The sequence below is a fragment of the Xiphophorus couchianus genome, chromosome 10 (assembly GCF_001444195.1).
Source record: "Xiphophorus couchianus chromosome 10, X_couchianus-1.0, whole genome shotgun sequence".
Lineage (NCBI taxonomy): Eukaryota > Metazoa > Chordata > Actinopteri > Cyprinodontiformes > Poeciliidae > Xiphophorus > Xiphophorus couchianus.
In genome coordinates, this window is record NC_040237.1 from 7200960 (window position 1) to 7273048 (window position 72089).

Sequence of the window (72089 nt, forward strand, 5' to 3'; positions counted from 1 at the left end):
GTATGAACACCTGTTTTCTCGCAGTTTTCTAGTGAAGTAAAGAGAATAGTGAGGGGGTGGACTTGTGTGTGTGTGGTGTGTTTGTGTGTGTGTGGTGAAATATTGTTCATAGCTGCAAGGAAACATATAGAATTGGACATTTTTTAAATCATTTTTACCCTTCAACTTGACTGCTGGGTCAAATTGACCCGAACAGCATCTATGTAAAAGGTAGCCACAGAGGGTGTTGCAAATGTGTAAAATTAATACATTTTTAATTTATATTTAGAGTGTACCTATTAAGACAAATAGAAAAAGTTTCATCCAAAAAAAATACTTCCAACTTTAAAAAAAAAAAGAAATTTTAAACTTTAAAACGGGTCAATTTGACCCGCAACATAACAGGAGGGTTAAATAAAAGCAGAGTAGACGTGTCAGACCAGTGGTGTTGCCAGAGACAAAGGTATAAGCTAATGCTCTGGCCAACAGCTGCACAGCATAATGCTGCTACCACCAAGATTCACCGTAGGGCAAGTGCTTTAAGGATGATGGGAATTATTGTTTTTAAACTACAAAAGGTGATTTGTATTGACAACATACATGCTGTATTTAGCAGTATTTAGTTGCTGCTAATCAAACTGCATTTTAAAGTTTGTCAGATATTAGTAGATAAGTTCAGTGAAAATCTGTTTCAGTTAAAGCTAAGTGTTAAATTACTCAAAGAGGAGAGAGACTCCCTCTAACCTCGCAGCAACAGCTTCTTATTCATTTGTGACCAAATGAATACATTCGGGTTGAGAATGTCTTGTAAACACTGCTGTGTAGGCTCTGTTTTTAGGCTAACAAAAACATTTTCTATATTGTTTATGCGTATAAAGTAGCCTGCAGAGTGTATGTCCTAATCAATGTAGCAGAATCTGATATTTTACAAGGAGACAAAAGAGCTGGACTCCTTTGTCTCATCGTTTGGACAAATTCTAGCTTCTGCTTCAGTCATTATTCTCACTAGTGCTTTTTTGTTTTTCATCATTTTCTGTCCTTGAGTCTTATGTTTCCCAATATTAATCCTAAGCTCCATTTTTCCTCCAAGTGCAGTCCCAGATCTCTGCTTCTACGCTTCGTTGCACTGCTGCGTCTAAACCACTGAGGCGCAAACTCAGCTCTCATTTGTTCTGTCTGCTTTAAACGCACGTAAAAATGAATCTCTACAAATAACTCAGAAAAGCTTAAAAGACAACAAAACCCATTAGATCTATATCTGGTTTCATCTAGGTGAAAAAAGAAAACAAAGTTTGAAGAAAAAACTTGATGAGCTTTAGAAAGCCAGCAGAGCCGTTGAAAAAACACTTTAAAGGATCAGAAAGTCTGGCTCTTTAGAAGCAAAATAAAAGTAAATTATGGCGCTTTAAATGTAGCTTTTCCATATAATGCTTCTGTAATTACATTTTTTTAATTTGTCTGATTGATGGCTTCAACCATGATCCATGGAACACAGATGCTTTGATAAATCCTTAAATGTCAAACCATTTTCAGCAGAAGATCGGAGTCTAATTTATTTTAGATATTTAATCATCAGAAGGCTGTGTTCAAGGATGTAAGATTCGTAACGTCAGAATTACCTCCCTTTGTCTGTCGGCAGCTAATTTTATATCAAGCCTTTACCGGCATTAAGCTGTGAAAGAGATGCAGCTGTTAGAGGACTGAAAAAAACCCCCAGAAACCAGAGCTTAAAGAAGCAACTGAGTGAGATGAAGTGATGCTGGAGCCGAGCTCATCTCACAGGTCACCCTGAGTCTGGACGTCTGCCACAGCCTCATCTCTAAATTGTCCCTGTGTGCAGCCATCCTGCAACAAGACACTTGGTCTGTAACCTGAACAGCTTTACAGACAAACAAATTACCTCCAATCAGACACTCACTTTGACTGCTTGCTCTGTGTTTGGCAAACCAATTGCAGTGTAAATGTCTTGCATATATTTATGTTTTACTCCTGGTTTTTATTTATCTTCACAGTCCTGTAGAAAAACTGTGTGCAGCCTCAGGGATTTCTTTTCTTTTTGCTTCTCTGCTGACTTGTGTATACACCGAGAATAGTTTGAGTAATAGCTTTAAAACATTAGATTTTTTTGTTTGTTAGTTTTAGAATTTTAGCGCCTTATCGCCCATCAGAACCAGTTGATTGGTGCATCTATAATCTTATGCAATGCTTTAAAACCATGTTCCCACCCATTTAGATTTTAACAGTCTTTTAGCTTATCAAACAACTTACATCATCAAACAAAGACAACATGATTAAATAAAAAGTGTGGTTTTCAAATAATGATTTAATTTTCTAAGAGAAAGCAAGAAAAGGAAAGTAATTTTTCTCTAAAAATATTCATCCCAAAGAATTTTGGCCCATTCTTCTTTCTCCCTTTTAATTCAGCCCACTGGACTTTGACTAGGGCACTTCAAAATCCTGATTTTAGCTTTCTTTTAGACTTTCCAAATTCTCTAGTTAATCAGAGTCAATGAATGATGATGGGAAAAATACCTTGTCCATACAGGATCTGGTTTTCATCAATTGTTTCTCCTAATTTAGAAAGTCAGATACTTTTTGATGTTAAAACATCTAAGATGACAAAAATGCAAAAACAGAAGAAACCTGTAAGTACTGGAAAACTATTTGTATATAGTTTTTACACTAGATGTGATTTTCTAAAGAAAATATGAATGTAGTTTTCTAACTTCAATTTGTTAGATTTTTTTTTTTTAGAGGCACATTTCTGCATTTTTTTAGCAGTCATACCAGAGCAGTGACTCCATCAGACTTTCACATTATTTCTTTAATTTAAATATGCAATCAACTTTTTGCTGTAAAGCAAACAAGACCTCACTGTTAACATTGTGACTGCAGTCCATGTAATTACAGACAGATTTAAACAACAATGTGGATAAAACAATTAAGCTCAGGAACTCCATTAATAATGGCACATGACTGCAGTAATAGCAGACAGATTAATATGTACGTGGTAACAAATAGCCTCTTTGTTTACAATTTCTTACAGTTGTATAGTGTGTCTAGAACCACTGCTAGATGATATCACAAATGTAACGAATTTTGTAGTTTTTGAATCCAAAATGTATGCCACAGTCCAAAAAAAGTTAAACAGACTTTAACAAGATAATAATGATAGTGTAAGCAGGTCTGCAACAGCTGCAGCAGCAGTTTTCAGGTCAGACTTCGATGTGGTTTCCCTGGAGATCATCTACAAGACTAGGATCTTGAATCCTAAGACAAGGGTCCTTAAATTCTGGCCTTCTGTGCCAGTCTCCTGCAACTTTTAGGTAAGTTTCTGTATCGACACAGCTGAGATAAATGATGGAGTCATGAGCCCTTTGTTTGAGAATCTCTGGTGTAATTTATAGCAGAGGCACAGCAAAAGGTGCAGAACAAATCCAAAACCTGTGCACAAATAACAGTACAGGTACAGTTCAGAGCCAAAATCAGAGTGACTCACTTTGTGGACAAGGAACAGGCAATGGTCAGGAGTCCGAAAATAACAATTCAGGTATAGAATCAGGACGTTGCTCATTTGACAAGGATAACAACAGCCAAACTCACACAGAGTGAGCGCAGTTGGAGTTTACATAGACAGCAGGACAGGTGAGAACAATCAGCACCTAGCAGGAGCAGAGCCACAGGTGAGAGTAATGAGTTAATCAGCATGTAAGAATGGGGTAGAGAAGCATTATAAATCATGGCAGGAAATTGTGTCAAAAAGGCAAATGTTAATCACTGGCTTTAATCAGGTACACCCTTTTAAAAGCATAAAATACATAAAAAGAAGAGTTGCAACTTTATTTTTATCATGATTTTAAAGATCTACAAAACTTTTCACATAGCTTGTAAAGTTCATATGTTTTGGAATCTCCAAACTTCCATGTGCATATCCAGTTTGGATTTTCTGTTTATTTCATTAACCTGTTCATAAAACGTCTAGGTGACCTTGCAATTGGTGCTTTACAGCGGAAACTCAAAGTCTACACACTCTTTTGAAAATGCCAGACTTTTGAGAGAGGACCATGATAGTAATTTTAAAACTTTTTTCCACATTCATATTGAAATGTATCTTTTGTAATTCAACTAAAAATCTAATTTGTTCTTCACATTCTTTATAAAGTGCCTAGCTCTATTTTGTATACGTAATTTTCCTTTTTTCCTCTTGAGAAAATGGATAATTTAGCAACAACAAAAAGCAAATACTTCATAAACGTTCTAAGAAGTTGCTAAGACAGGCTGACTAAATCAATGGGGAACTGACCAAACCATGTGCACTGATAGAGGAATGTACTTCAAAACAGGAACTTCTGAAAGAGGAGAAAGAGTGCTGAGAGTAAAAAAAAAAATCAGAAAGCAGAAGCTGTTATGGAAACAATCATGACACTGTCCATTCTCTAAACTTTTATAATTTTGTGGTGATCTCATATTTTTTCCCTACATTTTTACTGATTCACTCCACAAAAAGACTGCATTCTGATTATCAGCTGACTTTTAAATGTAGCCTAATTGCCTATTAATAAGAATAAGACACTAAGCAATCGTTTGCATTGTTGTCCTTGTCCAGTCACAATCAGACTGCCCTCTACTGGAAGAAACATGTAAATGCAATTTGCAGAATGTCTGAAGGGGGATTGTTGGTGCACGCTGACTGTGACTGTTCTCTCATTAAATTACCAGACAACATAAAGAGACGTTTTTAATAATGATTAAACTTATTAGGAATTCACCACCTTGGGACCCCAGGACCGAAATGGGTCCTCATGGCAACTTTTGAGTTTTGTCTGTGTTAATGATAATGAAATGAGTTTACCTTAAGATGAATGGTTTGGATCAGTGTTGCGATCTTCTCCTATACCTTACATCTCATCACAGTTTAAATGTAGCACATGAACTGCACGCATTGGACACTAATATCAAATGTGTCTATTTAGCTGTTCAATTATTTAAGCAATTAGTGAACAGCTATATGAACTCAAACACACTTTACATCAATGTTAAAGGTTCAACGCTGACAAACATCAACAGAAATGAGTCATAGACTGCGTTTGTGGGCATAAACATCCTGTTGAAAAGAGTTGAGTTGAATGAAAATGACATTGAGACAATATTGATTGTATATCTCACTGCCCTTTCTAATGAAGCATTTTGTAGCCTGAAGCTGGGAATAAATTGCATTTGACAGAAGTGTCACGCTCATCGGTGGAACTGGGTGAACACACTGACTCAAATAACTGCATAAAGAACACACATCCAGCTGGGTGCTCTGTCCAGCCTCTGTTACTGTTTCTTGTTGAAATCAGGATATGGATAAGACTGATTTTCCCCAACTTTAACAAGAACAACACTGAAATATTGTCCATATTTAAAGGCACCAGCAGGAACTGCTGTATATACAGTTAGTCCCCTACAATATGGTGAGAAAATACGGAACACAAACTTGGGAAATTAGAGGAATCTTACCATAAAACCTGACAGTAAAGAACTAATCTCAGTGGTAAACCTGTATTTTTTCCAGTTGGTTTGTCAAAACAAATTAGACTATTCTGCCCAAAAACTGCCTGCAAGCTGTCATAGTTTATTTTATGGCCTTATCCCTCAATTTATATAATGCACTTTTAAGGAAAAAAAAAAGAATCAGGCTTTAGAAGCTCAAAGTCAAGTAGTGGAAAACACCCGTTGATGTTTAAACTCAAGTAAACCTGAGCACATTTGTCCAACCTTGAGTTTCCCCCACTGGCTTCCAGTATGGGAGCAAATTCTTTTATTTGTTTTTTTGAAGTCTCTTAATAATGTTGCTTCTTTTAATCTGTCTGAACTGCAGCACCCATATGTTATGTCTGGTTGACTCAGACCAGTAGACCAACTGCTTGTTGTGGTTTCAAAGACATTATGAAAACTGAATGAAGAAAGAGCTTTTTCTTTTGCAGCACCTAAACAATGGAAAACGTTTATTGTCATTTTATTGTCATTTTAAAATATCATTTTAAGAAACACTTGTGTTCCATGACCTTGAAGCAAATTTGAAATGTTTTTTTTTTTTCTTCTGACTTGTGTTTGCCTTTTATTTTGGGTTTCATTGTACGGTATATTGGTAAGCCTTGCTATTTTTCTTTAAGTTCTTAATCAAGCAAGTAGTAGGTTGCAATTGATGATTAAGGGCTGTTTTACAGCCACAGGAACAAAGTACCCTGCAGTCAGTCGTTCAACCGACCATAAACTCCTTACTATGTTAAAGCAATCTAGACTGAAATGTGAGGCAATCTGACAACTGATGTTTTGACCAAACTGGGTCATGAATGGGACAATGATTCCAAAACTAGCAGCAAATGTGCAACAAAATGGGTAAAAAACAAAAAAAAAATCAAGGTTTCAATGACCCAGTCGAAGTCCAGACCTTAACTTCGCTTTGCAGGATCTTACAAGAACAGAATGGAAACTATTGTCTGCAAATATCAATGAACTGAAGCAATGTTGAAGCAACAAGATTGGGCCAAAATCTTTGTCTAACGTCAGACAGAAACTGACTTCCTCAGAGTCATTGCTGTTAATGAGGATTTCTTCAAGCTCTTGAATTTTATTTAAAATTAGTTAAACTTTCCTGCTCTCCCTTTCATAGAATTAAATCTCCTTGGGAGCCATCAACCTCATCAGATCAAACGATCAATGTCATTCAACCAGTATTGATGAGGAGTATTGAAAAGTTAGTCATAGTGGTGATCATAGCATCATTTCTAGCATGTTTCCACCCACTAATCAATTATTGTAGCAATGTCGGTGCAGTTCTTCACACAGCCAGGCTCCAGGAATCAGAAGTCCAACAGCGGTGAGGACAGGCAAGACAGAAGATGGCTCAACGGGCTGATCTCATCCGTGCTGGGATGTTGCTTCTGACCATGTGGCTGCAGGTGGAGGAGGCTGCCGCAGGTAAGCCACAACTAAAAAATACCATCAACAGAGTTTGACTGGAAAAAAAACTGGGTAATATTACAAGTGGGAATTTCATGAGATGTAAGAAATAAAATGAAATGGCGATAGAGGTGGGGGGAAATGAGGAATTTTACCTGTTTCTTCGACTGAAAGTAGAGTAATTGGACTTTGGGTCTTTACAATCCAACACAAGAGATCCTATAATGGCAATCATATTAAATACATTTAGAAAAAGATGTTAGGGAAATCATCTACAAGGAGACCTGAAAAAGTAGCTCTGATTTCTGTGATTTTTATTTTTCACTCTATTTATAAAATAATTTCTGCAGTCTGTGAGTTGACTCATCGGAACCTCACAGCCGGTGGGTGAGTTCGCAATATGTTGTGTTTGCATGACGCTTGGGGAAGGAAGTGTCAAACTTGTATGAAAATCAGAAAGAGGAAACTGAGTTTTTCTTGACAAAAATCTATTCTGAAGTCCCAGCAGCTACAGAAACAGCCCAGTCCAACAGAGGAAAGGCTGCAGGAGATGGTGCACTGAGACAAAGATTTAATTAAACATGACCCACAATCCTTCATTATCCACACAGCAAGTGCAGCTGGGCTGATCAATGCCATGGATTTTCATGATACTGTCCCACTATCTGCCCCAGTAAATAGTCACAGACAACTTGTTGGCAAGCTCTGAATGTGAGCTGTGTTCTGAGTGTGACATGCACTAACTTCTCCAGTTCCTCCATTTCTTTTTTTGGTCTTCCCTCTCTGGAATCAGGTCTGCTGAAAGTTGACTTCGCCCAGGAAGGAGGCAGTGATGGCAACACCATCAGCCACTCCCAAACCCTGTTGCAGCGGCTGGAGGCCCTGCTGAATCAGGGGAACGGAAGTGATGTTTCTCTCCGTGTGGAGACGCCGAATGCTGACGAGGTGAAGGTGATCCAGGCTCACTCCCTGGTGCTCTCCCTGCAGAGCTCGGTGTTTGAGGAGATGCTGCTGAGCCGCAACAGCAGCACTATGGTGCTGAGAGAGAGTTCCGACTGCGCCGCTGTGTTTGACAAGTTCATCAGGTGAGACTGGAGCTGTGAATCCCCACCGCATCCCACCATTAAAATCAGACTGAGCTATCTTGCCACCTAGAGGGTTGTTCCATGCCCTACACCTAAGACAAATCAAAACCTGTGGTCAGTCAAGCAGAGAATTGATGGGTGAGGGAAACTGTTGAGCTGGCCATTAAAAACCTCTGTGTTGCAGGTAGAAGGAGACCGGACAAAGACACTCAATATAATCAATACAGAAAAACAACTCTCTATTTCATGAGCTAATGAGGTTCTTGAACACCTTAATTTTTGTTTTTTTCTGGACTGAAAAAGAAAACAACTTTAGAAAACCAAGCCCTTTTATTTTGCCCTTATAACATGCAAACATCACTTAAGATGAACATAGCATATTTCTCTGACCTGCTGTTTTGGTATTTTAATGGAAACTGAAATTCTGGGAAACATTAGAATACCACTTCACACATACTCAGCATTACTTGGTGTATACCATACCAACAGAAATTGAGATGTTTTTGACAGTTCTTTTCATAAACCTGACAATATTTGTTCCTGGTATTGTTTAAGGTTTGATAAAGACATGATAATCACTGTCAAAAAACAAACAACAACAACAAAATAAAGGTTGTTAAACTTGCACATTTTCAGAACTTAGAGTACATTTCATGTTACTATTTTTCAGATCTTACAGGTTACTACTAGTAACCAGGTTGTATTATAATGTGATCTTCAAGCTACTTTCCGAGAATTTACGGGTTACTTTCTGGAACCTACGTCTTGTTGTCTAGAATTTAAGGTGCATTATCCTGTTTAGCAAGTTACTGTCATGGAATGCAAAGGCCACAAAGGCTACTCCCAGGAACTAACAGTGTATTTGTATCCCATGATTTAAACTGCAATAACTTTTACTTTAAAAATATGTATATTTTTACTTACTTGTTAGAACTGTTACTATATTGTGACAGCATAGTATGAGACAGATTGCCATCTGTAGAAATGTACCGCTTCCATCAAAAACAACCAATCAGTGCCAGGAGGAAGGTCTTAGTGCTGTCAATCAAGCTTTTTTACTTTGCTAAATGGTAAATTCCATTACAGGAAAACTACTAACTAGATTAGCATTCATGTCAGGCTCTGTTATTGGAAAGGACTTGTAGCATAGCAGAGAGCAAGGAGGAGGGTGTGAGCAGCACATACACAGTATTTTCAAGAACATGTACATTACTTTCCTGGAATGTACAAGCTACTTTCCAAAACCTCTTAAGTTGCTCTTTGGAACTTGATTGTTACATTGTGGTGCAGTATTATGCATAATGTCCCATACATCAATAAAAGTTTCCAAGACAGAGCCAAGTGTTTCTGTTACTCAGTCAAAAAAAAAAAAAAGCTCCAGAAGTTTTAGGTATCCTCTACATTTTGTTCTCTGTAAAATCAGACAACAGTGTAAAGCTGCTAGATTTCTTTCCTATATTGAAAACTACATGATTACTGAGGATTTTACACTGTAAGACACAATTATAGCTTCTTAGATAGCTTTGGAGTTGACTTCCTATAATGATTAAGTAAGCAAAGGTAAGCTGTTCAAAAGGTTCAAAGGGTTTAAATATGTACTAAGAAAATATTTTAATTAATAGTAATTGAAATACCTTGAATAGAAATGTCATTAGCAGGTCTATGCATCTTCAGCTCCCAGTTCTGTTGAACGTTTTTCTGAACAGACTGTTCATTACCTGTCCTGCAATAGTTTGAAAGAAACATTTAAATATGTGAGTAAGATATGGTTGTTTTGTGGGTAACATTTGAAGATGTAAATCTGTTATCCCCTTTTCTTTGTGCAGATATCTGTATTGTGGAGAGATTTCTCTTCGTCTTGACCAGGCCACACCTCTGCATAAGTTGGCCGCCAAGTACCAAGTGCAGAGCCTCCAGCAGGGTGTCACCAACTACATGACCCAAAATTTGGCCAGAGACTCACCTTCTGGTCATGTGGCAGGCTGGTATGAATATGCCCTGCAGGCAGGGGATGTTGTTCTGAGGGATAGCTGTCTGCAGTACCTGGCTTGGAACCTGTCATCTGTGCTGCAGAGCGGGGAGTGGGTGTCTATCAGCAGTCAGCTGCTTATGACCCTGCTTCAGCGCTCTGATCTCATCCTGCAGAGTGAGATGGAGCTCTTTGCAGCTCTAGAGGCCTGGATTATCCAGAATGAGCCCGATGGTTTGACGGCAGAGAACACATTAAGAGCTGTGCGTTATGCTATGATGCCTCCTAGGGAGCTCTTCCGTCTGCAGACCCAGTCAACAGTCCTGGCTCGTTATCAGGAGTCAGTCCGTGACCTGCTGTACATGTCCTACCAGTTTCACTCTGCCTCACCACTGCAAATGGCAAAATACTTTGACGTGAATTGTAGCCTCTTTGTCCCAAGAAACTATTTGTCTGCAGTGTGGGGTTCACCTTGGATAATCAACAATCCGACCCGGGACGACCGCAGCACCAGCTTCCAAACTCAACTAGGGCCCAGCAGCCATGATGCCAGCAAACGAGTTACCTGGAATGCCCTGTTCTCACCACGCTGGTTACCTCTCAGCATGAGGCCCATGTACACGGAAAGCGGCGCCATGCAGCCGACACGTGTGGAAGGAGGGCGCCCTCGCATCATCATCACGCCAGCAACATCCAGTGCAGATTTTGCAGGAGTCAACTTCCAAAAGACGGTTCTTGTGATGGCTCAGCAGCACGGTAAGCTAGTCGTGAAGCATGTCTACAACTTCCACCAGAGCACCGAGGAAAACGGTGACTTCTTGGCCGAAGCCAATCTGTACAGGCGCACCTCTGAATACCTCATCGACAGCTCCCTCTTTCTCCATGTCGTGGTGAAACCACTTTACCAAACCCTCATAACCACCAAGAACTGACTACAAGCCCTCACTCATATCTGAATCCTAATAGCTTGGTCTCTTGTTTGTCTTTTCACATAAAATTACTGTTTTCACTTGGCAACTAAGATTTTCAGTATTTCGTCTTGTGGAAAGGCTCATGAGGGAAATCATGAACACATGTCGTAGCTTGGTGCTATTCTCAGTTCTTGTACTGTCAAAACAAATCACATCGACAAATCTATCCAAACTGCTTGAAAGCCTTAAAAAACAACGTATGTGGATTAAAAACTAAAAAAACAAAATGCATTTTTTCATGATTTTGTTGTAAATTATTGACAGTGTATTTGACAATAAGAAGAACAAAGAACATTCAGCAGTTTTCTTTCCTCTGAATATTATTTTTTCAGGTGCTATTTTCAGTAAATTTATGAGCCCAGAGAAAAAGTATTTGCTTTTTATGTTAATGGGTCATAACTAGGTTGTATCAGAAAATACATTTCTGATCAATAAATCATTAAATAATTGCTCTCTGGGCACCAAATCCCTATCCTAACAACTAGATTGTGACTTTTCAATTTTTATTTCTTTCCTGTATGAATCTGTGGATGTCCCAACACTTGATCACTTAGTTAATTAAATTTATTGTTGCTTATATATGATTCATGTTACCTACTAATAAAGACTTTTACAGTTTTGTGTGTCTTTGTGATTCGCAAAAATACAGTGCTTTGCAAAAGTATTCGTACCTGACCAAATAAACTAGTGAATTACTAGTGAAGTGGAAGAAAAATGAATCATAATTTGTACTAACAAATGAAAATCTAAAATATTAAGCAGTGTGTTTTAAAAGAACAAAAAACATAACATCAGATTATAACAACATGATGAAGGAAATAAGGTTAAAGCAATATCTTGGTAGAATATGTTTTGTTCTGGTCGATAAAAACGAATGAGCAACGCATTTTATTTGTTTTGATCTTTTTCAAGTTAGGATAATGAAAATTCACCGGCAAACACCTTCATTGATAAATACAAAACATTTGGCCTCCACAGCTCAACAGGCCCTTTTCACATGACGTCACACAACTTCCATTTGGATTCCATACCTTACTTCCGGAGGATGACGTTTTTTTAGTCTCTAAAACATCTGTCACAAATATGATTTGCAAACAAATTTTCTTTGATCGAAACCGAACAAAGGCTACAAATTCTTCACGGAACCACACCTGTTTGACTATGAAGGTACGTATTTTTGTCTTGTCGTTAATTGCTATTATGTTAGCTAGCTAACAGTTTATTTTTTAGCTACCGAGTACATTTGTTAAACAAATTTGTTAGCTAGCATTACGCGGCATTTCTGTTTTGAAAATAAAACGTTTTTAGGCTCTAATCTTGATTAGCTTCTATAGACCCGGGTTGTCACCAGTCACATAAAATACACGCCAACAAAACAAAACAAGTGTTTCACCCATGACATCAATGCCCATGAATGGTAAGAGGGGAGACATGGAGCAATAATATTTATGAAATAATTTATTTCTTTCTAATACTTGTTCACCTCTAAGTTTGTCAAAAATATATGGTAATATTCTGATAATAATGATATAAGTTTAATACAGTGAATAATATCAATTTGCTAGTTTCAAGATGATTTATTTTATAAATAAACTATATTACTCTTTTTTTTTCTTTTACATGGGAACAGTCGTATGCGAACCTAAAAAAAATATAAAACCACCTTTTTTTTGTCTTTTTAGGTGATTTTTTTGCCCCCCACTCCCCCGTCCCTTTTTTTATTCAATCTGTTTAATTTAAAATTAAATAATTTTAAATTATTTTTGTTTTCCAAGCAGATTAGACGTGTAAAGTGAACTACAATTGAGAAAACGTGATTGTTGTGTGAAACGCAGCCACTGAAAGCTTCGCGCCGTGCAAATCCCGCGACTCAGTTTCCCACAATCCTCTGCGGTCCAAGCAGGAAGAACGTTGTCTCGCAGGGGCTCACTCTGATCCAAGTTAGGAGCTTTCAGCTGCCAGCCTTGGCCCATCATGTAAGTGCTGCGGAGAATTCTTTGCAGCGCATTTGCAAAATTACCCGCTTTCCCGACGCCTGCGCGGGCTGTGCATCCGAACCCGCGCCCCGTGCACGGACACGCACGGCTCGGACCCAAGAAGGCTCCAGGTGCATGAAGATCGAGGCTTGTATTTTGCATCTTTGTTGCAAAGCAAGCCGCCGAAGCTCCAGTACGAGGGCGATGGAGGGAGGGAGCGAGAAAGAAGGCAAAGTCTTTTGTGCTTCCCCTCCCCCTCATCAAAGCAGAGGGGAAATGCCTCAGCCAAAGGGAGGTAAGAAAATGAAGCCGATCCGTGCAAAACTAGCCTCATGCAATCACAGCTGCAAGGTTTGTAACGTGCACGGCTGCAGCCCGAGCAGGGTCGGTGCATTTTAAAGTTACAAGGCTTAGGAGGGTCAGTTGCATTTCCTGTTTGAGATCTTCCCCTTTGCACAGTTCCTGGTAAGACGATGCTGTGTGTTCTCATATTGACGCTAATAGCGGCGCACAGGCTGGGGATGTTGGGCAGAGTCATGAGAAAAGACAAGGACACTTGAACTCTTTATAATCAACTCTGCACGAGTTGATGCACCCTGCTCCAGGTAAATCCTAAGTGCCATGTCACGTCCAGGGCCAAAAAGTGTGCAGCTTTGGTGCAGGAGAGCGGCAAACTCTGCAGCTGTCAGTGCTCAGATCTGTCTCTGCTTCTTAGAGACATAATAATAATAATTTTTTTAAAATCTATAAATAGAAATGAGCTTCAAGGAGGTGGAGAGCTGAAGAGCTGCATAGTCTTTAAAAGTCTGCAGGGAAAGAGCGTCAGCTCCTTCTTTTGTCCAGAAACTGGATATGAGTGAAACACCTGGATGTCCACTGATGTGCAGCATGCTCAGCACACTTTGACCCCGAGCTCAGGCGGCATGCAGTAACGCCTGAGCCCTGCAGCCGCCCAGCTCCTCAGGATCTATGGTGCAGGCAGTTTGCATGTAGCTCTTGGGGGGTGGAGGGGGTGGAAGGACAGCTGCAGTAAATGCAGCTCAGGTCTTCTTTTTTTTCTCTTCCTCCCCTCTCTGTGTTTCCCAGAAATCCAAAGTGAGGCTGGTTTATTGCACAACATGCAGAGCACACACAGATCACACACTCCAACTGCAACAGGCTGGGTGGGGGGGAGGAGGGGGTGATTGTACAGGTAGAAGGGAGAAATCCCGGATGGTCAGGGCCTGTTTATCGGCTACAGTCAAGTGTCCACCCACCTACACAGGGGAACTGTCTTGTTGCATCCGGCTCATCCTGTGATGAATAATGCACACGTTTTATTTATGTTCTTTACATGAATGAGTCGGTCAGGGGCTTTCCTGAGAGCAGAAGTGGGTTTCAGTTGCCACTCGCTGACGTCGCTTGGTGCACGAGGCCGCTGTCATGCAGCCGCCTAATCTTTCACTTCAGATTTTTCTTTTATTTCAGATTTCGTTTGTAGGTTTCTGAAACAACAAAATGGTGCTTGCATTGAATCAAAATTGCTTCCACTGGTCACCTTTAGGCCAAACGGCTGCAGATGTGAGACATTAACGGTCCCCAGCGACGAAAAGAGTTGGGCTGAGCAAAATACACTGAAAGATCTGTTGTCTGCAGCTCCTCCAGTGTGAGGAATTTCTTCCTTTTCTCAGTTTGAGTAACTTTAAATGCTTCATACTCGACAAATGGTGGATTTTCCTGCAGCTTCATAGCTTTAATTTCAGTGGAAGCAGTTTGACTATACTGCTTTGCAGGTTGTCATCAGATTCTAATTCAAGCTAAATGTAAAGTCCTGATCAGACATTCAGAAAAAATATCAGAATTAGCTGGATTAAGAAAAAAAATATTTTTTATTTTTTGCTATGTTAAAGCAGCTGCTCATTATTTAATCAAGCTGGTAATCAGGAGGAGCAATATGGACATTAGTGTTGGAAATACAAATGTTTTACCTCACAAAGATGATGGGTAAAACTACAAGCTGTTGCACCAAAAACAAAATCTTTAGATAGCATTATTATTTAGAGGCATTCATACCTTAGTTTGCTAGATCTTTTGTTCAATGTTCTTTTAAAAAGCTGTGAACTATAAGATATAGAGAATCCTGCATCAAAACAGAATTACTTTTGTTACTAGGATGCTAATTTAAACATGCTTACATAAATAATAGCTAAGATTTTTACATTGATTTGTATTTAAAATAAAATTTAACCAATAAGTGGGTTTTGACTTATTAAATATACGCTCATTGAAAAAAATAAAATAAAAATGAACTATTTTGCTACTTTTCTTGACCCTTGACAAGCTTAAAATCAAGGTGAACTGGAGCTCCGGTTTGAATTAAAGCACCAAAATTAGTATTTTGTAAAGGTCCAAAAATCACTAACAGTGCTGTCATAACCGCTTGCGGTGCATTATCAAAGAATGCAAAAAAATTACAACTGAGTGACATTATGGACCTATTCTAGTCCAGATCAGTATCCAAAACCAAAAAAAATCTTGGTGTATTCCACCCATCCCACACACTACAGTTAAATCTCCTCCCTTTGTATAAGTTTTTTATTTTTATTTTTATTATTTTATTTTATTTTTATCTTTTATTTTGCTGTTGTGCCACTGCAAATGACTGCCACTACTTGTTACAAATGAATTGCCCTTTGGGGTCTTAATAAATTGGAGTAAAAAAATAAAATCTATATAGTGTTGGATATTTTGGTTGAAATAGAGCTGATTTATAGTCCTTATGCCAAAACAGCAGTAACATGTCTCCATACCGCACTACAGAAGTCATCGTTTTGCTTCACGATTTGTAGAACCTACAGGTAATAAAACCCAATGACTATTCATCCAGTTAAAGATTAATGTTTTGTAGCTGAAGGCCTTAACTGTTATAAAACGTGGGGAATTTGAGTGTGGAAAATGTGAAGAAAGCCTAAAGACTGAGCTGAATTAGAGATGCTAACAGTTGAGTCTCTCTGGGATAGTTTGTGGTATTCCTACAGTAGTTTTGCTCCACCTTTACATGCCGCCGTTCAGTTCTGCTTTTGTAATCTCCTATTTTTGAGACACTGAATTCTCAAGAATCAGGGGATTGTCTTTGTGCATTCAAGACTTTGTGAGCACAGAAAGCCTTGTTTTGTAGCCAACATGTGTTTTAGTACCTCATAAGAAAAAATTGCTCATCAAACTAAAGTCTCCATGGCTGAATGGCTGATTTGTGCTCAGCAGATTCATGAGTCACCAGATGGCTCACCTGTGCGAGAAGCTGTATGGCTTTTTTCAGTCATTTTAGATTTAATGAAGGGGTAGTAGCATTTCTTTTTAAGCTTCCTCCTTATGCTTGTGCTCATCACTCATGGAGACTAATTTTAGGATTCAGTGGTATCATTTGACCGCTTCATCTCATCTGTCATAGAAAGCAAATAAAGCTACAGGTTTGTTAAGAAGATATTGATAAATTGTGCAGCTTGAGTACTATACTTGAAAGTAATATCTCTGAAAGATGGAGGGCATATACCTGTAGGTTTCATACAATCTTTACCGGGGATTGCTGTGCCTTTGCACATCCCTTAATTTTTTTTTACATGTCACTTTGCAACTACAGATTTCGATGTATTTTACTGGCACTTAATGTTTTGGAGCAGTATAAAATAGTGCCTAATTGTAAAGTGGAAGGAAACTCATTCAGGGTTTTCAAAAGTTTTTATGATCTAAAACACAAAAATGTTTTAGCCATTCTGAAATGCTTTGTAAATTAACTTTTTTGCCCCAGTTACAGCTTCAGATCTCATTAAGAGACACAATTTTTTGTGTAAAGTATAAATTTTCTACTCCCAACAGAATCTTAGTTCATTTTGGGTCTCAACTATTACTGAACCATTCAAACACATGAATATGCTTTGGTCGAAACTAGGGTTCCGTAACCTGCTGCACCAGAGCCTCACTTAGCTCTTTAATCTCTCCAAAGAGCCTCTTAATGACTTTGTCCAACACTGATACAGAGCTGACTAGTGTTTTTAAATGGGCAAGTAATAAAAAGGCTGATTACAACAGGTCTTCTATGTATTTTTGCTGAAAGGTCTGCACAAAACAACATTAATAATACAAGAAATAGTTTTTCTTCATTTAGTATGCTTTTTCCAAATCAAGAAAATGTTTTTAACTCTTTCTTTGTAAGAGACTTGTAAAGTTATATCTTTAAAACCTAATCATAGAAACAAAATTATGGCTTGCTACCCACAGAACAGATTTATAAACGGCAGGTATAAAACTTGATAAACAATTTTACATTCAGTTCAAAACTATTCACACCCCTGGTAGTTTCAGCATTAATTTTCATTCATTTTGAAAATAAAAGTCAGTTAGTGAAATGAAATAATTGTGCCAGCGCTATGAATAATTTTGACTTTATTTGTATGTTTTCCAGATTTCAGTTTCACTTCTTACCTGCCACTTCACAATCATGCATTGATTAGTGATGTTCTATTAAATGAAAGAAGTTTAAGTGTGTCCTTTTGGTGCATCTGTGATGTATTTCTCATGTCTTCACTTAAAAACGAGACTCATTCAAGCTTTGGGTGCCATCTGTTTTTGTTTTTAACTACAGAAATGTGGCTCTGAATCGGATTGGGTCTCATGTGGAATGAATGCACTGCAAAACCGAATATTCTCCCTGGCACAATTATGTTGTGTGATAACTTTCTTCCTGGACTGATTTAACAAAACTCATCAGGACATGAAACATCAAAACTGCGCTTGCACCACCTTTAGATCTACCTGTTAAATATCAGGTAAAAACTGCGTGTGCTGCATTGCCTCTTTACCAGTTAAGTTTTATCTCAAGCTCTGTGCATAACAGCTGCCTCCTCCTGCAGCCCCAGTCTTGCACAATCACTGTGTTTGTCTGGCTATTTCAGCTGTTTTCACCAAATTTGCTGTGTTGATGGCTGTTGACGATGACTGTTGTTTAGTTGAGTGTAGTTCAAATGATCAACTGCATCCAGACAAGAAATAATTGCTTCTTATTGTAACAGTGGATTGCAGGGAACAAAAAGGTATTCTTGTGACTGTGTGTGCAAGGCTGAAAGGGAGAGAGAGGCATAAATTCAGGTGTTGTCGAGGTTGGCAGCAGGTTTCAGATTCTTGTTGCTGAGATGAGACAGAGGGTGAGGAGCAGGGGAGGTGGAGTGTTGCACCTTAGTAGGCCAAAAGAGTGGAAGTTGCAAATTAAGTGACGAATGTAGATGCAAATTAAGTGACGAATGTAGCTGCTGTTTGTCTTTATCCGTGCTGCTAAATTGAGACCGGAATAAATGATGCTTCTTTGTGTCAGTTTTCTTTCTTCCAACTTAAAGCTGAAAATTTTTTTTGAGCATAAGTTTTTCTGCTAGATGATTCACACGTTTAAAAACCCCCAAAAACAAACAAAAAAGGTAGTAATGCAGGTTCCTAACTTCCGTCCATCAAGCCATCCGCTTCCCCTCCCACTGCCCGATCTTCCCTGACCCTCTCCAATACCTAGACATCCTTCTATGCAGGAACTCTCTCCAGCTTCTCCTGGTGGATCTTAATGTGTTGCCAGGCAAGAAGTGATGCATAGTTCCTCCAATAGGTTTGTGCAGCTGCCATGCGATCTCTTCCCAGTATGCACCTACTGATATAGTACATGGAAAACCTCCACCTGGGTCCATCCAGGAAGTGTTCTGATGAGATCTTTGATTGATTTCAGCAGACTTTTGTTTCATGGGGAATAGATGCTGTGCTATTCCAAACAAGATGACAGTTAGATATAAACGTGGCTCTATAGCCTGGTTACTCTGTGAAAGAAGCTAATTTCAGCTGCTTTCATCCAGCTGAAATTTCATCTTTATTTTTAGATCTTTATCTCCTCCACATCTATTTTGTACATTGTGAATTAAGTACATCTAGAGTCTTTCTCTTTTGGCTAAGAACCTTCTTCTCCTTGACAGAATGATCATTTCTGCAGATACACCTTGATCCATCTAGTCCTCTCCTAATTAATTGTGCTGTCCTACATATGTGTGAGGAAAACGCATACATTCTTGAGCTCCTCTGCCTTGGACTGAAATTTGCAATCAGCAGTTCTTCACTCTAAAGTCTCTTTTTACCTCCAATTAGCACCTCAGTAAAAGCCAAAAATCAGTTACACAATAAAAAAGCAACACTGTCTTGTTTTCCCAAGGAATGAGTACCTGGTTTAGGAAGACAAACCTTCAAAAGCAGGCTATAAAAGAATGTTAGTATAAGTTTATAATGTGTTTTGTATGTTAAAAGTTAAAAATAGTAGAGATACGATTCAAAAAGCTGAGGACACACTATCCCAGTCTTGACATATTTAGAAAAGAGGCATATTATTTTTATCTTACACAGGGTATTATGTCAAATTGACTCTTTTAAGCTTTACATCTTGTTATAATCTTATTCCCTCAGCAAAAACATATTTGGAGTGTTGTTTTGATTCTTTCATGCATGTTTAAGAAATCCTTGAATTTCTGTCAGAACTTTTGGGCGGTGCAAATAAACATTAGGATTATATGACAGGTGGTATTTTTCTATTTGGAAATGTTTTCATTGAGATATGTCAATTAAGTCCCAATACAGTTTATGGCTAGTATGTAACCATTTGGTTTATTTCATTAAGACCCTTCAATACATATTGTATTTCAGGCTTATATATTCGAGTATATGTATGTGTTTTATTTGTTATGTTTATAATTAGCTAGGTGATATTTTTGCATTATGCTCCATGCTTTTGTGGGTTTGTGAATACTTAAATATAAAGCTGTAAAAAAAAAGGCTGCTCCCAGCTGATGTCATCTCCCACCCTCTCTTTTTTTATTTATCTGTCAGCAGAAAGCATTTGCAGTTGGGTTAGAGATAAAATCCTACTTCCTGGCTGCATCCAGATCTGCTTAAAGAAAAAATCAAACATGCTTGTTTGACTGCAGCTGGGCTTGAATCGGATCGTTTTTCCTTTCTGCACTTGCAGAATCAAGTCTTCTTCCAAACTCAGAATAACAGATTTTTGTGCTGACTCGGCCTTCCGACTGAGTATAGATTGGTGCAACCTTCCCCAAATGGGAATCTGGGGTAAATTCAGGAAAAAAGAAAAGTGTTGCATGGCCCCAGCTTAAGGTGTTAAATTATAATCAACTGTGAGACGTTTGTGTTTTCTCCATAAAGGAAAGACAGTGTTCTAGTGTTATGGAAAAAGATGTAACCTAAACCAGCCACAAACGTGAACCTCTGTTGATTTCAAAGCAGCCGTCTGAATGAGTGAGTAAGCCATAATTTCAGGCTGCAGTGAAGTGACTCAGTCTGTAAAGTGTTTTTCATGCGAAGGCCGGATTGTTGATCATCATGGAAATGAAGACACTCTGTGTTCCTCACGCTTGCATAAAGTAATCAATGAGATGAGCTTTAGTATTTCTAATCACATGTGAGTTGAATAAAAATAGTTGGTTTTTAAATACACTCAGTTGTGACTTCAAAAAGCAATATCTGACCTTTGGTCGGGTCAAGATCGTTCTTTTACCAGTAGTTTAGTTTCATTTAACTGAAACATACAATATCTGCAGGAAAATAAGTCATATTTCTAATTCAATGTATCACAACATTAGTTTTCAGCTACTACATCTGATAGGAAGCTAACCACATTAGTTTGCTTTTAACTTTATGGTGTTAAGTTCACATCTAAATGCATCTGAATGTGTGGTGCAGTACATGGTCTGTTTATGAAGCCACAGTACTTTTGGACAAAGAGGGCTTTCTAGTAAACACACTCTTATAAACTTTCACACACAGAAATGCAAATGTGGGGCTTGTGAAGATTCACTTTCTCGACTGATTCAATTTATCTTCCATCAAAAAACACTTTTGCATGGAGATTATTGGTGCTGATGCAGAATAAAGGGCTCATTTAGTTGAAAATGTATCTAAGTTTTGATTCTAGCAGAGAACCGAAACGTTTTAGGTTCCTTCTTGTTGTATTTTACTCACACATTCAGTCTTTCTAAAACAGCCAGTTTGGATTTGAAATCAAATCCCAGCAACTCCTTCAGATGTTCTTCCTGGTAATCAGCAGAACCTTCTGTGTTAGTCATTTTGATCTGACTGCAAAGGAACTGTAGCATGAGCCAATGACGACATGATTCCCAAAAGAGCATCCAGCAGCTGTAACCTAAAGGAGCTGCCATCTTTGGAAGTGTAGAGTATCTCACAAACTGCCAGAGTCGGAGGGGGCAAGCGGCCGAGGGCGCTGGCTGGAGTTAATTTCAAATCCTGCTCTGCCAATAGCCTCCCTCCCCTCTCTGTTCCTGTCTTTTTCCCCGTCCCTTCTTGAGTCCATGTTTGCGATTTACTGCCTCCCTCCCTCTGTGATTGATCCATCTTCCTCCTGCTCTGTGGAATTCCATTGAGAAGCTTTGGGATTGTTTGAATTCCAGCTGGGGTGCATGTGTGGGTTAGCAGCTGGCACTGTGCGTTCCCAGTCATCTGGGCTCATTATCCAGCCAGGACATTGTCTGCCCTCACAGTCCCAGGCTTTTTGCCTGCACTCTGCCTCTATTTCTGCAGCACAAAACCCAGTGCAAGCCTTCATTGTCAGTGCCAGCTTCCGTCTTCAGCAGACTAAGAAGCCGACACACATGCATGACAAGGCCGATTGCATGCATGCATGCTTGACGGGCGTGGCAGAGACGAGGAGCATTGCCTCTCTTAGCTGTTACCTTCTCGCTGTCACTTCTTGAGAAACAATAGGTGCGTTCTTTGCGGGAAAGCCGGCTTCTCACCTTCCTCGTCTGTGCTGGTTTCGTTGGGAACAAGGAGTGTCCCAGCACAGACATCTCCTGTGGCCTCCCTCCGGCATTTCCCTGCATACTTGAGCTCATGTGCTGGAAATTACTTGGAATTATTTGTACTGCTGCTTTTAACTAACCCACACTCTCTGCCATGGTTTACTACTTTGATACCGAGTGCAGCAGAATGACCATGAACAAGGAAAGAATTGTGCATACCAACAATGCCTTACAATCTGAAGAAAGGATGAATGGGGACCTTTTTAATTTGAAATGTAAAAAATGGGAAATACTCTGTGTAAATGTTAAATATTCCTAACACTACCACATACCAGACATTTAATTTTTGTTTATACAAGGTAACCTTTGGGATTATTGAAATTGAACTTAATTCAATTTGATTTTAAGAAATCAAATTGAATTTATTTATTCAAGTGCGGTTAAATAAATCCTACTTTATTCAACCTGTAAAATACAAAATTTGACATATCCTTAACGATTCCTTTCTAAACATTGAACTTAAGCAAGTCTTTGATACCAACTCAGTCGGCTTTTACTTTGAGCTCTTTGATTGGTGCATGAATAATGTATGCACAATTTTATCCAAAATCAGTTTTTTTCAGTTATCCATTATATCTGTTGTTCTGTTATTTGCCTAACTCGCGTAACTTTCACATTTGTATGCATTTTAACTTTCTTATTCTAAGATGATTGATTATCGGTAAGAGACTTGTAATTCTCTGCAAAGCCAAAGGTTGTAGCTACTGAGCATTTAATCAGTTTGATTAATCAATTGCCTATTGAATGTCCTGCTCTGTGGGGTTTCTCTGTGCTGACTGCCTGATTGTTGAGATTGCTTTTTAAGGCTTGCTGTTTTTGTTCAGATGTTAAATTATTGGAATATGGCTAAAAAATTTTGTATTTACAGTTACATACTGTAGAGTACATATGGTTTTCATCTAATTAACATATCCTTAAGGTGATTTGTGGCATATTGTATTGTGCTCTGTCACAGGAGTTTATTTCATGTTGTATAATTGTGTTTTTGAATTTTGTTTTTTTGAAGGGCTTATATTTTCTAAACACCCTCAACCCTCTTTTGTCAAGAACAATAAAAACCAAATGTATATTTCTATATATCTAAGTGATACTTGTTTCCTGTAGCAACACTCTTCAGTGTGGGTGCTGTTACTGAGTGAAGAGGAATTGCTATTTTCAGGATCAGTGAAATATTTACAAAGAAAGACATGCAGTAAAACTAAGAAGCTTAAATTAATTACACAGAATTATTCCAGTCTGTTCTTTTCACCTTTTAATGTTCTGTCCAGCACTGGGACGTTGTGTATTTTGAAATTTTGCCTGTGATTTAGACACTTTAGAGTTCAGGATCTGTATTCTTCTGACAATGCACATAGATAATAATGATGGCAGAGCTAACCTTTCTAAACTAGAAGTTGAACTGACAAATTTGAACTGACTAAGACAGTTTGTACTTATTTTGGTTTGGTTTTAATGTAATAATGAAAGCAGGTAAAATCATTTTTTTGTTTTACATAATATTATAGATTATCATGTCTGTGAATAACATGTTCTATGTTCTCTAGCATAGCTATCTGCTTTGCTTCTGCTTAGACTTTGGTGGTGTGATCTTTTACTGCCATCATGCTAGCTTTACCCACTGTTACATTTCCTTTTTGGGGAATTTTGCTTTTCTAAACTTATTTTGGGAAGCTTAAGGTTTTGATGATGGTATGGTTTTGGCTTGAATCATTTACATTTTTGCATTTGATAACAGTAGAAACCAAGATTGCAATTATTTTTGATTGATTTAGGAAAGAATCTTCATTTAATATGATTACTCATTGAGGATGGAAACATATACATTACACCTGTAAACAAGCATTGAATTATAATATTAAATGTATTGTTTATTATGAACATTTACACTGAAATACACATAAACTTGATTAAATCCTATCATAAACTGCACAATCCTATCATTACATAATTTTTACTAGACCATAAATGAACATGGACCATACTGCAGTATAACGTTGTTGTGCAAAAGGGTGTGATGTTGACAGAGTGGAGCTGTCGTTTATCCGGGCACTAGAGAACTGGAACAGTCATTACATTAACCTTACTCAACAGTAGGCGTTACCACAAAGAAAACTACACAGGACAGAAATTACTGCAAAAGAAGTCAAGCAGGAAGAATATATTTCCTAATGAAATAGAAACATGTACGAGAGACGATTAGGACAAAAATTGTAATAGTGGCAATGCAGTTTCATATGGCAAACTAATTAAGACACTTTACTTAATTTAAGTGTACTATTCTTATGTAAAATCTCTAAAATCCCATATAGGCTTATCACATCAGATCTGTGAATTCTACCATGCATTAGAAGAAGCTTAAGGAAAATAAAGAAATTAAAGGTGAAGCAGAACTGTGCACTATAAAATGACAAGGACCTCAGATGTGGGAATTACAAAGGGAAACTAGTCAAAATCCAGACCCTGACCTAATTGGTATCCCTTCTGCTTACCTGGACTGTCTGTGCAAGAAACCCCTCAGTCATTTCAGAGCTGGAAGGCAGGAGTGGAGTAAACGTACGTCAGAGAGTGGGACATGGCTATAAGTAGCACCTCCTTTAAAGTATGCTTACTTTTCCCTCAGCTAGAAAATATTTTGTATTTTAGTTCACAAGGAATTAGCAGAAATTATTGGTTTAAAAATGCAATTCTATTACTTTATTTTCCATAGATGGGGAAAAATGGTACAAGTATTGAATCTTTCTTGTGTCACCTTATTTTTTCACTTGATTATAGGACTGCATATCCTCAGTCTACTCTGAGCTGTTTGCAGCACAGATTTTGATCATACTAGAAATATTTAGGATTGTTTTCCTTTGTGTTTCAGTGTACGTTTCTCCTCACATGTAGTGAGTATATAACAACAGTTTAAAAAGTCTATTGCTAGCTGAGTGTCTGATGCTGATGAATCAAGGCTCATTTGGTGACTCCAACGTTCAGTCAGTATTAGACAGGATAACACTGGTTGGTTGTCATTTGTGTGGAGTTTGTTTTAAACAGTTGTATTGAGATAGCTTAATGTCCACCATTTAAGCATTGTTGGACTTTTCCACTCATCAGGTTTCAGTTATTCTGACATCTTGTCTCTAACTGTAAGTTATGGCTGAATTTGTGTTCCATCATTGCTTCATGCATTCTGAAACACAACAGAGCTGCTGCTTATTCCTTCCAGCCACACACATTACATAATCCTCTGCCCCTCCGACCCCCACCACCTCTTCTCGCTTGCTTTTCTACACCTCGGCGCTCCTCCTGTCATTTCTGCTTCACATAGCTGCAGTCTTAACCGATACTCCGCAAGCCCTGCTTTTCTGTTGTTAGTTTAGACATGTCATTCCACACTTTGCATATGCATCTGCACTTACAGAGGTTGATGTTTGTTTTGGGAAACCTTTGCATTGTCAGTGTTTTTCATGGCTTTGCATGGTAATATCTCTGTAGAGGTTTGAAGTAGGCTTCTGTTCTTTAGCTGCGAGGAACATGCTGCTTCTTGCCTTATGAGCTGAGTTACAGCTGAAGCATTTTCCAGTCCATTTCATGAAGAAGGAAAAACTATGCTGTTGTGCTCTGTTGTGATCATACAGCTGGCCTTTTCTTAATGCATTGTTTTAGGTCAGTGATGTGAAAAGGTTCAGGTTGATGCAGACATTGTCAATCCTTCTTTCTCTAAATGTGGAAGTTGTCAGACTTCTGCTGGAATACTTTTCTTCATGCCTCAGGTGCTTGCATCTTTTTTAGACAGACTCAAATTGAATTTGGTGAGGAACGCATGTAGTCGTCATGACTCAGCTAATCTGCCAGTTAAAGCTCATATTTAGTTATTAATTGCAGTATTGTGGGCATGATTTTTCACTTCACTTGTATTTGATGTTTAACAGTCTGAATCCTTATGTAAAAAAAAAAGAATAAAAGAGCAACATGAGTCATGGTTTTTTTGTCTTTTTGTTAATAAACGGCAAACAGAAGCTGCTCATGAACTGTAAATGGTCCGTGGCATGTCAATTTTCTATGTTTATTTTGCACTTGGTGTCAAGCTAACAGCAGGAACAAACTCAGAGGCTGAATGGGTATGTATGTGTTTGTGTCTATAAATATCTACAGTACAGTCTATTTTTATATGTGTGTATAACCAAATGGTGCCTTATGGAAGTATTCAAACCTCATGAACTTTATCACGTTTTGTAACTTTACAACCACAGAATTGCATGTATTTTCTGGGGGTAGATTTTTGGGACAGATCGTTACAAACTGGTGTATTCTTGTGAAGTGGAAGAAAAAGGATTTATAGTTTTCCAATTTTTTCGTACAGATTAAGCTCTAGAAACTCGGGTTTGTGATTTTAGTAAGAACCCGTCAGACTTTTCTTGTATTTTTCAAAAATCCGACATCTTTGCATCTTCAAACTGAAACTTTGCCCATACTTCTTAACTAACTGGTTTAATCTCATTCCCATTTAATGGAAAACATCTGCAAATATAATTGTCTAAGTTTTACCAGAGATTCACTGGATTTAGATGTGGACCTTGACTGGTCCATTCTAACTGTGATATACTTTCATATCAACCATTCTTTTGAAGCTCTGGCCCCATCAGCTTCGACCAACTTCACTGTCCCTGTTGAAGAAAAGTTTACCAAATCATATAATGGCGATGGAGCGTTTTGAGTGATAGGGATTTGTATGTAGGCAAGAAAGTTCAGTTTTGGTCCTCTTCTGTATTACTGTGTCCCCTATATAGCTTATAGCAATCTTTAAATTTAATTCTGTAGTTTTTTTTCTGGTCACGTCTTCATTTCCCCCAATCCTCTATAAGGGGCTGTTTTATGGCGTTCCTGACTAATAGTTGCTCTATCACCTGAACTATAGATTTCCGCAGCTCTTTGAGAGTTATCATGGACCTCTTGACTGCTTCTCTGATTAATGCTTTCCTCTCCCATGTATTGTCAGTTCAGGTGGACCATCATGTTTACAGTCTTCCCATCTTCAGATGATGCAATGAACAGTGCTCTGTGATTACATTAGTGTTATTTATTTATGCTGAGATCAAGTCACACACAGGTTTGCTCTACTTGATTTATGAAAGCATTTGTTTGCAGTATTTTCTTTATTTTATTTAAGGCTATTATTATATTTAAGAGGTTGAATTGTACATTTAGTGCTTAGCTTGGATTTCCAATGTTTTGTTTCCACAGTTAAAGTTTGGGTTCAAATGTATAACTGTTTCATAATTATACAGTACTTTGTGCTGGCTTGTTGCATAAAATTGCACCAAAATATTCTGAAAATGTTGGCTGTAAAGTAACCAAATTTGGAAAAGTTTAAAAGCATTTGACCTTTTTGCCATCTGAAATGGGATTGGTTTTCTTTTACAACCTAAAATTCATAGTTAAATTGCTTTGATTTTTGTTTTTTTTTCTCCATTTTTGAAGTTATAGAGTTTTGACCGGAAGGATGTATACCTTAGAACAATATTTCAGTGGGATTAGCGGAGAATTTGTGGATGGAGATTACTTTAATTCCCAGGTAATGTATAGATTTGATGCAGGTGTTGACTCTCTGCCTGTTTTCTGTTATACAGTGCGAGTTGTCACAGCATTGCCTGTTTCCAGTTACTATTGTTGTCTGTGTAAATGCATGCAGGAGGTGCTCAAAGTGACATTTTGCAACAAAGCTGCTTTGGAAAGTGGAGACTAGGAGGCTAACAGCATGAGGCCACCAGTGGAGAACTGCATAGCACGGTAGCGTCACACCCTGCACAGTTGGATAAAAACCAGGACACGCAGTGCTGTGTGTGTGTGTTGGAAAGCTTCAGGAAAACTCTCTGAAGGACAGGTTCATCTGCAGATACTTGTGTTTGTATTTTCCCTCAAGACAACAATGTCAGATATTCCAGTTATTCTTTTGGCTCTTCTCCATGCTCTCTGAAGAGAGACGCCGTCAGCGTTGCTTTAAATAGTATCAAATGACAACAGTTACTTACAGAGATTTCCAAACACTTTCAGGATCAAAAAGCATATTGTTAAAGATCCAATACTATAAAGGCAAAATTTGATTATGTCTCAAACTGAATAAACAATCTCAAGAAAAATCTGAAATATTCTCTCTTCTTATTCATAGCCATTTATTTTAAGAAATCATCATTGCCTCCTGTTGGTTGGAGGATACAATGATATATATATATATTTTTTTCTGTGGTGATTTCATAACCAGATATAATATAATCTCAAAGATATTAGAGATTCCTGTTAAATAGGAACTATCAGCGTGAATTTTACCTTCACCTGTTATCAGTGGTCGACTTTGTTCTTTTCTACATAATTTTGGATATCACAATTATTTTTAAAGCAAGATTACATAATATAACTTGCACAGAAGGCTGTTTAGTGTTCTGGAAGTTAAAGCCTGAGCAAATATTTAGATTAAGTTGTAGCTGAAGATGCGTAATTGATAGCGTAAAATATAATTTAATTGAAAATGTGCATTTCATTCAACTCAATAAAATCTTGCACATTTAGTTTATTATTGAGCAGAAATAAAAAAAGACATAATATTTTAATTAAAAAATCTGTTTTTCTATGGCCCTCAAGTGTTTTTTAACTTTACTATTTCGAATCTTGTTGCAAAAAGGTTGGACACCACTGATTTAAGCCATGTATTTAACTTACAATGTGATGTTAACTATGTTACTCTTTAATGTATTTGTTTAGTTTTTAAGTCTTAATGTGTGTTGCTACTATTTTTTTAGGAAATTATTTTTGCTTTGCTGATGGTTGCTATGCTAGGTGTGTTGTTGCTATTTTTCTTATGGTTTTAGCTTTACGGTTAACTTTTGGTGGAATAGCATTGAAAGTCTCCTTAGCTGTATTACTTTCTCTTTCTACAGAAAAATAACTGATTTGTGTATGTTTAGCTTTTGACGCAGCACCATTTGTGGTTTTGCCTCGTTCTTTTGAAATGAGTCATCCCCACTGTGTTTAGTGGGGATGACTTGATTTGTAATTTACTGTTTTATTCAGCGTGAACCCTCAAATGTAATATGTGAACATGTACTAAAGCAGTTTTTTAGTGCTTAGCTTAGGTCCAACTAGAGACTCCTCTTGAGACTTTAATCCAATCATATGTAAATACTGACTGGGTTGCTCTTCTGCAACCCGGTCTGAGGAGGTTTGAGCCAGACACAGTCTGCAACCCAACAACTCACAGAAAGCAGTTATGGTTAACAAAGCATGCTGCTATTAAACTGTTGGTACAGCAGCTTCATATGAGGCAAAAACACCTGGGCTGCCAGACGTCTACTTCCTCTTACCTCTAACATTTAGCTAGGATCTGGAGCCAGACACTGCATTTAACCGTGAGTACTAATGATGACAATGGTAAATTGTAGATTGACTCTAATCCAGCTGAATCGGTTCATAATTTAAGTGACTTCATCTATCCAGGCAGAAACACTCAGGCAGGGACAGTGGTGTCATTTGTTTTTAACTGTATTTGTAGCTGTGAAAAAAATGTTCACAACATGTGGAGTTTTACAGCTGATGTTTAACAATTAGCTGCTTATTTTGCGCAAATATGCAGCTTTTGTTGTTTCTTTTGGAGCTGCATGTCAGTTTGTTCATTTTAAAATTGTATATAATTAGCTCTCTTTATTGTGACTGCAAAAAACCCCAAACCAAAACAAAAAAAACCCCAGAAAGTTGAGCAGGATGATCAACTGTTCTTTCATCCTGAGCTATGTTAAGAAGCTAAGTATGCTTTCATCTTGTGGTATGCTCTGCTGCCATTGCAGCCATCCTCTGGAGTCTCATCGGTCTGCTTTCCTTCCTCACACAGACTCCAGAATTGCACAAGTTTGCACAAACTAGTGCACAGAAAGTTACAGACCGGTTACTAGATATGATTTAACATTTTAAGAAAAATATGTCAGTTTGTGGTTCCAAATATACTTATTGCTTGTATCTTAAGTACTGTAAGTACTGTTGGAGAGCTGATCTGAGCTTTGTCACACAGTCACATAAAGATGTCATTGTGTATTCTAATGTAATGTGGCTGCATATCTATAATATTTAAGATAATTTGACCATCATGGTGCAAAGATTTGCTCTCTGATAATAAAAGCTACCGAAGGCAGTTGTAGCAGTCTAGATAAATACATTGATAGCCTGATTTCTATTTGATGCCTTTATGCTTTGGTTTAATTCTAAAACAAATCTCTGTGTTACATGTTTTTAGATTTTATTTTAATGCAGAATAATGCAACAAAGTAATTTTTCAATATGCAAGCTATATTGAAAATTTTGCAAATGTGAACTTATTACATATTTAACAGATATAATTCTATCTCTGCAGGAAACTGTTACATTAACATGTTTTTATTAATAGAAAAGGTAGTGAGAGGCCTCTTGGCTTCTGAACACCAAATCCTCTGTATTCAGAATGGCGTTACACATACCAGAGTCAGTGATACATAGTTCTTGTTTAACTATTCTTAGTCTTAGTTGCAGACGTTTTCTCTTTTTTTGGTTGTTTTTTCCATAGCACTGCTGCTATTCATAAAAAATGCATAAAAAAGGTACGTTGTGCTTTTAGAATGGAATTAGCTTAATGCAGAGTGTTAGGTGTCTGTGCAAATATCAAGGCTGAACTTTAAAGAAAAAAGATACTGAAAATTAAATATGTCAGTAAACGGCTGCAAAACTGCAACCTTTTTGATCTTTGGAAGTCTTAAAATGTTCAAAAAAATGTTCACATTTTAGAGAAACTAACATTGTGAAACCAAATCTCTCTCTAACACTGTTTTGTTTGTTTGCAGGTAAGAAGAAGCCAGTGTTGAAGCTCTCTAAAGAGGTGTTTGAGCAGCCCACACCTGCTGCAGTGTAAGGCTCTTTACCTTCAACATACACCCGTAAATCCTGCACTTTATTGATCCTCACTTCCTGCTCAGCACATACCTGCTCTTATCTGAACCTCGTCAGACTGCTGAACATGGGAAATACACATCCACAGAACAACAGGAAGAATCTGTGTTCCCGAAAAATAAGCAAATTTCTGCTCTCAACTTGTTTTTGATCACAAATACTTGCAACCTCACATTTCAGTCCTGATTTTTTTCTTTTTAAATATCAAATAAGTCAATTGTTTTTAAAATGTAGAGATCTGAAGAAAGATAGAGAGTGGCAGATCATGACACTTTAGTAACATTTCTGTATGTTTTTTCAAGTAGTACTGCTTTTAGTTTTAAGTCATTTATTATTTTTCATGTATTTTCTTATTATATAAAAAATACCCTTTTTGCATTCTTAAATTCCATGCAAAATGTATGATGTAATATACAATTTCTTCATTTTCATTGCAGGTTTTGGCAATCATTTTCATACATCTTTTTTTTAAAGTGCTGGTTTTAAATAAATGTTTTTCGAAATAAAACCATCTATTTCTTTTCTAGATTGTTAAATCTATATTTAACATTTCATTTTATTTTTATGAAAGTAATAATTATGTATTAAATTAAAATATATGTTTGATATAATCAAGAAATAAGAACATATTGAACATTTCTTAGCCTTTACGAGTCCTGATGTGTAAAGTAAATGGTGGAAGCGTGGAGGAAATTACATATCAACAGAACACTTGAAAATAATTATTTTTTTAGACTTACATGTTAAGTGTTGATTTTGGGTCTAGGTTTGATTCATCAGGGGCTTTTTTTTCTGCTTGCCAGTTTTCATGTTTAATGTTTCTTGCTGTCCAATTTAACTGATTTATGTGTAATAATGCTACCTTTTGTGTTTTTTAGACCCCCCAGAGATCTGGATTCGAAGGCTTGTGTAACAATCGGAGAAAAGGTAATCATTTTTCAGTTGCTCCACCACTTCTGACCCCATTGAATTTTTATTTGTGCTGTAGCGTCTCACTGGGGACTTTTATTCCTTCCCTTAGTGCATTTACTGTTTATAAACCCTGGTGGGCTCAGAGTAGCATCTGCTAGCTGTAAAGAACGCTCTGTTGGACATTACAGCTGTCTCTAACTCTTCTGATTGTGGGGAGACAGGAATGCTCTTTAATGTCCATCATGCTGAAAAAATATTTATTTTAAACTATTCAAATAATAGAAATTTTCCGTTGGCAGAAGGGCTTAATTAATTAATTTTTTTCCTTGAAATTTTTTTTTTCCCTCCTTGTGCATTAATAAATGCTGGAAGCCAACTGGCAGCTTTGTAGACATGAAACACATCCATTGTGAAAAATTTCACCCCTTTGACACTGTTCTCTTGCTGTGTTTGGAGTAGAAATGTGAGGTGAAAGCCGATGATCTGGAGCAGATCTGCGAACTGGGACGAGGCGCGTACGGTGTGGTGGACAAGATGAGGCATGTGCCCAGTGATCTTATCATGGCTGTTAAAGTGAGTAAATCAAAGCCTGTATTATTGTCACCCAAAAGATCAGATGCTCTCTGCTTTTATTAATCTCTCTGATCACCTACTATTGCCAAACGTCCACTTTAAACATATCAGTTTACCTTTTAAACTCATTATTTATCATTGGTCAGTTAGCAATTACCACTGTGGTTGAAAACTCTGAACTCTGATGATCAGCTATGATCAGGCACAATCAGAAGACTGTAGTCTCTATGTCAGTTTGGACAACTGTGGGGGAATTCTCATGAGAGTGAAACCAATAGCTAACTAGAACAGGACTTTGTCCCCTTGGCGAACACCACCTACCTGGTCGTAACTGGTGTGCCTACCTCTTGTAAATTCAAGAGATTTTAGAAGATAGGTGTGTGTGTTGACACAATGTCAGAGTGAGAAGATATTTGCAATGACCGTAGAGATGCAACTCTTACTGTGCATTCATTAGAAACTCATCATTCTACAGTGAGAAAGAATATACAACACTGGAATTTAGACAACTTAGACTTGTAAAGTTGCATCTGAATGAGCCGCAAGAACCAGAACACTTTGCAATGAATGAGTATGCCATGATCTCCTCTGCACACCAAAGTATTCTAGAGAGAAATGTGAGGCCATCTAATTGACTGCTGAAGTTTTTACCAATCAAAGTCATCAAGAGGTGGAAGATGCTAAACACAACAGTAAATGGACAACAGAATGGCAGCGTAAAAGCAGAATCAAGGTGCTATGAGAGTTATGTACCAGCAGATTTCTACAGACCTCAGTGAGCTATAAAAAAGAGTAGACTAAAGTTTCTCCTCAACAACTGCTGCTACAGGTGGTTCCCACAGCGTTGACCTTCCCCATGAGTTGACTTTGTTATATTCCGGCTTTTCCTTGCATAATTAACACCAACTGTTAGTGTATTAATTAATTAGATTTTCTGTCGTTCCCTTCCAGCGGATTCGGGCCACTGTTAACACTCAGGAGCAGAAGAGGCTGCTGATGGATCTGGACATCTCCATGAGGACAGTGGACTGTTTTTACACAGTCACTTTCTATGGAGCGTTGTTCAGAGAGGTATGCTATTTTTATTAGGCGTCCTTTCTGTTCAATGATTATCGTAAAGCCTGTATAAGGCAGAGATGAGAAAAAGGAAGAGAATTCAAGAATACAATTGGAAATATGAGTTGTGCTAGAGACTTTAAATTACTGCTGTACATGTAATTTAAGAAAACTGCATCATCAATGCAGAACATTGCTGTCTGTTTATATAAATAAAGAGTGAAGTGAAGCACGGAACCTGTTTGTTCAACCATTTCATTAGACTGAAACTTACTGGATGTACATGGTTACAAGCAGGTCAAGATAATTTAAAATCACTTCCCAGCTTTTATTCTATGACAAATGATTCCCATATTACATACAGTACATGTAACATATATAATGTACAGCAGGACTAACCTTTTGTTTTATTCCTGGCTAACATTCTTGTGACTAAAACCTCTTCTAAGGATTTTATTGGATGGAGAAAACTTCCTGCACCAGTGAATGAATGAATGATCAGGATTTCCTCTTTTAGGTTTTTTTTTTTTAAACTTCCTCTAATGAGAATCCGTCTGGCTGCTTTGTGTCTTGATCTCTTTCCAATTCCTACCCCCATCTGTTGCCAGGGTGACGTGTGGATCTGCATGGAGCTGATGGACACTTCCCTGGACAAATTCTACAAACAGGTGATCGAGAAGGGACTGACCATTCCCGAGGACATCCTGGGAAAAATCGCTGTCTCTGTGGGTTACTTCACTAGCATCATCACATGAATACATGCTTCAGATATTTGCTATGTAACTCTCAGTTGTTTATTAATGACTTCTGTTATTACAGATAGTAAAGGCTCTGGAGCATCTGCACAGCAATCTGCAAGTCATCCACAGAGGTAAGAGCCTGAGTGGAAACCCATTTAACTCTCGGAGATGCTTTCAGTATCCAGTCAGCTGCTTCCTTCCTTCCTTTAGACTATTTCCTATTAAAGGATCATAACAGCATCTTTATTACTCAACACTCGAGAAAAGTTCTGAAATGTGAATCTGTCTCTGGTGAAGAGCACTCTACAGGTTAAAGGTCTTAGGTTTCCTGCCTTCTTAAACATCAATTGGGATCTTTTTGATGCAATTTCAGTCAGTCGCTGAAAAGGGAAAATGTATAAATGTCTTACGTACTTTGATGCATGTACTAAAATATAAAATGCTAAAATATGGTCTACAAGAGGAGCCTGAGCATTCTTTCTGAGGAGGCTTTAACATTTGGTGGAAAATGCAGGTAGATATTTATGCAGATGATGGAAAGGAAAATTAAGTGCAACTACTTTGTACCAGGTCTGAACTGGAGCAAAGTAGTATGGTGTGCAAACATACATTTCTAGTTCACTTTTAATTAAAAAAAGTTACCTGAATATCAACTTGAAATTTTATTTATTGTGTTCTAAAGTAATAAGTTAAATTGTTGCCTCAATATTAAAAACATGCAGTTTCAATAGATTGAATATTAAGATATATATTCTTATACTGTCAACTGTCTCGCAAAGCAGAGTAGTGACACTTTTAAATTATATAATTTTCTAAAAGAGGGCTAAAATGTCTTGTGTTTTTCAATAATTAAGGAATCTATAAGATCGTCATATTGTAACTAATCAGATTTTTCTCTTAACTAAAAAAAATTGTGCTGCGCAATAAAAAATAGTGTTGACAATTTTTCTTTGTATTGGTTTCAAATTTTCAGTTTTAGTAATATGAGAAATTGGTATGTCCAATTATAATATCTATTTTATATTATTTATTTTACAACCTTGCTACTTATTCTTTTAGCATGTGAAACATAAGAAGACAGCTTCTCATTCTAAAACCAGCTACATTTTTTTCCTAATCAAACAAAAACCGCTGTTTGCTCTGTTGTCTCTCCAGATGTGAAGCCCTCCAATGTGCTCATCAACACTCAGGGTCAAGTGAAGATGTGCGACTTCGGCATCAGCGGCTACCTGGTGGACTCTGTGGCTAAAACTATGGACGCCGGCTGCAAACCCTACATGGCAGTAAGCAGCATCCTTTTCTATAAATGAAAGAAATGTCTAGCTCTTTATTTTAGTAGAAATAGCAGAAATGTATGAGACCAATGTTATTATAGTGAAGTTGTGAGCATATGAGGACCGTTTTACATTAATAGTGTTTACATAGCTTCTCAGGGGCTAGTTGTTTTTTACATTTGAAAGAACTATAGTCTTTCAAATGTAAAATTTGTGATTGTTTCATCTCTTTCACCTCAGCCCGAGAGGATCAACCCGGAGACGAACCAGAAAGGCTACAACGTCAAATCCGACATCTGGAGTTTAGGAATCACAATGGTAGAGCAATTAAGTAAAATAAGTAACACCTGAACTGTTGTGAGAATACAGCACCATCCACACTTATTGCCACACCAGCTAAAGTTGTTTAAAAAAATCTTAAAATAAACGCGTCTTGTATTTCAGTAAAAACTTTTGTTAGATCACTGGTCTCACACTTACTGGTAAGTAGGGTTACAGCATTTAAGTAATTCTTAAAACTGAAAACTTGCATTTTGCTTTCACTTTTTACTGAGATTAACAGGAATTTGTGGGAATCCACAGCTATTTATTGTCTGTGTTCACCCGTCATATCCATAGCCCTGCGTAGTTGTTTGTGTCACATTCGCCTTTATTTCAAGTGTTAGAAATGAGTTTGTGTGTGTTCTCAGATTGAGCTCGCCATCCTGCGCTTCCCGTACGACTCGTGGGGAACGCCCTTTCAGCAGCTGAAGCAGGTGGTGGAAGAACCTTCGCCCCAGCTTCCTGCCGACCAGTTCTCCCCTGACTTTGTGGATTTCACCTCTCAGTGGTATGTCTTTGTGTCGCGCTATGTTGATCCACTTCCCTAGAAGCAAATGAAAACAGGAAATCATTGTTACTGGTGTTGGTTCTGATAGAATTAGTATGTTAATGTTTCCTATATAAGTTACTTATTTACATCTAATAAAGTTGAACCATCTTTTTGGAAGATATTAAGTAAAAAATGTTAAGACATCTAAACAGGCAACCCAAAAAATCTTCAGTCACTGATTACATTTTAAGTGTTTCATTGAATGAGGTATCACGTGTCTTGAAAATTGTCTCAAAACAATATTATTGTTTATCGCAATAAGTTCTGGGACAATTAATCGTCTGGCAAAATTTGTTATCCTGGCAGGCCTACATGTAACAGCTGTCAGAAAACGTTATTATTTTCTCCCTTCCGGTAAGAGCAGAGCAAAGTTTTCACCTGACTGACCCAATCTGTTATCACTAGCAGCCATTCAATGACACAACAACACATTCATTCTGCGGTCTGATTTGGATCTGTCTCTGTATCCACCTGATGTTCATTTTTAAACTTGTTGCCTTTTATTTCCTGCCGCTGGTTTTGTTTCCTCCTTTCTCAGTTGCTTAGTTACAGATGCAAGTATTATGGTAACAGGAAGATGCAGCCAGTAACTGCGTGAGCTGCGGAGGGATGTCTTTAATATAAAGAAAGGTGTGAAAAGCCTAGCTTCTGCCTTTTCGTGAATCTAGTCCAATATGTGGACTAGATTCCTTGTGTTAAGCCACTCCTGAACAGAAGCTATGAGGAAAAGATCTGGACCATTGCTCAGTGGTCCAGAGTCCTTGTTTTAGATAAAAGTAATTTATTTTAATAAGTTCCCTCAGTGATCACAGTAGACAGAGTGTTTTCTCATCTGACTCCATCAGCTAAAGAGTATTTCTTATTTATTTGTCATTTTGTATGTTGAGAATTTACAGGAAACTTGGCAGCTCTAGTTTTGCTTGAAATAAGCTTTCAAGTGTCTTTTTTTTTTTTCAAACTGTCCTTTTAACAGTTTTCATTAATTTATGAAACATCTAAATCCTGCAGGTGTATTCTGATGTGTTTTGTGTGATAATATTTAAACTCATTCAAACTCAGAGAAGTTTGCAATGTTACCTCCAGCATAATTGGATATTTAGATTAATAAAGAGCAGCAGGTATTCTAGACCTGTAAAGCAGGTTTGTACCCTGTAGATGAAGATTGTTTTATTTCCAGACTCTTGCCCTCTGTAGAATCCAGACCATCACAGTTCTGTCTGCATGTGTGGGCTCTTTGTTCTGCTGCAGGATGATCTTGTACCAATCTGTTGGTGTTCTGAGCCGAAAGTAGCATAAACTGTCTGTGATATTCTGCTGCAACTCCAGCTCTCCCTGCAGAATGGAGGTTTCTTCTCACTCTTCTGTCCTCAAATGATGGCCAAATGATTTCTCAGAAAATGGAGTCAGCTGATTTTTACCAGCAGAACCATGCAGCTGTTCATGTTCCATCCGCTGTCACACTAATTGACTCAAATCAATCTTGCTCGTTTCCTGTGAACTGCAAAACTGAATGTGAAAGTACAGAAACAACTTGTTGCAATTTGTTTTAGAGTAATTCTGTATTTTGGCCTTGTTTTATTTGGGGTTTTTTTTAACCACAGCTTAAAGAAAAACGCCAAAGAGCGACCAACATACACAGAACTCATGGTGAGTTTTCTCTTTTATGTTCATCTTGTCCATCTTTTGATGTCTAGTGTTCTTATTGTTGTCTACTTACCATGGCTTTAATTACACACTACGGAGCTGATAAAATCTATAACATATTTATAGAAAGATCTACTATTACACATGACTGCAAAATGATCCTAAATGACCCAATTTTGAAAAAAGGGGTGTGTGCACACAAGAACGTCAGTCAAACAAAGAACAGAGACTGAAGTAACAAAACACACACCCAACAAAACAAAGCCAAACCACTCTAGACCAAAGTGGTTATTTTGCACAGTGTAGCGGTCAATTACATTACAATGAATACATATAGACACCAAACCTCTGCAAAGAGACAAATCAGTCACAAAGAGTCACAAAGTAACCAAAGAATATTTACAATAATGACATGCATAAAGAAATCTTCTGAAAAAATAAACAGAGAGATTGCTGAAGCCTATAGACGTTAAGCTAGAATATAAGACGCGTACACTGAGAACAAACATTCAAAATAGCCAAACCTGTAGAAATATAAATCCAATGACGGAAGAAACAAATTCTACAAATGATCAGAAAGACAGATTGAACTATAGAGTATTAAATAAGACAACAAATCATGTAAATTAATCTAGCAAAATGTCAGACAGCTGTGGCAGAACGCACCACAATTAGGAAACTTGAGAAGAAATCTTAAACTTTGCCAAAATACCAAAATACATCAACCATCTTCTATTAGATGTGCTAGAAAAGAAACTAGCTGAGTAATGGAAGAACCAGACACTCACCAGAAATGCTCAATCACAGTTTGCTATAATAACTACCAGCAATTTTAGGGGCAGAGGAGAGCAGGAGTTCACAGAGAAACATGATTTTAACCATCATACACAGTCACTTTGTGTAGAGTATAGGACTTACTAGTCTGCAATTAGCACCACTACCATCTTATGCTGTCCTTGTATGCAACCATTTAGACCTTTAGAGTGTTTTAAGTAAGTTACTTATCAAATGTAATAAAATTAATTCCTATAAAATGTAATGGGAATGAATTGGAGGTTTGGGATGTCCACTCAGTGTCTTTATTTTGATGTAGAAATTGTGAACATTTCGCAGTTTAAAATATTTTTGAATATTTTACAGGTTAAAAAAAACCTACAATGTGTAACATGATCACACCATAACCTTGATATTATGCGGTCAAATCAAAGCTGTATAAAACCTTTAAAAAGTAATATATTACATATTATATGGCATTTTCCCTCGATTTTTGACAATTTTGTAAAAGCTGTTCAATGTGTTAACAAATGCAACTTTCATTATTCATAATGGAGATTTATTTATTTTTGTTTAAAGGTCTTTCAAATAAACTGACAATCATGTCAGTTTCATGTCACCAACCTATTAGAGGTCAACACATAGACAAACAGGACAAACAACCATGCACGGACACACACACACCCACGCCCACACACACACACACAACTTAGTGAGACCCAATAACTAATCAGTCATTCATTTAGACTAGGAGAAAGATGGAGTCAAACAAGGACATGAACAATGTAAAAAGAGAACAGAGAAAAATATACAGACCCTGTAAAGTTCTCCAAAGAACAATGTAGTTTTTTGTTTTTTGTTTTTTTTGTACACACGAATAGACTTAGCATTAGCATTTCTGCAAAGAATTTTCAGACAAGATGGCCACTAGAAGCCATCACGGCATTACAGAAAGATGCAAAATGATTTCCACAAGATGTAAAAAGATCCAAAAGCAGGGAGGGAAAAAACACAAGTTTAAAGAATAGATTCACACAAGAAAGGTCCAAAACATCTGAGGGATAAAATAAAAATCCTCAAAAACAAATGAAGTTAAAGTCAAATACCAAACAAATGGACTAAATAAGCCAATGTTGGCACTTTAGATGTTGGCACATTTTACAACAGAAAAACAACTTTATGAAGTGAAATTTGACCTGAAAAGTCCCTAAATGTTTTGACTAAGTAAAAAGTGCATCAATAAATAAATCTTAACCTTAAGAGCACTTAAAATACAAAAGACCGAAAGTTACTTCAAAAGGCAAAAAATGAAGTGAAGGAAACGATTAGATGGAGCTTCTTAAATAAGAAAAAAGGCTTTAAAATGCCCATCAAAACTGATCATCTTTATCCAAAATAAAAACAAGACAGTCATTTCAAAATGACAAAGCAACTAAGAAAGACAATAAGAAAAAAAATGACTTCAAATAGAAACACCGTAAGGATTATAAGGAACTACAAAGTACAGAAAGCTGTATAACAGACTAGAAATTGATGGTTAGCATCTTTATATTTTCAGTCTTGCTAGGGATGTAAGTCTGCCCTCATGAAAAGACTCCTGATTTCATTCAGACTAACCTGACCTCCGTCTCCTCCACAGCAACATCCCTTCTTCACCTCCCACGAGGCCAAAGAAACTGACGTGGCTAGCTTTGTGAAAGTCATCCTGGGGGATTGAGCTCTACATGCGCATAGCACGGAGGGAGGAAAACCTAAAAACCCATCCTAGAAAAAAGCAGGTCTCCCTCTCACCCCCCCTCCACGCCTCCAGAGTCAGAACGAGGAAGACCAGCGGACGAAGTAGAACGAGGAGGCGGCCTCCGCGTCTCCCCTGTGAGGTGGCGGGAGGGGCGGGGGAGACCTCGAGTATAATGTGGAATAATTCAAGGTGTCTGTATGCAAAACCTCCCCCTGTGATCAGATTAGCTTCACCCACTACTCCCAATATTATTAACGAGCTGGCCACGCCATCCACCATCGTGGTCAAACTCTTTTTTTCTCACTGAAAAGCAGTGGAAGATGTGCAGATCGTATAAAAAAAAAAAGATGGATGATATAACGCTTTCTGTGTATAATCTAAATATTTGCCTACTCAAAGCAAAAGTCCCGCATCAGATTATTAACTGACTGCATGTACAGAATATATCTCTGGCAGCCACAGATGGCCAATGATGAGCAGCTGTAGAGCCTGATTGTAGACTTAAGAGCCTCCCCTAGTGGTCTATAATAGGTACTGCAGTGCAACTGCTTTCTTCGCCAATGCCATCTACCTACGTGTTTTAGGCTCTTGGCTGCCTGCGAGTGTGTGTGATTGTGTGTGTGAGCTGAGGGATGTGTTCAAACGGCTGCAGGTGGAGGCAGAGCCAGAATGCTGTCCGGTTAGTTTGCAAACACGGCGAGAGGTCGGCTGAAGCTCTGATGCAGCTGTTGTTCAGCATTTCAGGCCGTCGGGCTGCAGCAAATTAATCAGAGAAAACTAATCAGATTTAGTCATCAGAAAAGCTGTGAATATAATGAACTGTCTTTTACCAACATGTATGGGTGTTTTTTAGACCAGAAACATTTTGAGTGGCTATAAAAAGAGGATTGCCCCTGATTTAATGTGCAGTTTACTATAAGTTGAGCTCCAAATACCTATCATACACTCACTTTATGTGAAAAGGGCTGGCATTGTTGAATGTGGTTCAAGAAATCTTGAAATTATTGTTAGATTTTTTTTTCTAAGCTTCAAGCTGCCGATTCCACTTTTTGTTTGAGTACAAGAACAGGAATCTATGGAAATCTGTAACTAACTCGGAGGGTAGGTGACTTCATGTTGTGTTTGAGAGAGAAGATATTGTTTTAAAATAGGGTCTCTCTTGTTTTAAAAGACACAGCTTTAATGAAAAGCTAACAAGCCTCTCAGAAATGCAGTTTACAGTCCTAATAGCTTCTTAACATCTTTTCCACTCCTATGTTTTAATTGTTAAAACATCTTGCTGATACTGAAAATGGCTAACTTTGCATCTTTGCGCTAACAGCATCCACTCTGAAGAGTGATAGCGCAATCTATTATGTGTGATGCCTTCCCTAGATCAAAAAAAAAAAAGAAACCAACTCCCTCATCACTGGTCATTCCTGATCAAGCTAATAATTGTCAAACTCAAGTCACCATTGGATTTCTTGACTCCAGCTCCTGATCTTTTGTAGAATCACTGAAATTAACTTTCCAATGATACTTCAAAAGCAACAATTTACCAATTTTTTTCCAAAGTTTGTGATTTACCTTATTCTTGCTTAAGTGTTGTCAGAAAATATAACTGTCTTGCACAAAACAATAATTATGCAACAGCTGCTTATTTCGTTCAGATGTTCCTGACGAAAATGTTAAATGTTGGTTTATATTGTAGAAAGGGGCCGACACTAAAGAATTAGAAGTCAGAGGAGCCTCTAGGACTTATTTTTAGCCGGAAACTGTAAATATTTGTCAAATATTTGTGTTTGCCTAGTTGGTTTTTGCACATATTTCTTTGAGTGTAAGGTAACCTTTCAATGAACCGATCTCCCCTCGTACAGGATAGTGCCCAATAATTTGTTACATTTCAGTTTAGTCCAACTGTTTTGCACTTTTAATATAAATATATTATTTTCCTAGTTAATGGGTTTTTATTGCTCCGCATCTTCAAGCTCAAAATTATTTGCCATGACAGTTTGAGCAAAGGGAAACCAAAGCATTGTCTTATGTTTGCACAAATAGTAAAACTGTATTAATTCTGGTACAGAATGGCCGTACGAGTTATAAGTACTCATTTGAAGTAACAGTGCTTAGCTTGTATTTTCTGTCCCTTTGCAAAGCCTGAACCAGTGAGCAGTGAGTCTTGTTCTTCAGTTTGATTTGTAGCAAGTCGCGGTCTTGGTGATGCTGGATGCAGCTGTGCAGACCTCCACATGCTTTATTTTCAGTGTGTGTTTGTGTGTTACATGGGGAACATTGTCCCATATCCTCCTTGTTTTCTGTACTGAGCCAATCACAACCCTCTCCACTCCATGCTCAACATAAAATGAACTGGACGTTGTTGCTATTATTGTTGTTAGTACTATATTAATGTTATTATTTGGGTTTATCCCCACTCCCTAATCCATCTTACAGACATATTAACTGCAGTTATTCTTATTTATTACAACTGCTGTGTCCTTCTGAAGACTTGAGCTATCCATCAGAGACTCTTCTTCGCTTGCCTCTGCAGCTGTGTGTTTTTGTTGTGTTTTTCTTGGCTCAAACAGGTAAATGCTTTTACAATGTAACTTTTATGCCTTCTATGTGCCTCTATATTGAAAAGAAAAAAAAATGTCTAAGAAAATAAGGATGATGCAGGGTTGGGCTCCCTCCCTCTTCACACGCTGCATGGCATCATATCCCCAGCAACCTGCCAGCTTTGAGGACTTCGTGTTTCTTTGTGATGTTACTCTTGCTGTAGCTTGAGGGTGTTTGTACTTGTGCCTGTTGTCGCCTCAGTGGCTTCTGAGGGCAGAAAGCTTGAAGATGGTGAGTGAAATTTTAACAATGCTCTCGCTTTGTCTTTAACCTTAAAACTCTCTTTATTTTAAGTCACTTTTTTTTGTTGATTTTGACTTGTTTTGGAGCTCCTTCTGGGATCTAATGATGTGAGTTTATGCACTGTACAAATGCAGATTATTTTTAGCCTTCAGAACCAACTTTCTGTCCTCAGTCTGCTTCCGTCTTTTTTTGTCTTGAGGTTTCCTGTTTTGTTGCAGGTTAATAATCCTCTCTCCTTCCGCCCCATAACCCTGCCCTAGCTTGGCTCAGGCCTCGTGACCATTAGCCCAGAGAACTTCTGGAGGTGTTAAAGTCTTCTAAACAAACCGTCGCCCTCCTCTGTTTGTTCCGGCTACGAAGCGTTGGCTGCTGATGCTGCCAAGAGCCAGTTCGCTGATGAGCGGTGGATGTTTTTGTGTTTGTACAGCTGCCAATCAAGACGAATCAGTTTATGGTGAGCACAGCAAGGGCTCCCTCATTACCACATTTCTATGACAAAATTAGCAAAATTCAAAGATTCTTTGTGTCAAATTATATATATATTTAAAAAAAATCAAACATTTTCTAAATATGACCAAAGAGAAGCCTACCAGAATCCTTTTATTCATCATCATGTATATGTGGTGTTTGTGGGTGACTTAAGTGCCTAATGATGCTTTTTTGTCACAGATTTATACTTACATCCTTCTCTGTGTTCAGGCGTGATAGCTAAACACCATCTTAGTCCTTTAGTTCCTCTGCTGAGCCCACTGACACTGCATGTTGCTGGGACTTTTTGCACTGTACTGAGGACATACAATCTATATATATATATACAGTATATATATGCAGTATATATATATATATAAAGACAAAATTCAGTTGTTAAAGTTGCTGTGTGTGGACAGTGGAATAGAGAGTTGGATATTTTAAAGTTTTGCTAATTTTTTAAAAGTTCTGCTAGTTAAATTCTACTGGAACATCTTCCCCTCACATCTTCAGTCGTATCTTTTGAAACTACTCAGATGCACCACTAGATGTCACAATCTTCACATGGTGACTTTACAATTAAAGTGAAAAAGAATGCGGCTTTTACTGTTACAGTTAAAACTAACTAAATTATTTACATACGAAAACAAATCTTAAAGAAAAAAAAAGAAATTTTGTTCTTAAGGCTTAAAGTCTGCAAATATTAAAGTCTGTCAAAGGAATGTAATTGACTGTAAATCTCACTGAGCTGCTAAATCCATCCATCCATTTTCTTTACACCCTTGCCCCAAGTGGGGTCAGGAGGGGTGCTGGTGCCTATCTCCAGCGAACAGGTTGCCAGCCTGTCGCAAGGCAACACAGAGACAGACAGGACAAACAACCATGCACACACACACTCACACCTAGGGAGAATTTAGAGAGACCAATTAACCTAAGAGTCATGTTTTTGGACTGTGGGAGGAAACCGGAGTACCCGGAGAGAACCCACACATGCACACGAGAACATGCAAACTCTGTGCAGAAAGACCTCGGGCCGGAAATCGAACCCAGGACCTTCTTGCTGTACGGCAACAGTGCTACCAACTGCGGCACTGTTATGACTTTAAACAGCCTGTTCATGATCCAAAACTTTCCGATATGACTGAATTAAATCAATTCTGCACAGAATTGTGGGCAAAGATTCTTCAGTTATCAAGTTTAGAGCCAAACCTGTGGGACAAAAAAAAGCCAAAAAGAAATCATGAAGAGGGATTTCAGCTTAATGTCTTCAAAAGACATGAGCAGCGTAATTCTGTTATGGAGATTTTGGTACATAAAATTGGATAGAAAAAACAGTAATCTATCCAAATTAAAATGCAAATGCTTTTATTTCAACTTTTGTTGCCCCAGGTTTACACACTGCAACTTCAACATTGTTTCATTCAAGACAAATGGAAATCTGATTATATTTTACCTCATTTTGATTCTTCCCTGGAGCTTTTTGCTCTTACCTAAGTTTATTTGGAGTAATACTTAAGATTTTTCATATCTGACAGCAAACTACTTCATTCATGGGCTAAAAAAAGAAAAAAGCTTAAAATAGTGTTCGGATGAACACAGTTGTATTGATCAAAGTAATTCAGCTGAAACCTATAGACTGGAATTATTGACAGTCACATAATGCGCAGGAGGAGCTGCATGTTAGTATGCAGCTAATCCATAATAAAATTGGCACAAAATTTAAAGAAATTTAGCAAGGTTTGTCATAAATAGAGACAATCCTAATGTGGAGAGAGGCTGTGTCCTTATCCCACACACCACTTAGGCCTCTGTTTAAGTGAATAAACTCTTAATTGCCAATTTGTCTACTTTCTTCGGATATTAATTATCCAATCCAATATGAAAAACCAAGAAAAACTCAGTGAGATTTGTTTTTTATGTCTGAAACCCACCTTTTCAACTCTGCCACTCAACCTACAAATACTATACTATAACATTTATTGCCAAGAAGCGCTAAAACAAAGAATTAATGGAACAAACACAAATTTTCTTACTTTTTTTTTGATAAGTAAATATTAATCTGTGCTGTTTGGGATCAATTATTTTTTAAATCTATACTCTCACTTCCAGCCAGGGTTAAGCTACTGAGAGATTTTGAAAGGCTAAGAGAAAAATCTAGTCACACACCACATCACATCTTGTTGCTTTTAAGTCTGTCCCAGTCCAATAACTTGCTAAAGAGTAGAGCTTCCCGTTTTTGGAGAAAACAGTAAATCACCGTCCCTCTAAAAATCTGCAACGTCTTTCTTTCTGCGTCTTTGTCTTTCTCTGTGAGCGTTCGTCTGTTCTACATGCATGTAGGAAGTCTATTTCCATCCTGCAGTCACCTGCTGGGTGACCTTTGCTCACCGGGGTCAGGACGTCCGCGTGGGAACATCCCATTATAATCTGACTTCAACCAGCAGCAGGCACGTATGTGTGGATGATGCAGCTTTTGCTGTAACAGTTTATTTATTTTGTCATTGAAGGTCATAAAGAGACGTGATGCTCGGAGAGAATTGGAGGAAATTTTTTTGTTTTGCTCACCTTCCACATATTCAAAGTCTATCTAAAGAATTATCAGAAATCCTGCGGATGAGGGAAACTTTAAACCCTTTACAGACATTTTGTTAGGATTATTTCAGGTGTAAATTTGTCGTCTGTGCGTCTGCACATTTCTCATGCTGCGACATGACTTGTGACACCGTGGAGCTTTCTGTTGGTAAACTGCTGGTACACACAGCTGTATGTGACTTCTGATGTTGCGGTGTTGTGTTCTTTAATCTGCGATCGGGAGGGAAGTGATCCAGGGATGCTACTGTACGTGGAAGAGGGTGTTTTTGTTGCTGTCGAGTGGGTTTTTGGGGAGGTTTACTTTGGGTTTTGCAGCTCCATGGGAAGTGACGTTCTCAGTATATTTCCACGTCTCTTAAGCCTCCGCTAAAGACTGATGACTGTTCACTTAGAGCTCAATGAATTTCTATGAATAATTTAGATTGCTCAAAAATGATTGTGTGCAATTGTAATGATGGAAATTCAATAAAAAAAGAGGTATTTTTACACAATAAGTTCTGCATCCGTTTCTTGTGTTTTGCATCATGTTTCTGCAGTAGTTGACAAACAAAACTTGAACACCAGCTGGAATACTTATTTTGGGAACAAAGATTTAGAAAAATTAGGGAAGACATTCTAGGTCAAAACTGGGCTGCTTAAAATTTTATCCTCCAACATTTGAAGAAAAGTAACCCATAGCATGATGCTGCCTCTTCTATGTTTCAGAGAGGGTTTTTTGGGGGGTGATGCTTAGTACTGTTTTTGTGTCAAACATACATTTTTGCATCTGTGGAAGAAAAGTTCCAGTTTGGTTACTGCAGACATCTCTTCACAAAGTTTTGGGAGATTTTAGCTTGAGAACTGGTCGTTTTTCTTTGAAGAAAAAACCGTACCTTGCAACTCTATATCTTAGAATATGGAGAAGATGGAAGATTGTTGTAATATGTGGAAAGTTCACAGCTCCTTCACTTGCATCCTTCTGCTAAATGATGGAAATTAACAGATGTCAGGGAAATCCTATTACAACTCAAGAAAGCTACATTTTGAAAGGTATTGCACAAAAGTTTGAAATTCTGTCCACTCTAATGCAAACAGGCTACTTCTCTTTTTTTTTTTAATTATCACTGATATGTTTTGCAGTTAAAGGGGTTCAAATGTTTTCAAAGGGAATTATTGTGTTCTCAAAAACTGCAGCCTCGGGAACTTGCAAATTAAACAGGGATTGGTTGACTTTTTTAGAGCGACTGTCCTTCACACTACATTACACTAATGATTTAACAATGGAGAACAAAAACTTTAATCTGTATGTATAGAGTCAAACCGTTGGAGCAAAAATTTTGTTTTTTTGTGGTTAGTTAGTGGACAGTGATTGGAAGAAAGGAAAATGGTGAACTTTTCCCCCAGCTCCTCTGGCCTAAATTCACAAAAAGAGTAAAGGATTTCCCTCCAACCTGATCAAAAGCGTCACAGGTTCTGACTTTCTATGAATGCTTGAGTTTTCTAAAGTCAGGGCTGAACTTTGCTCACAGATGTCTGAGAGATGATTGTTTTAGGAAGGAAGATGCAACAGGGAGCCAAAAATACCCACCTTCCCCCACATTGAAGTCTAGCAGGGTGGATGTGCGTCAGATCAGACTGTAAGCAGGAGCAGGTAGTGTGTGAAAAACTAACAGTCGCAGGTAGTTTGCTTATGTTGTTCTGAACCTTTTCTGCCTTTGTTTTGCTTTGCTCCTTTCCCTCCTCGCTCAATGATTTCTAGGGTTTGCACCAGATTCTGTTATTTGCTTTTCTGTTCAGCACGTGTCAGCCTCGTACTGTACGAGTTCAACGGGTCCATTTCCCAGATCTGAAGCTTCCTTCGATCTGCGGCACTACGTGACTTTCTGCAGAGCAAAACGTGACGCCAAAAGGGCATTGAAGAAATGGCAGATGGCAGAAGGCAGAATCTGATGCAGAGATAAGGTGTTCTGAAAATGTTCACAAACTTCAACTCCCATTAATGCTTAAGTTAAATGATAAATCAGATTTTCTTTTTCACAGTGGAGAGAGAGGAAAGGAGCTAGAGTATGAGCAGATACAAAAAATAAATAGAAGAGAAACGTGAGAATTTTAAAATGAATTTTTAAAAATCAGTGGAAATTAAGGTGGAAGAATGATAGCGACTGTATAGGACAATAAAATAAAGGCGAAAGGTAAACTTAGAAATTTATACATACTGTGTGTGTATATATATATATAAATAGGCATTAGAAAGAGAATGAAAAGAGTCTAGATGCTGTCGGTAGAGTTGATTAAGTATTTTTAAAAATATTTGTCAAAAATGCCAAGTAGAAAATGAGATGTATACCTTATGAAAACAACAAGCTCCTCTGGAATTTCCCTGCGGTTTTACTTTCATTAGCAGAAATGCAACACCAGAGCCAGGAAGAATTTCTTCAAACTGTCAATTGTGCTCATATACATGCTGCTCACGCCCACACAGAGTATGTTGTTGTGCTACTCAGCAAGTGGCGAAGAAACAGTCTAACGTAAATTAAAATTTTTCAAATTCTCAGCCGGTTCTGCTGTGACGGAGGAGCTGCAGAGGGAGGGCTGTAGCGCAGTAGAGAGCAAAGAGGAGAAACCAGAAAGGTGTGCTGCTTCAAATTTCCAGCCTTTGTCGTCGGTCTTCCCAGAACTCACTCCCTGCTGTAGCTTTAACGGAATGTTCAGAAAACAACATAGTATGAGAAAGAAAAAAACAAGACTTAACATTAAAAGAAAAATTATTTTCCAACTATGATTTCAAGTGAGAGGAGAGAATGTGACAAGAAATATAAATGTTAGTAAAAACAACGCCAAGACAATGAGGAGAAACTGTGGAACATAAAGAGAAAACAAACAAATACAAGAAAGCTGAAAAAAAGAACGGATCATAATAAAAAGTAGATGGTAAAAAGGATTTTTATTCCATAACTTCTGTGGCTTCAAGATAATAAAAACAGGCAGAAGGTTGAAGTTTTTTATAGTGATTATGTTCCAAAACCAAACACGAATATATATTAACTTCTATGTCTATTTTTGATCCACAGCTCACCCAAGAAGTCATTGTTTATATTTTCCAAGAAGAGCTGCCCGACTGGTTTGGTTAATGAAGAACCAAAACCACGGTGACAATTTAAATGCATCAAACAAACTTTATCTCTGTCTTGCAGAACAGCTCAAGCTCAGGCACATTGGATGAAGAGCAACTTTATACATTCATTTTCAACTCTTTCAACACATTCTCTATTAGAGTTAGGCTTGGACTTTGACTAGGCCAATCCTCCTTCTCACTGACAGAGCCCTAAATAATCAAGCTTAGTCATATATTTGATCTCTGATTGCTCTAGGTATTCCATCAGAGACAGTGTTTGCTTAGTTTGTTTGTGTTTATGTTTTGTTGTGGTTTTACCGTGTTTTTGTCCTGTTAATTAATGATTGTTTATTGGTTAATAGATGAATTTTCCATCAACAATTAATAAAGTTACAGCAGGTTTTCTGAGTGCGCTTGAACTATCACAATAGTCAGGTTTAGACGTGTTTCTCGCCTTGATCTCATCTAGTTGAAAAGACATAATAATAATAATAATAAAAACACTTGGATACTTTTTTTGTTTTTCCAGAATTAGAATAAGTTTTATAAATCTCAGTGCCATTGAGTGTATGTGGTGTGCAGACACAAAGATAACGTTTTGTTTTCTTATTGTGTTAAATTTGCAGCTTGTTTCACCTTCTCCAAACCTTTATCCCTGATGTGTCTGATAGGTACCCAGGTCTTCACGGTGCAGTTTTTTCTCTCTGCTGTCTAACAAACATCTGAAACTTTCACACAAACAGCTGGATGATGCTAAGTTTAAACTTTACACAAATGACTCTATTAAATATAAATGCATCCCATACGACTGAAACTCTATATTTAAAAAAAAAAAAAAAGTGATGTGTTGTTGCCCACATTTATAAATGCTAAAAATCACTGACCCAGGGTTAACTTTTTTCAAAGCGCTGCGATGTTGGAGGATTTGGGAGTCTTATCAAACAAGAGCATGAGATTCCTCACTTGCAAGCCTGCCATCCTGCTGCTGTGCTGGTTTGAATTTCTTTCTATAAGCAACTGGCTTTTCCATACCGACAGCTGATGATGTAATGGAAACTCTTCTGAGCAGTGCACTTAAAAACTAGAGAATGATTTATAATGAAAGGCAGCTCCAGCATTCTTTAGTGCTTTCTTCTAAGGAGGGGATGTGAGTTTCAGGCTCATTGCTGGACGTGGGGGTAAAAAAGAATTATGCCTCTTTGTGACGATAAGCAGCCCTTCCATCTATTCAGGTCCGGCCTGCAGAAACGAGGGATTATTTTACCTCCGCAGGTTCCAATGGCGACTGCAACTCCATAAAATCTCACCTGACCCTTTGTTTCACCCCTACAGAAAATAGCAGTCGGTTCAAGCCGCCAGCTCCACAGCCTGACATGCAGATGGATGGACTTTCTCTCCTGATAATGGGGGGAAAATTTGTTATATAAGCCAAAAAACTCCTCACGATAATCCCTGATCTGCCCTGTCTTTGTAAATCTCTTCAGGTGGCCAATAAATCGACCATGCCAAGAGGACCAAATGAAAGAAAGGCTTCATGAGGAGGAAGTCCTGCCCGTACACCTGTGACAGTCCAGATTATTGGGGGGGAAAGGGGAAAAAAACAGGATCTAAAACTTAGAGAAAACATCCTGTTTCCCCCCCATCTCATCCCAGAAGTGTTTATATAGCTTTTCCTGCTCCTGTATGTAGAAACAGGACAGATGAGTCAGGCTAAGATGGAAGACGAGCCACTTCCTGCTCGTCTGCATTCAAACATCCCATTCAGTCGTCTCTCTGCTGAACAACAGCTCATCGGTTCTTGATGGACTTGAATGAACGAATGATGACTAATCGCAATGCTTCCTTTCATCTTCAAATATGGCGACAGACATGACACCTCTTCTTGTATTGAGAACCGGCTTCCTATCAGGAAGTTTGGAAATAGAGGGAAATCCCTGGAATAAATCCCAAAATATCATTGGGAATCACAAATGGCAGCTCATGTGCTCACGCTGCTCGTCATTGTTTTATTTAGCCATTTCAAAGAGCTTCCTTTTCCCACATTTGGCCTAAATCACGCTGATCTTTCTGTTGTGTTCCACTGTGAGCACCACTGAAAAGTTCAACAATTTCTTTTGTTCTTGAAATCTCACCATTCTGCACCAAATAACTCCAGAGAAGTGCACAGATTTACCAGATTACCGACATCTGAAAAAGGCCATAAAAAGGTCAACCTAAATAACATTTTATGTATTCACAAAAAGCAAACAGTACAATTTAAAATGTCTCTCATAGTCTAATGTGAAATATTCATATATGAAATAGAATATAAACAATATGATAGGATAACCCTGGGGTTCTTGCTCTAATTTTTAGACTGACTATTGTTCATACACTAAGCAACTCTATTTATACACGTTCATAGTTGTTGCTCTTACTGTGACACTTAAAAAAACAACAAAAAAAGACATTTTTTTCTGCATTTTAATTAATAAGTATTATTTAGTTTTTTTGTCCTAGACCTCTTGATGATAGTTTCTGTTAAAGTAAACCTTGAACTCAGATTCTGGACTCTTTGCTGGGAGATCAACATAAAAATTTAGATGAAATAATTCTTTCTGTAATTATTTTTGACAATTTCAACAAAAGCTTGAGTGTAAAAGCCTCTGGTGAGCTGTAACTTGCAAAAGGTGGTGTTGCTTTACATGTTTAATCTTGCCACGTTATCAGAGGGCACGTTGTTCCCGCAGTCCACACAGGAAGTGACTACCAAAACGGAAGTGAGTGTGAGCGGAAGGCAAAGTGTTAAAGTTACGAGCCGAGTGGGAGGGTCGCATTCAGGAAGCATCCTGTGCACAACAAAATGCTTCCTGCTCCTGTTGTTGATGACCAGAAAGAGGGCGTTTGATGAAGCTTGGAGGGAAACAAAGAGGTGAAGCTTCCTAAATCTAACAACTAAATATAAGTGGGAAAAAAATGTGATACTTGCAGAAAAACCCAGCTTCTTTATAAGCCAGCCTGCTACTATAAACCCTGTCAAACTCCTAAGTAGAAACATTTATTCCTTTCACTTTAGTCGCCACATTCCTTCACACACAAATACACCCACCACGGGTCCACTCCTGAAACACAGCTTGGAAGGTGTTTTAAACTTAAAAGAACTGTAGATTATTATGAAATGACTAAAACAATGTGTGACGCAACAACAGCTGAGCCGACTAAAGCCGAATTCCTGGCTGATCGCCCGCCGTAGGGATGAGCAACTCTGGACCTGAACTCGACAGTGATCTGATGAGGCTCATCGAAATCGGGATAATCAGAAGTTTTAATCCCTGGATTTGCACAAACACACCTCTTTCTTGCTGTTGGTTTTCTGGCTTATCACAATTTTAAAGTTGATATTGTTAACATGTATAACGGAAATAAATAGTTGCTCCATACTCCAGTGCAATAGTAGTCTGAGCAAGTACTTCTAGTAGTTGCTCAGACTAGTAAAAGTCTGAGCAACTTTCTGTTAAGGCTGCAGTTCAGTTTAGTCTCCTGTGAAACAAACCTCCAGGGTTTTGGAGACAACTCTGGCAATTGAGCATCTTCAGATCTAACCTACGACAATGCAAACTTTAAATACTGTAATCATGGGCCAAATTCCTCCTTTTTTATTTTGCTTGGCCCAGTTTCTGTCTCTTTACCTCACCGTAGCTTTAGGTATTTAAGATCTATTGTTGTTTTTCTCTCTCTCTCTCTGGAATAGGCTTGGTTAAGTTGGCTAAATGTTCAGTTACTTTTTCAGGTTTAATTTTTTTCTAATGTTACAGAGAGCTCTGGCACCGCACACCTTCAAAAACCCTGTATTAGAAACTCTAACTTTGCACGCCCCAAACGTGTCCGGACTTGTTTGCTTGCTCCAAAGTTGTTGATGCTCCTGTTGTACCTACGTGATGTCCCCCATTGCCAAACAGATGCCCCACCCTGGCAAAAGGCTACAACCCCAATATGTCTGCTAGCTATTGTGTGGGTATCTGGCACCCGTAGGTTCAGCTGTTGTTTGCTGTCTTTTATCCAGCACATGGCATGTCCAGCCTCTGCTACCCCGCCTCCTTCTATCCAGTCATTTCTTCACACTCGTGTGAATAATAGTCAGCTTGTCGCTGGATCCTGCAGCTACCTGAAATCACAGTTGCAGCAAGATGATTTCATGTTACTGAATGGTTGAACTGATTTACAATTCATGGTAAATGTAAAATAAATGCATGGTACTTGCTCTTTTAAAAATGCATATGCTTAATATCTTTAAAACACTTTGTAAATTTGTAAACTTTTAAAACTTGTAGCTCACTTAAGTTATATTAACTTGTATGTCTGAGAAATACCTTAAAAAGAAAAAGCAACCAAGCAGAAAGCCTGAAAGTGACAAAAAGTGAGACCATTACATAAGGAAGATGTAAATCAGACATCAATGCACCACACAATGACCCATCTAGAAGAAAATGATTGCAATATGTCCTGTTATGCTTTTATTTTACATGGTAAAAAATATATAGAGTCCCTGGGCAGTAGCATACTACAAGTGCTCTGTGGATAACTTGGGCTACCTGTAAATTATCTTAGCTGCTGCAATACATTCTGACTCTCATTTGGCCCAGACACTCAAATAAAAGGAAAATGTTGCTACAGCTAAATATTCTGGATAGGAGGAACATTTAGAGAACGAAGTTAATGATTTACATAATAACATAATATGCAGACATCAGTAGAAATTTCCACTGACATAGGAAACAAAGACAATACAAATAAAAATAATAAGTCATTTTTTTATCTGAAACATTTGCACACAGACAACATTCCTCGTTGTGTTGGGATCAAATAATAGTTAAAAAAAATAAAACCACAAAATGTCAACAAAATGAAAGAATGAAACATAAATGCTAAATTGATAAAGATGACAAAATAATATTCAATTGACGCTGAGCATTAGGAAAATGGAGACATGTTTCTTAAAATATAACATTGCTAAGATAATGCAGGTATAGTTTTCTCTAAAATATATTAAAGAAATATTTGAAAAAGAATCTTGCACCCTAGTTACTATACTATGGTTATCTTTAAGCAAATATTTTTACCTCAAATTGTGGGATTCCAATCCAAAATGCTGTGACACTGACACCAAAATGTAAAAACTAGACAAGTACACCTAGAATTTTGTTAGAAACCTTTTCACAGTCTTTAACGTTTTCAAGGTGCAGTCATATCTCTTCAACTTACATGTAAATCTGAACAGTCGTGACAAAACTACATAGAAGTTTAAAATACACGCAAACAGCTCAACTGGTTCTGGTTTTAGCACAGAAAGCCATTTTAACAACATTCGAATATCAATTTTATGTACATCACAAAGAACTATCATCAGGCTCATTAAGCTTTTGATGTTTGTAGTCTTACAGCATCTGTTTGTTAAAAACAGATGCAACTGCTTGAGGAAGCTTTTTAATTATGAATTATGCTCCTTTTGAGGCCTTTCCCCCCCCACTTTTGGATCTCAAAACATGCTTAATCAGCTCAGCTATTGCATAGATGTTAAACATTGTTGCTAATGTTTAATTTTCGCAATTATAGGACACCACTGCATTAGATAAATGTAGGATTTGTAAAAACAAGAGCTTGAATCTTCTAATTTGAGTGTTAATAAAATAATAATTTTATTTGTTTATTAGTGTAGGAATTGTGGTTCAAAGAATTAATTTATTAATTTATCATCCTGAATGTTTTGATCCAAATATCAAAACATTCAGGATGACTTATAAATGTGTCAACGTTTTAGTGTTGTTTTGCATTTCTTTAGCATAAAATGACCCATGTGACATTGCATTTGGTAAACACCGGCTGTCCATGCTGACCTTCACACAGGCGACTCAATACGTGCTAAAAACCTGATCCACTACTCTGAGCTGGCTTAAAGGGGCTGCTTTGACGCTGTGGACTCTCAGGGTCATCAGTGTAGGAACTGAGGATTAGCTCCATTGTCCAACAATGCAGATGCACCAGAAACCCTACCCGGTAACAAGAGGTCATCTCAGTGCTTTAAGGGACAACATGAAAGTGTCTCTGAATGACCTACCGGACGCTACGTGTGCAGTGTCGCTGCAGGTCAATGGCCAGAACAACCCCTCATTAGCTTTGAAATGTAAACAACTTATAGATCTAGGCTGGCATCCCCTGAGGGGTGGGGAGTGACTGGGGGGAGTATCCTATAGGCTGCATTTCATTATGGAAGCATAGAAATATAAGTAGACTTGCACGTGGGCTACACACACTGCTTTTCCTTTTTTTTTCAACTTGTTAAAGTGAGTGCAAGCAGGTTTCAAGGAAACACTGGTTTATCAACTCAGATACCACGGGTAAAGCATAAATGTCTAAGATAAGGCTCTATTAAAATGAAACTAGCTGTTAGTTCACAATAACGTCAGTATTAGCAGGTCAATATATTTAGTCTCTCATTGCCCTGCAGATGAACAGGGTGCAAACTGTTTAGCAGTTTGATATAGTCTGCAAAGGTGTGATGGATTGTTTGACATGCTTTTACTTCAAAATATCACAGAAAGGCAGAGCAGCATCAGTTTCTCTTTTCTTGTCACAGCTCTGTCTTCTTTACACTTGGTTTTCAGGAAGTGGAGTGTGCCAGTCAGTTTCACATTGAATAAATGAAGGAGTGAGTCTTTAGGAGCAATTGTCTGGTTTGTGTCATCATTATAGGACCACTTTACAATAAATTACTAAAGGATAAAGTTATTTAAGAATGAATACAATTTAAAATCGTCTAACAGAGAGAAAGGAGAGAGACACCTCTACTCAGAAGTGACAAAAATTGCATTCAGAGATGCAAACGTGGTGTGGGGGTGCTCATGTGCCACTCAAAAAAATAGAAAACAAAAATACATGAAAAAGGTACCAGATGAAATGTTACTTAATACCATACCTAAGATTTGAGGACAGATAGGTGCAGGACAAGCACAGGAGCCATTGTTTTAGAACTCAAAATGTCAACGAAGGAAGCTCCATTAAGCAATTAATTTGGTGTTCCTCCACCTCCAAAGAAAGGCTAGACGACTGAGCCTGAGCCACAAAAGAAGTCGGTGTTCTCAGAAAAGTGGTTGCTGGAGGTCAGCTGGTTTCAAATAACTGATGAACGTACAGAGATGTAATGCAGAATATGCCGTGATAATCCCACTCTGGCAGACAAAAACAGTGCCTGTTATGCAGGTACTAAAAACTTCAGTCATCCAGATTTTTATTAGCAAACCAATAGCATCAGGGAGTAGAGCAAGCAATTGATAATGAAAACAGATGCCAGAGGCCTAGTGGTCCACTCAACAAACGGAAAGAGGAACTAAATGAAGAACATCAAACCCTGACAAAGTAATGTTTTTCTTTTAGCCTTTCACAAGCAAAATATGGACATCCTACGTGATTATATGAGGAGGATATTCTGCTTACAAAAAGATTTCAGGAAACCATATTCTCGAGAAGGTGGAATGTGCATCATCTAGTGCATCATACAGAGAAAAATGTCAGTTTTGACAGGAAAATGCAAGCAGCAGAATTCTGTAGTACTCTCTTCGATGGATCAGCAAAGAGGAAATGATGTACGTTGTTTCTGTGTCCAGTAATGAGGACAAATCAAGTCAGATTTCCTTGGATTATGTAGACTGGAGGGCAAACAGCACAAGACAATGTTGGCAGGCTTGTGAAACTGTTAAACATTTGCTGTTTGATGGAGTAAAAGACAAGGTTGGTCTGTGTATGCATGGACAGAACCGCTTTTAACATTGGAACGTACTGTAAAACACAGTTGTTCCCAAATTGCTTCAACATTAAGAAGGTCTTTCATTAGTTTCTTGCACTGTGCTTGAGTACTGCTGCATGTGAAAGAGGGTTTTCATATTTGAATATCAAAATATACAAGTATCTCTCCTGTCAATCTGACTCTCACCTCTCATCTGCACAGCATTTAGTCCATTCACAACAGTTCACTACAGAGACCTTTGGCCCAAATCAGGTTGGTTGACTTACTGATGCAAGCAGGTGATAGCAAGCTAAACAAGGAGGTCTGGTACTTCCACATTCTCTGCTGTCTATGAAATACAGAAAGACAGCCAGTGTGATGATGATGAGGTTCTGAAGTATAGCAGAAGCTTAAGTCTTTAAAAATAGTAACTTTTGTAAGTTCTGGAAAAGCTGTCATTTAAAAAAATAATATTTTTGGTGTTGGAAAAGCAGATATTTCCACATTTAGTTTTCAGAGCTTGAAACACAGTCATGTTATGAGAAAGTTACAAGGCTTTAAAGGTCAGACATGTTGTTCTGCATTTCTTCTTCAGCCTGCTGTCAACCTGCTTCCCAGTCCACCTGTAGTCCATCTACTAATTTACTAATTTCCCTCCCCCTGCACTCTCCCTCAGATGTCCCATATTGTTTTCTGATAAGCTTTTCTGGTTCCCCTGTCATTTTCCACTCCTTGATCAATATATTTATAGCTTTTTTTGGTTTCATTGTTTTCCTCTGCCTCCTTCCCTTGCAGTTTGTTTATCTCCACTGTTCGCTGTGCTTTAAGTTGATTCTAAGTTTCCTTTTGTTCATCATCTGTGAAAGTCACTTTCATTGGCAAGCTCTCTGCACTTGGGTCCTCATTTACTACCAAACACGACAAAATGTATATCTCTAATTTAAACAGAATAGTGACCAGCAGCCTCGACTTTCTCAAAAATAAAAGTAAAACCAAACAGGTTATATTTTAAGACATTAAATCATTTTGTGCCAGTGAACACAATAACTTAATTATAATTCAATGTCTTACTCTTAAAATGACTCCTCAGAAATGCTTCTAACGCACAGAATTCGACCAGCTTTTTAAAATAAATATCAGGCCTTTTTTATTCTTACCATTCACTGTAACTATACCAGAAAAGTATACATCCTCGTGTCCCTGCTTTTCTTTCCATCTCTTTCATTCTTATCTCTCTGTGTGTTTACAACATACCATTCTCAGTGTCAAACTGCCATCATTGTTCTGACAGGTACTGTAACCGTTCCCTTCCCAGGCCAACTCACCTTTTTATTGGTGCAGCAGTTAAAACCGGGTGCTCTGGGTTGTTTTCTCATTTCTGTTCCATTGGAAACTGTTTTGTTGATAAATGTCCCCTTGATATTTTTGCCATCTCTTAACTCAAATACAATTTAAGGATTGGACAAAGTACAAAATTCGAAGTCAAAACATTAGTTCTGATGAGGGAATTCAGCCGTTACTAATACGCTTTGAATCTGCTTGAAAATGTCACATTGTGTCTTCAAAAAGACAGATATTTTAGAACTACTTCTCTTTGACTTTCTTAATGTGACAAGTTAGCTAATTTATCTTTTTCTATCAATTCCTCCTCATCCCGTAACCATTATGAACTTCCTAGTCTGCTTCTTGAAAACTTTTCTTTTATTCTCTTTTTTTGACGGGGACATTTCTCTAAGAATCAACAAAAATAAAAATCACTGATAAACAGTCACTGCTTCCTTGTAAGGCAGCCAAGAATCTTGCTGGGAGAATGAGTCAGCAATAGCTCATACAAAAGTCAATACTTGGTAAGCCAAACATAATCTCCAAAGTACTTTCATTTCCCCCTAAAATTTAAACTGTAATTTTTGAAAACATATTTATGATCTGTTTAGCTTCTGCTGCTTCTAATAAGAGCATGATAGGACACTTGGCATAGACCCTCCCTCAGTTCAAAAGTGCATACCAATAAATCGTAAATGAATCATCAAGGGAAAAGAATAAGCAGAAGGTTTTTGCCAGCAGGCCAGAGATGTTAAACTGTAAGTTTGTTTTGGGTCTACTCAGACAATCAGCAATTTTGTCTCACTGAAAATGTTCTGCAGTCGCTTTAAGCTCTAACGTCTACATAAAACGATGGAAGGCTGTCAACCTGCAATATACAGGAAAAGTTTAAAATTAAAATTCAAGTTACCATACTATTATTCTTATTATACTACACTACCACACTATGCTTGCATACTTACTATGCAAAATCCCAGACGTGGAAAGTTTACTGGTGTGGTGGCATAAAAAGCTCAAATTCATCATCTTAATGAGAACTTCAAAGTGGCTCAAAGCAAAATTAAATTTCAATTATAAGTTTAATGCAGAGAATCCACATTGATATTTCAGTTTTGGAATGAGTGAATTGGGGGAAAGTGTTGGAAGCCTCCCACGGTTTTCCCCATTGTTCTTCCACAGTATCGTACGTCTGTTGCCGTGCTTTGTTTCCACTCATGCTTCCTCTGTTTTATTCAGGACCACACAGCACAACTGGCTGTGACTCAGGGCTAAATTGAAACATCGAAGTGGAGTTGCTGAGTGGATAAAAAGGGACTAGAGATGATTTCTTTTTCCCCCCGCACACTTGTGTTGCTTTGACTCATCACATTTTTTCCATCTGTAAAGCCGTGGCTGATCATATTCCCTGTTTACACTTTGTTTCTGACTTGTGAAAGGCAAAATAGAGTTAAATTTGGATTTACTGAATTTGACACTGTGCTCTTTTGAATCCTCGGGGGTATTTCTCTTTTTTTTTTATTTAACGTCCTGCAAATGGCATTGAAGACAAATGGGATAATATTTTTTTTGATGAATGAGTTTGACATAATATTAAGAGGCAGCTTTCAACAACATCATCATAAAGAGTTCAACTGATGAGGCTTTAAAACAACTGGCCATATCAGCGGATGACTCGGAGGCTGTCGGTGAACGAAAGGGAAAAGGACAACAATAACAACCCAACAGGGAATCATGATTAGTTAGAGGTCTATAGCAGGGGTCCCCAAACTCGGTCCTCGAGGGCCGGCATCCTGCATATTTTAGTTCTCTCCGTTGTTTAACGCACCTGGATCCAATGATGGCTCATTAGAAGGCCTAAGAAGAACATTGACATGCTGAAAAGGTTGTTGGTTCTACCAGGTCGAGAACTAAAACGTGCAGGATGCCGGCCCTCGAGGACCGAGTTTGGGGACCCCTGGTCTATAGTGATATTGGCATATTGCATTACAAGCCATGTTGTACCATATGGGTTGAAAAATCATGTGCATGTGAGACATGCAGGCTGTATGTAGCTAAAAAATTTACACTTAAACAGAAACAAAAAGTATTACGCATTTTTTGGAGTGGTTTGGATCATTGTCCTGCTGCACACCCTCGGTGTGCTTCACGTTAAGGTTGCAAACCACAAATCTTACTTTAGGATTTTCTGCTAACATGTATAATTAATTTTCCAGTTAATAACTGTAACTCACCTAGTTTGTGAAGAAACAAATCAGCCCCAGACCATCACTCTGCCACCACCATGTTTAACTATCAGCCTGTACCACTTCGAACCTCCTGGATGAGTTATTGATGTGTTCTTAGAGTAATTCCGGTAGGTCGGACAGTTCTGGAAAGGTTCACCACTGTTTCCATTTATGGTTTACTGGGCACCACTCTTCAAGGTTTCAACTGCTGAACAGACATAGCTAGTCAAACTGGATGGTTGCTGAAACAATATTTCAGATTTCTGCACCAGACCGTTACAGCAGATCATTCTTGCCAACAGACGTCACTACCTACAATAAGTCTTTGAAGAATTTTAATAAATATGAGTTACAACAACCTTTAATTTCCCTTTCATTCAATGAAGTATTTTTGAATTTGAAATCAGGATTCAAGAGTGTGAAGTGTCTGTAAACTTAAATCATATTAATCCAAATGCCAGTTAATGCTAAGTCACTGGAGCAGCTGGTCAGCAGACCTAAATGACCTCCTTATTTGACAGAGAGACTATTAAGACAGGCCAGTGAAGGCTGTTAAAAACCTTAGAAATACCCAAAAGAATTTTAAAATGAACTCTAAAATACAGAGGTGGAGAGAAGCCAGAACAGGTATAATGTGCTCTCTTTTACGTGTTCCTGTTTAAAGACGTGAAGCAGCATTTTACCCCAGCTGCAGACTTTGGCGGTCTAAATCACCTGGAGGTCTCTGAGCTCTGGGTATATTTTCTTTCTTTAACTGATCATACTCAGTTGCACATTTTCTTGTAATCTGAGTATTATTTTTTTCTTATGTTGTAAATTTACCCTTAATGCAGTCTTATTTTATTTATTTATTTGTTTTTTTTACCTTTGTGTGAATATGCATGTTTCAACTTAAATTAATTGCTGCTGTGACACTTGGATTTCCCCACTGTGAACAACAAAGGATATTTCTGTTCTATTCTCTTCTCCAAGCTGCTTTGTCTGCATGTGAACCCATCATCCTGCTTATTCATAGCAATGGCCCTCTGTGTGATTGCTACAACTTCCTTTATTGATTTGTAATCCTAATAACCAAACTCTGACCTTTCTCCAATATTCTCCCCTGACAGAGTGATGGATGGAAAATAATGTTTATTATAAAGATGGGAAATTTTCGGGGAGGCCTGCAATCTCAAAGAATCCTAATGCCAATCAGTCTTTAAATAGGCGGTTAGGAAACACCGGCCAGAGCATTTGAAGCCTGGGTATCTCTGGCTTGTGCTCTTAACTCTGGGCTTAACGTGAGACCAATTTAAAGGGAACTATTTTTAAATTGAACCTTGAAGAGGAAGGTGACAAACAATATTTACCTACTATGAAGCAGGACTGTTGCCTGCCGACAAACAACAAATTGTAAACAAACACTGAGGGCAGCAATGAAGAGGCCTGCTACATGTTCTTCTAGAAGGAAGCAGATAAATTAGTCATTGGTCAGATGTCGTTTGGTTTTACCAAAATTGAACAAGACGAGTGTTTTGAAAGCCATAACATTATTGTAGAAAAATTACCGGAGAGGGAGATATTTTATTATTCAAATGTTGATGTGTCTTGAACTGCATCACGTGTAGTTTGGTTCAGCTTCAGTTTTGTGTCTATTGACAATGCAATTGCCTCAACACCTAATAACTGGTTTTGACGCCCTTGTTAGCAACAACTACCATCAAGAACTTATGAAAACTGGCTTTTCCATCTCTACTGAGAAATTTTGCATAACTCTCTTTTGTGGAATTGTTTTATTGAGTTATATTGAATCTCAATAGACTGTCAGAACCCTTAAATGGTTTAGTTATGTATTTTCGAGCAGTTCAGAAGCTTTCTGACGTGCTCGGGACCTTGAACCTGCTGCATAACCAAAGTGTGCTTCAACTAAAGAACTATTAGTATTTTCTGGTAGAGAGAACAATTTACATTAATTGCACCACTACCTCATTTCCTGAAGCAGAGAGCAGCCTAGACCACCACAACCTCACCAGCATTTTTGACACCTGTTATGATCTTTTCAGGAATTTTGTTTTAGCTTTATTCCAGATGTAATGGGAAACACGCCTTCCAAAAAGTTTTACTCTTGCTGGGTCAAGCCACATTTTAAAAAGTCTTTAAGACCAAGTTGTTGTTTTTTTTTTTGGCAAATGTGAGATGAATCTTTTTGTTGCAATGGTTTTGGCTTCTGAAGCCAAATATTGATGCTATTTTTTTCAAAGTCTCCTACTTTTTGTTGAATCACAAACATTGAGTTTAATGCAAGTGAGGATTATAGATGTGGCTCTGGATTGTTTTGACCTTCTGGATAAGATGCCTGTGTGCTCTTGGAGAAGATTTAGAAGCTTCTGAGCTGCCATTCCTGAATCCAAAACTAAACTTACCATAGAATCTGTGGGGTCAAATACAGGGGTCATGACCCACAGCTATCATTCACACCGATAAACTTAAAGAAGAACTTAAAGAACATGTGAGGTTGAACTTCTCTGCATCACACTCAGGTCTGCAGGACCAAACAGCAATAAACTTTCAGAGTCCTGACGTAGGCCAACATCCGGCCTGATTTGAGTGGCCTGCTGCATGTAAACAGCTTTTCTACTGTGTCACACCAATTCCCACAGCAGCTGGTTCCTTCCATTGTTCCCTACTGCAGAAGAAAGCATCATGAGCTGGACAGCAACACCTCTCAAGGGTGTCCCCAGAGCAACCCGGAGGGCCTTTTTCACACAGTTCATCTCAATTCATGTCAGGAAAATGGATGCTGAGCTGGTAATGGAGAAGTCAAAGATACTGAGGCTATGAAATGTAAAACAGAAGATATAAATCAGAAACCTGTCAGTCAGAAAAGTCTGTAGATGGCTATTGATGTTAGAGTGAGGAACTAGACTCAAACGCTGTTGTTACAGGTTAATGTGAAAAATGTCTGAAAGTTTTTTCTAATAGTTGTTAGTTATCCTCTAAAAGGTTTTAAATTTATTTAAAATTTGTTGTAAGGAAATGGACTTTTAGTGCCTTCTACAATTTCAACATGCATTGAAAAAGATCTAAAGACGAATCCAGTGAGGTGGAGAAAGAAGAAATGCTTTCTGAGTGCATTGTCTTGGAGAATTACTAAACTGGAACCCTACAGAAGGATTTAAAAGCACTCTCGTGTGAGCCCAGTCTGATCACATGTGACCAGTCTTAATCCGAAGGAGAGTGATCACTTATGACAAAAAATGTAAATTGAAACACAAAAATTAAGACTGCTTTCGGTTAGACATAATATCCCAGATAGCACATGATGTTAAATCAACGTTGAAAAATAGTTAGAATCGTTGATTTTTGGTTGAAGTCGACAAATGACGGTGGATCAACCATCAAACAACCACCCAATCAAACCGTTGAAACTGTGACATTGAATCAACGTTGTTTTGTGGTTGAAATCTGATCACTGAAATGCCGAAGTCTGATCAATGGTTGATTTTTGGTTGAAGACGACAAATGACGGTGGATCAACCATCAAACAACCATCCACCTCTAGCCAAGTAACCAGTGTTGAAACTGTGTCATTGAATCAATGTTGTTTTGTGGTTGAAATCTAATGACTGAAATGCCGATGTCTGATCAACATCTGATCAATATTGAATCAATGTCAGCTGTTTTGCCTCACCCCTTCCCCTCCTCTCCTCCTCATCAGAGCTCTGGGTCAGAGCATTTTATTACTGAGCGGGGGTTATCACATTTAAATTAAGCACTGTAGAGGATAGTGGGTGCTGATTCCTTTCTGTACATTTTCTTACTTGTTCATAACAATTCTCACTGACTGTGTGTGTGTGATATATTGACACAAAAACATCTACAACTTACTAAAAGGAGTGGAGCGGTCCACCCCCACCGTTTACATGAGTGGGATAGCCCAACCACACAGCTGCTTCGCTGTTGGCTTGTTGGAATATATGTTAATTCAATGTTGAATTACCATCACAAAGGTTGCATGTTTGGTTGAGGTCGACAACTGATGGTGGATCAACTATAAAACAACCATTCAATTCTAGCCAATTAACATCCATTGATTGAAATGCCAAAATTGAATCCAGTGTTTTTCAGCACCGGCACCAGGCACACTGCCCTGCAAGTTTTAGGCATTTCCCTAATTCAGCACACATGATTTTAATTGACATCTAATTAACAGGGTTTTGCTGAACTGAAAACACGCAGGTCAGTTTGATTGAGGACAAGGTTTGGGAAAGAACTACCCAGATAGCACACGATGTTAATTCAATGTTGAATTATTATCACAAAGGTTTCATGTATGTTTGAGGTCGACAATTGATGGTGGATCAACTATAAAACAACCATTCAATTCTAGCCAATTAACTAATGTTGAAACTGTGTCATTAAATCAATGATGGTTTGTGGTTAACATCAAATAAATGAAATGCCGCCAACGTCGAGTCCAGTGTGTTTCAGCACTGGTCCTCCAGGCACTACAAGTTTTAGGCATTTCCCTAATTCAGCACACATGATATTAATTGACATCTGATTAACAGGGTTTTGCTGAACTGAAAACACGCAGGTCAGTTTGATTGAGGACAAGATTTGGGGAAGAACTAGTAATCTAAATGTACTAAAAGTGGAGGGGTGTTTATTACACCCCTCCACTTCACTCTCACATTCTAACCCCCAACCCCTCTCCCTCCACCCTTCACCTCTCACCTGGCTTGTCTACCCCTCAACCTCCCTCCCCCTTTCTACTCTCTTCCTCTCCTCCTTTGACTCCGGGTGAAACTACTTTTATTTTTTGTGAGGGTTACTCACATTATAATTTAAGTAGTATGTGTTGGTAACATTGGGTTGTAATTCTGTCCTGTACATCTTCTTACTTGTCTGTAAATGTTATGACTGACTATGTATGTGTGATATGTTGACACAAAAACACATAGAAGTCACTAAAAGGAGTTAGGTGGTCCACCTCCCCCATTTCATGACTGGTATGTCCCAACCACATAGCCCCTTTGCAGCAGGATTGGTGCAACCTGTTTCTGAATTTAATTATTCAACCCCCAGCACTTTTGTGGTAAGTGTGGCCAATCTACCTTGATCTTAACCTATTTATTATAAACCAACTGCATTGTGTTGCGCTTAAGTTGCAGCTTGGTAGGGAAATAAGCAGTGATGGCATAATTATGTTGAAAAACTAACTTTAAATCAGATTTTGATAACACTAAAGTTGGGTTGTACACTTTGTGAGGTCTCAGGATGCTTGGTCCTGCTATAGTGAGGCATTTGCTTATGCTGGTATTTTAAAATGAACAGTAACTTTCGCATTATAATAATTGCCTTTCTTGATATGGATCTAATTGTACAAATATGTTTCGGCTTGTTTCATCTTGCATATTAAAATGCAGCATTTTATTCTGAATCTCTTCATCTCCTTTTTTTATTTTTCCAGCTATATTTAAATATAACAGCTTTGAAGAAAGAAGACAATTGTAGGTAAACAGGTGCAGTTTGTCTACATTAGAGTAAAGCACCACCACACTCTTTAAGATGTCGGCTTCTTCTCGGGCTAAAAGACGTAGAGTTAACAAATTATTGAAAGAGACAGAGCAGCAAATCCTCACCGAGTATAAGTTAATGCTAATCCAAGGAAGAAACAGGAGAAATATCATGTTGCAGCCTCTTGTCAGTGCAGGTTGGATGTACTACCTTTTCAAGATATTTCAGACTTGCCACTAAACAGACGACTAACTATCAGTGCTGTGAATGAAAATACTGACTTGCCAGGTGAGTCAGAAGCACATTTTGAAAGTATAGTGGAGGATGAGCTTGACAGTGATGACAATAATGATTTGCTCAGGACAAGTTTAAAGTATTGGGCAACATCCTATTCAATCTCTCTGGTTGCACTGTCATCTTTGCTGTCTATTTTGACAATGTTTCACCCTACCCTACCAAAAGATGGGAGAACATTGCTTGGAACACCCAGAAATGTGCCCATCACTACAATTCAAGGGGGAGATTATTATCATTTTGGAATAGTCAAAGGGGTGCTTTCACGGTTGGCATGTTTGTGTGTACCATCAACTATGACTACTTTTAATATCCAGTTTAATATAGATGGCTTACCTTTATTTAAAAGTTCCAAACTTCAGTTTTGGCCCATACTTGGATGTCTGACATGTGACTACACAAGGTCCCCATTTGTTGTAGGCATTTTTTGTGGTCTAAGCAAGCCAGTGAGTGTTTTTGAGTACCTGGCTCAGTTTGTCAAAGATCTTCAGAATGTATTGTGTAATGGCATTATTTATAATGGTAAGCAATTTAATGTAGAAATTTCTGCCTTTATTTGTGATGCGCCGGCAAGAGCTTATATTAAGCAGGTCAAAGGATTCAATGGCTATTCAGGTTGTGACAAATGCTTTCAGGAGGGTGTATGGATGAATAAAATGACATTTCCTGAAACAAAGCATAAACTTAGGACAGACTCCAGTTTCTCTGACATGGTTGATGAGGAACATCACATTGGAAAGAGCCCTTTATCTGGTTTAGTTAAGATGGTTTCTATGTTTCCACCAGATTACATGCATGTCTGTTGTCTCGGAGTTACAAGGAAAATGCTTCATATATGGTTAAAGGGGAAACATTTAGCAACAAAGTTTCCTTCCCAAACTGCAGCAGGCATTTCAGATAAACTCCTAAAGCTACGTTTCTACACGCCTTCTGAGTTTAACCGTAAACCAAGGGGACTGTCGGAGATAGATCGGTGGAAAGCTACTGAGTTCCGATCCTTCATGTTATATTGGGGTCCTGTTGTTTTGAAGGATTCACTCCCCAGTGAGCTGTATGACAATTTTATGTTGTTTTCCGTTGGAATGTACATGTTGCTGTCCCCTAGTATATCTGAGGAAATGTTAGCCTTTGCACAAAAGTTGATGGTTGCTTTTGTTGAACACTTTGGGGAATTATATGGAAAAGATGAAATTGTGTACAATATACACCAGCTTACTCATTTGGCTGAAGAATACAGGAGGTTCGGCAATCTAGATAATATATCAGGATTTCCTTTTGAGAATTGTCTTGGTCAAATTAAGCATCTTCTACGCAAGCCACATCAGACACTACAACAGGTAGTTAAAAGGTTGTCTGAAACCTCACATGTTGGACCCACATGTTCTAGAGATTATCCAAAGTTGCTTAACATCCACATTGATGGTCCAGTCCCCACACAGTTTATTTCTTCACAACAGTACAGGAAGGTCTCCACTCATCGGTTTACTTTGTCCACAAAGAAAGGAGACAATTGTGTTGAAGTTGGAGATGGATTTGCATTAATAGAGAATATTATTAAATCAGAAGAGGATACATATATAATCGTCAGAATGTACGGACACAAACAGCCATATTACATGTATCCCTGTGAATCATCATACATTGGCACATACAAAGTCAGTGGCTTGAAAGAAAATATAGGGGTAGTTGGACTGGCCTCTATCAAGCGCAAATGCCTTCTCTGTCCAGACATGGATGGTGCCATTGTAATACCACTACTTCATTTAGCATAGTCATGCTGCCCTGCCAAAGTGCAGTATCTGTAACTGAGATGTATATCATGGCATAAATTACCTAAAAATAACATTTATCTAATTCTTACCTGTGCAAATAACATGTTTGACTGGCCAAAAACTACAATGTCTGTAGTGCACTTTGGCTTTGAAGAGTGAAATGGGGATGACCTGTAAGGAGATATCATGAGTAGTTCTCATTTCATCCCTAGCCCTTCGAAGATGAGTAGAGAGGCACTGTGGTCAGTTGTACAGTTCCCAAATGGTGGGACAGCAGTAGTTCTAGAGAGCTGGTTTAAAGCTGAGGAACAGACGCTGTTATGGCCCCCAAAACACATAACACTCAAGAAAGCCCTTCGAGACGGAATGCAACCAGACGACAAATGGATCACCTATACGGATGTACGAGTCCTCATTACGTGTGGTGAGTAACTGGTGCAACACATGCACAGCTGTTCTACACAGTCGTGCTGTCATGTTATAGATAAATCAGCTCAATATTTTCTTCTTTTCACGTATGTTTATCTATTGGGACATGACATTACAGATGCAAAGGTTTGTTTAGGAGGCTACATTAAACCAAGTAAACAATATATATAATTATAATAAAGCGCTGGTACCTCAGAGGTCCAGCTGAGATGTTTTGTGTATGTAAAATCAGAGAAGACAAATGTGAGGAGGCAAATAGTGATTGGCCAGAATGAGATGATGTATGATAGTAGCGCTTCACACAGGTGTGATTGTTCTGTTTTTTGGGAGTTGGGAAGGAGCTGTTAGGGTAGTTCTGCACTGGACTGCAGACATGCAAATTGGCATTTACCCTCTGCTCTTTACAGAGACCCTTGATGAGGCGAAAAAACGAGAGACAAAATATAACACCACAATGTGTCCAACATCTGAAATTGAATCTCATGATGAAGGAGCTATCCGCCAAAAAAGAATATCCAGGTACATTACTAACTTTATCACAGTGATAACTTTCCCTAGGGCGTTGCAACTAGAAAATAACAACCACTGCTAAAAGGATGGCTCAAAGTGGCCAGAGTGTCCATGTATTCAGACGGTAGCCTTGACTAATAAGTGTAGTATCTTAACTACAGTTGTAATATTCATATAGTGTATTATCATAATGTTTTGTAGGCCAAATCAGCAGTTTATGCATTCTGATTCTGAAGACCATCAGAGTAGCAGTGCAAAAAGAAAGCGTTTTGCCAAACCACCTGATGTTGGATGTCCAGGTATTGTTTCCTTTATATTGACACTATGCTCACTTCTACACAGTCAAAAAAGAAATTACATATAACAGTGTACCAATAAAAGGACATTTTAATTTGATTGAAATTGTGTTTCTTGCTGAAATTGTGTATAGTTTTAGCACTTAGAGCTAAAACTAATTGTGTATAGTTTTAGCTCTTAATTATTTCCTATTTTTCTTAGTAGATCTTGTTGCTAGCAACTACCAACAATCACTAGCTGATGAAGTTCTTAATGGTGAGTCGTCAAGCAGTCTCATAAGACTGTGATGTCAAAGCAATGCTTTAAATATAGAGCAGTCAGCTGAATGTAAGTCTCACATTTTCTCATATGGAAGGTTACAGTAATAACCTCACTGCTTTGTGTATTTCCTACTTTGTGTTCAAGCTGAGATGCCAGGTTTTGCTACAGCCCACTGTGTCCAGTACCACAAGTTGCAGAATCCACAGCGACAAAGTACAAGTATTGGTATGATACTGTACTCTTTCAGTAATAGTGATGGGTATCTTAGTGATTCTGGCTAATTAGTTAGTTTGATCAAACATTTAGATTATGTATCTTGTGTTTACACTTGTAAACTATTGCGAAATGTAACTATATCTACAGGGTTGTCTGGATGCAGCTCAAGGCAGTATAACCATCGCCCTGGTCTCTCACAATGTGCACAAAATAGGCTGCCATTGGATATATCACAGAGTAACCCACTTTACTACATACATATACAGTGATCTGTGTTGACTAATGAATTCACTTTAGCTAAGTTTTTGCATTTCTTATTCACTTAAAAGCAAACTCCGACCTGAATGATGTATTGGATTCAGCGCCTAATCAAGGTTTCGAAGGTATCAAGACAGTCATCCAACATTTGTAGACATTTTGTGATCTGAATGTGTGAGGTTGTGTCTATATTTGAACTGTGGTCATTGCTCACATCTGTGTGAGCAATGACACCAACTCTTTAAATGCTTTGACACTTATGCATTATTTTTTAAAGGCAAACATAACACAAAGCCCTGACAGTATTTTCTTTTTGCCATTGTGATCTTGTGTATTCCACTCATCAGAGTTCTCTCCTGATTAGATGCAGAAATGTCCTTATCTATAAAAGATCTGTAGGAAACATTTCACACCTAAAGAAAGTCGGTGTCATTTTGGCACCTAACCTTTAAACTTCTGTGCATGAATATTTGTGTTTTGCAGATGCAACCACACAAAGGGCCAGCAATAATGGGCAGCTTTTGAGAGGCAAGTCTATTGGACATAATGTATTTGTAATGTGTCATTTTCAGGTTATTTTGATGTTGCACTTAAAGATTCTTAATGTTCTCCTGAAGACCTCGCTATCCATAAGATGACATCGATGCTTGCTGAAGCTCTTGTGATTGTGAAGGATCTATCCAGAGATGTCCAATTCATTAAGAACAATTTGGCTCAGAGTAACATTACACCAGGTAGCACACAAGGACCAGCAAACCTTGTACTCCCCTTCCAGCTGCCAATTGAAAGTGAAGAAGATTTCAGTAAAGCAGAGTCATTACTGATTGAAGAGACAGTGCGTCAAAAGATGGTAATTCATTTGAAAGACTGATCAGCATCAATGTAGATTATGTCAGTGTGAGTCTTTTTCTAAGGGCAAAATGTTAGCTCTTTAGCTACTTGAACACAAATTGTAATCTACAAGTTCTGAACATGTCACAGAGCTTGTAGATGTGCTATTTATGAAACATTTTGCAATTATTCACATAGATGATTTAAATTTTGACCTAACCCAAATTGGGACCAGGATGGTTAATAACGCTAATATCCATGACCATGAATGAACACTATGGAGTGGAATATCAGTGCATAAGCATAAATACAGTATCAAAACAAGGTTATGTCTCTGCTGTGTTTTTAATTTACATGATATAATGCTGCTGTGTAATGCTATGCCTTCATGTACTTGTCTCTGATGTAGATTGCTCGACTGGCTCTAGTAGGAGGCACCAATTCAGCCAACATGGTAAGAAGAATGTTGACAACTTGTATGAGAAATGCCCTGGCAAGTCAGTTCAACTGGGCTGGGAAGAAACATAGGCATTCCCAGAGTAAAAAGCCATTCAAGGACACAATCCTGCAAGAGTGCATATTAGGTGAGCTTCCTCTACTGGAAAAGGGCTTTGAATTTTAATTGTAGGAAATGAGACTGTTGGTGAATCAGAATCTAAACAAAGTGAGGGTATGGGATAATAAGAAATTTTATGTGAGATACCCTCTATCGTAATGATGTTCTTTTGTGTCTTTCAGTTGCTGCTCGTCAATTCGAACCAGGCCTAACTGATCAAAATTACAGCGAAACAGTAAAGAAATGGTTTCGCTATGCACCAGACCGGGAGGGAGGCATTGAAAGGCAACCAAAGGGACGGCCAGAAGACTGAAATTAAATAAAATATTTAAGCACTGCCATGGTATTTTTATGTGGTTTATTTCAGGATGATGGTTATGATGGTTGAATAAACATTGATTGAATGCAGAATCAACACAAATGTGCGTGCAGAACCACGTTCAGATGAAGGTTGAATCAACGTTGATTCCTAACCTATTCAATATAGAATCAACCCGAAATATGTGTGCAGAACCAC

General features: G+C 38.0%; 3 protein-coding genes across 4 annotated transcripts; all 3 read left to right on the forward strand.

The window, feature by feature from the left end:
• Nucleotides 1-6641: 6641 nt before the first annotated feature.
• Nucleotides 6642-11575, forward strand: btbd17a (BTB (POZ) domain containing 17a). Its single transcript, XM_028029953.1, has 3 exons — nucleotides 6642-6945; nucleotides 7721-8012; nucleotides 9839-11575. The coding sequence occupies exons 1-3, from the start codon at nucleotides 6867-6869 to the stop codon at nucleotides 10911-10913; spliced, it is 1446 nt and encodes a 481-aa protein (XP_027885754.1). The 5' UTR covers nucleotides 6642-6866; the 3' UTR covers nucleotides 10914-11575.
• A 1259-nt stretch (nucleotides 11576-12834) lies between these two features.
• map2k6 (mitogen-activated protein kinase kinase 6) lies at nucleotides 12835-44298 on the forward strand. Its single transcript, XM_028029950.1, has 12 exons — nucleotides 12835-13223; nucleotides 30663-30726; nucleotides 31647-31695; nucleotides 32140-32253; nucleotides 33205-33324; nucleotides 33918-34034; nucleotides 34129-34180; nucleotides 35205-35332; nucleotides 35564-35641; nucleotides 36013-36152; nucleotides 37796-37841; nucleotides 40252-44298. The coding sequence occupies exons 1-12, from the start codon at nucleotides 13064-13066 to the stop codon at nucleotides 40327-40329; spliced, it is 1146 nt and encodes a 381-aa protein (XP_027885751.1). The 5' UTR covers nucleotides 12835-13063; the 3' UTR covers nucleotides 40330-44298.
• Nucleotides 44299-68370: 24072 nt separating this feature from the next.
• LOC114151690 (uncharacterized) lies at nucleotides 68371-71911 on the forward strand. Of its 2 annotated transcripts, none has more exons than XM_028029042.1 (11): nucleotides 68371-68638; nucleotides 69051-69162; nucleotides 69355-69452; nucleotides 69652-69705; nucleotides 69856-69936; nucleotides 70075-70164; nucleotides 70257-70310; nucleotides 70669-70713; nucleotides 70803-71035; nucleotides 71426-71600; nucleotides 71755-71911. In XM_028029042.1, exons 1-11 carry the CDS (start codon nucleotides 68401-68403, stop codon nucleotides 71883-71885), a joined length of 1311 nt encoding a protein of 436 aa, XP_027884843.1. In that variant the 5' UTR covers nucleotides 68371-68400; the 3' UTR covers nucleotides 71886-71911. The 2 variants fall into 2 exon arrangements, with proteins under 2 accessions (XP_027884843.1, XP_027884844.1); XM_028029043.1 differs by having other exon boundaries at nucleotides 69655-69705.
• Nucleotides 71912-72089: the final 178 nt, after the last annotated feature.

Bases quoted from the DNA above. Each gene is read 5' to 3' on its own strand.
- LOC114151690 (XM_028029042.1), top strand. From the start codon at position 68,401: ATGAGTAGTTCTCATTTCATCCCTAGCCCTTCGAAGATGAGTAGAGAG. The intron at 69,706-69,855 runs GTGAGTCGTCAA...TTTGTGTTCAAG, and splicing joins AGCTGATGAAGTTCTTAATG to CTGAGATGCCAGGTTTTGCT. The intron at 70,165-70,256 runs GTAACCCACTTT...TTCACTTAAAAG, and splicing joins GCCATTGGATATATCACAGA to CAAACTCCGACCTGAATGAT.
- map2k6 (XM_028029950.1), top strand. From the start codon at position 13,064: ATGAAGATCGAGGCTTGTATTTTGCATCTTTGTTGCAAAGCAAGCCGC. The intron at 32,254-33,204 runs GTGAGTAAATCA...GTTCCCTTCCAG, and splicing joins ATCTTATCATGGCTGTTAAA to CGGATTCGGGCCACTGTTAA. The intron at 35,642-36,012 runs GTAGAGCAATTA...GTGTGTTCTCAG, and splicing joins GGAGTTTAGGAATCACAATG to ATTGAGCTCGCCATCCTGCG.
- btbd17a (XM_028029953.1), top strand. From the start codon at position 6,867: ATGGCTCAACGGGCTGATCTCATCCGTGCTGGGATGTTGCTTCTGACC. The intron at 6,946-7,720 runs GTAAGCCACAAC...CTCTGGAATCAG, and splicing joins GGTGGAGGAGGCTGCCGCAG to GTCTGCTGAAAGTTGACTTC. The intron at 8,013-9,838 runs GTGAGACTGGAG...TTCTTTGTGCAG, and splicing joins GTGTTTGACAAGTTCATCAG to ATATCTGTATTGTGGAGAGA.